This window comes from Micromesistius poutassou, assembly GCF_964030765.1.
Source record: "Micromesistius poutassou genome assembly, chromosome: 11".
Classification (NCBI taxonomy): Eukaryota; Metazoa; Chordata; class Actinopteri; order Gadiformes; family Gadidae; genus Micromesistius; species Micromesistius poutassou.
The window spans coordinates 3,911,728-3,977,300 of record NC_140281.1 but is presented as its reverse complement, the minus strand read 5'-3'; the positions used below and the strand labels follow the sequence as shown (position 1 = coordinate 3,977,300).

The window sequence follows — 65,573 nt, the reverse complement described above, 5'->3', positions numbered from 1 at the left end:
CAGCGCCAGTGGCTTGAATGGGGAGATCTATGGTGTATCTCCCGGTCTCCGGAATGTCATTATCTGACCACCCCCCCCTCCCCCCCCCCCCCCCCGAACCCCCTCTTTCTTTTTTACTTCACCCCCCCTTCACCTAAAAAAGGCCCCCACCTATGGCAAAGGGATCACTTTAATGATTTTTTTTCTACGAGAGAAAATCCCTCCGTTTGCAGTCCTGTGTGAAAAGATCAAGGATGTCCAGGCATTATCCTCACTGAGGAGAAGGAGGAGGAGGAGGGGGAGGATGAGGAGGGAGGGGGGGGGAAACCCAAAGAATGCTGTTCTTAGGAAGCTGTAATTGTGTATCAATGGCTGGAGTCTGTAGCGATGCCAGGGTCAAAGATAACCGCGGTCCTCTGCCATGTGGGACATCCCAACCGAAAGACCGGCTCGCCCCTAGCAACCCGGTCACAGACCTCCTTATCCACCGCTAACCCGGGGAGCTAACCCCGGTCACAGACCTCCTTATCCAGCGCTAACCCGGGGAGCTAACCCCTCCCCATCCACTGCTAACCGGGCTAGCTAACCCCTCCCCATCCACCACTAACCCCGCTAGTTAACCCCTCGGCGAGCTAACCCCTCCCTATCCAGCGCTAACCCGTGCTAGCTAACCCCTCCTGATCCACCACTAACCCGGCTAGCTAACCCCTCCCTGTCCACCACTAACCCAGGGAGTTAACCCCATTGATACGTCGATGGCTCAGAGCGTTGGAAGACCAAAGTGACCCGAGGGGAGGGGTTACGTTTGAGACGGCCTCACTTCAATAACAAACACATGATCCTTAAGATCCATCAGACGAGGATCAGTGCCGTCTGAGCCATGTAACTGTGGTTTACAGCGGCCCTCCGATTGCTTACCTTCAGTCAGTGAGCTGGTGTTAGGGGGGCGGGACAAGGACCCCCTGCTGGGCTCACCGAGGTTCAAAGAGCGAGCGGTTTCAAAGCAGAAGCAGGAGTACAGCGAGGGGATTCCTGGTCCCAACCTGGCATCAAAGGGGGCCGTGTGCCGGTGACGGCGTAGGAGAGAGATATGACAAAGTCCAGGCGGTGTAGTGCTGGGCGATTAGCCGCTCTAACAACACAGCAGCCGTTCCTCAAAGCCTGGAGCGGCCCTGATGACAGGAGAGGAGAGGGAGGTCATTAGAGGACAGCAGGACAGCCTCTCTCTGCCCTCTCTCACACACCTGAGGGATCTGTCTACCGTGTGTGTGTGTGTGTGTGTGTGTGTGTGTGTGTGTGTGTGTGTGTGTGTGTGATTGCCGTGTTCGCAGTAGCTAATTATTCGGCGGGAGTAGAGGGCAGGCTCTCCAGCGGCTGTGAGGGATAAGGCCTGACACCTGTTGGAAACCCCCCAGGTGAGCAGGCCCCCAGATTACACCGCAGAGCAGCAGAGATCCATCAGCCTTCTGCGGCTGACGGGACACCGCCTCTCCTTGTGTTTTAGTTTATCTATTCTTTACTTTGTGTTTTAGTTGATTTATTCTTTACTTTGCATTATCTTCTACCCTGGAAATCCAGCGTTCTCGCGAGAGCACAATTTGAATTTGCTCAGCGAGTCACTCTGGGAACAAGCAATATACTCACTCCCCGATTGCCCAAACCCAGAACATTAACCAATCACATCAGTGTATCTGATATAGGCGGGCCAAAAGCGTTGTTGTTTTACCCATCGTATACGGCAAGAGTCTTATCTATTGGTTAGCCCCGCTGGTCTGGATGCGTCACCCCTTGTATTCTTCTGATTGGTCGTAGTGTTATCCAATTGCGTGCAGTGAAAGTTTTTCAAATGTATGCTTGGTTCCGCCCCTCGAGTTGGGCCATTTTCATTACTCGTTGCCAGACCCTACAGCTTTCTAGATGTGGGTCTGGATTTCGAGGCTAGTTATCTTCTACATTTTCCTTAATTTTATTACATTTACAGTACATTTAGGGCATTTAGCAGACGCTTTTATCCAACACGACTAACAATAAGTCCATTTGTCAGAAGAAGGAGGAACAACAATATATCGCTGTCTGTACAGTAAGGATGTTCATAGAACATTGTTAGTGCCAAGCACTAACAATCGCTAGGTTAACCTGTTCCCCGTATACAACAGAGATAGCTAGGATAAGATTCTACACAATGATAAGTACTGTTTTTAAGTGCCAGGACATACAACATACAATAAGTGCGTAAAAGGGGTGTGGGGGGGAGGCTATGCAGAGTCTAGGTGGAGGAAATTTTATCTACATTTAATTATTTTATAGGGAGGATATTTATCCCATTTATAACTGACGATTGGTAAATTGGGGATGAGAAATCATTCAGCTTGTGTTCTCTGTTTCTCACTCTCCTCTGCTGTGGTTCTGCAGCCTCTCTCTGTCTCTCTCTCCATCTCCCTCAGGTAACTTATGGGGCAGATCATACAACGGCCTTCGATGTGCCACCTTGATTTATTTTATCATTATTTTATGATTATCATTATTAAATAAAATAGAAATAGAAATCTACTTTGAATTAAGGGGAACACAGAACAAACAACAACTGATTGATTGAAACAACATTCTGAAACTCTGCTCTTTTCATAAGCGAGCAATACTTTAAATATCAGTCACAGTTATTAATCAAAGTTAACAACCCCAAGAGCTCTCCCCCCCACCTCCGCACAGACCAGCACCTGTACGATACACACCCAGTATTCCCAGTCCGCCCAGGCGGGTTTCCCCCCCGACAAGCCGCTCCAGTGTTTACACCCTGCTGGGATTACACTGGTTCACTCCTCCATACCTTCAGCCTCCCTGGTGTCAGCCTAGGGAGGGAGGGGGTAGGGGGAGAAAGGGTGGTGGAAGGGGTGAGGGAAAGAAGCTAAATAAAAATAGAGAGAGAGAGAGAGACGGCGAGAGACAGAGAGAGAGCGAAAAGGTGAGAGGGATAGAGAGAGGCAGCAAGACAGTGAGAGAGAGAGAGAGAAGACGAGAGAGACAGAAAGTGAGAGAGAAGGCGCGCGAGAGAGAGAGAGACAGCAAGACAGAGAGACAGAGAGAGAGATAGAAAGAAAAGACGAGAGAGAAAGAAATAGAGAGAGAGAAAAAGAGAGAGAACAGGAAAGGAAGAGAAGAAGAGTGGTGGAACATTAGTCAGGGGTCTGTCATGTTTATCAGATCAGCCAGGAGCTGTTGGACTGCAAATCAAAAGCGTGCCAAAAGAAAAACAGAACGACAACAAAAACACTGAGAGGAACGGCGCATTCCAGCCTTCGCCAAAATAAAAGTCCCCATCCTCAGGCGCCGCACCGCAACTTTCCGTGGCCCACTTACTACTCCTCTCTCCCCCCACAAGGTCTTTGTCTCTCTCTCATCTCGCTCAAGCTACCGTGGATTTATAATTGAGATTCTGATGGCTGATGGTGTCTCTTCACAGCACCTCTGAGAGAGAGAGTGAGAGAGAGAGAGAGAGAGAGAAAGACAGAGAGAGAGAGAGACAGAGCGAGAGACAGAGAGAGACAGAGAGAGAGTGTGAGAAAAAGTGAGAGCGAGGGAGATAGAGAGAGCGAGAGAGAGAGAGAGAGTGAGGGAGCGAGAGCGAGGGATAGAGAGCAAGAGAGTGAGAGAGTGAGAGCGAGGGAGCAAGAGTGAGAGAGAGAGCGATGAGAGAGCGAGAGCGAGGGAGCCTCGTTCTGGTGTTCTTGTCCTCAGGGTGTTTCTGACAGGTTGAGCCTGCGCATCTCGATGTATAGAGGAGAGATTAGAGGAGTTCAGAGCAAACTCCCGGCCTGGCAGACAGCAGACCGCCACCCCGGGTCTCTGAGCCCGGTACAGAAGCCGCACACACCCAGCGTGGGGGGGGGGGGGGGGGGGAAGGGGGGGGGGGGAACCAGCTCCCGGCTCAGCGCCATGCTAAGCTAACGTTATTAATCTTTCCATAATGAAATAAGTTCACTTGTTCAGACATGCAGACAAACTATCAGCGTTCACCATCAGCCGCCGTCTGTCGGTGGACGACTCAGCGGTGGGGCCGGCGGAGACGCTGTGACCGAGAGAGACCACGTCGGCCTGTCTCTCTCCCTGAAGGGAAACTGAAGACACCTGAAGGCCTGTCTCTCCCCTCTCCATACACCTGAAGGCCTGTCTCTCCCCTCTCCATACACCTGAAGGCCTGTCTCTCTCTCTCTCTCTCTCTCTCTCTCACGCAAACTGTAGCTTCCTCCGACTAAAGTGGATATCCACACAGACACAGTCAGACAGACAGACACACAGTCAGACAGACAGACATACAGAAACACAGACAGACAGACAGACACAGGAAGGGAGAGAGCTTTCCCCTCTCGGTTAAAACAACATAATTAAACGAGACCCAAAGAAACTATTTCCTGCTGATTTTCCTGCGACGAGTCGCTCGCGGTCCGTCGCAGCCGACATTCAAAGGAATGTCCCAGATTATGAAAAACCTCCCTCATAATCAGGACTGTCCTCGAACCCTAAGCCAGGGCGGTCTGGACCTGCACGGCCTGTCCCCAGATGGAGGACAGCTTCATGGGCGCGTAGACCCGTAGATTTATGTCAAAACACACCGTAGCATGCTCTGTGTGACGCACTTTGTTTGTTTGTTTGTTGTTTGCTTGTTTGGTCTCAATGTCAGCTCACATTCACTCGGATTTAAAAAAGGACATTCCAGTGTGTGTCAGGTGACCTTCCATCTAGACCTCTCCTGGTCCCATGGGGGTGACACACACATACGCATGCACGCAACACACACACACACACGTCCACACAAGTACACACATGCACTCAGATGTACACACACAAACAGCCGCACACATCTATAGTCAGGCTTATATAAAGACACACACACGTGCGCGCACCCACACACACATACACACACACACACACACACACACACACACACACACACACACAGGGTCTCTGGTCATGAACTCGGTTCCCAGCGCTCGGGGCCGGGCGGTCGCAGGTGTCATAGGGTCAGCGAGCTGCGGGCCGTCTCCAGCCCTCGGGCCACAACACGACGAGGGGGAGAACCCATCCGTCACCGGCCTACAGGTGCCTCATGCAGAGCCCATGTACTACAGCCCTCGCGACACACAAACCGGTCGTGTACAGAGGAGTGCGTGACCAGATCCTCAACCCGGTGTCAAAGGCTGAGCTTATGAAGGCACCGGTACCGTTAATGGTAAATTGACTGCATTTATACATCTCTTATCTAACCAGTGGCCACTCAAAGCGCTTTACAATTATTGCCTCACATTCACCCGTTCATGCACACATTCACACACCGACGGCGGTGTCAGCCATGCAAGGCGACAGCCGGCTCGCCAGGAGCAGTCAGGGTGAGGCGCCTTGCTCAGTCGACACTAAGCTAGGAGGAGCCGGGATCAAACTAGCAACCATCTGGTTACCAGCTAACCTGCTCTACCTCCTCCTGAGCCACATACTGCCCTAAATGGATTGACTAGACTCATACGCACAAAATCGATCGACTACAAATCTACCGGTCCATTCCTTTGTGGGGGGGGGTGGGGTGGTGTAAGTGACTTCACAGGAGGCTCGGGTGGGGCTGCCACCGAAGATCCCTGTTCTAAAAATACCCGCCACATACCTGACTGGTAGGCTGCGTTGGTGTGTTGGTGTGTTGGTGTGCCCCCCAGTGAGGTGTGCAGTGGAATCCCTTTGTGTGCACTGCTGGCTGTCTGTGGTTTCCAGTGCCTTTTCATTCAGGGACTTACTACAACAAACCTCACCCCCCCCCCACCCCCCGGCCCCCAGCTGTCCCCCTGGGGGAGGGCTGGGAGAGGTTTTTGTATTCTGTATTCAGGTGATCTTCCATCTAGACCTTTCTTGGTCCAGTGGGGATGAAACACACACACGTTGTCGGGAGTGTGTGCGTTGTGTTGTTGGGAGTGTGTGTGCGTTGTGTTTTCAGGAGTGTGTGTGCATTCCGTTGTTAGGAGTGTGTGTGCATTTTGTTGTCGGGAGTGTGTGCGTTGTGTTGTTGGGAGTGTGTGTGCGTTGTGTTTTCAGGAGTGTGTGTGCATTTTGTTTTCAGGAGTGTGTGTGCATTGTGTTGTTGGGAGTGTGTGTGCATTGTGTTGTCGGGAGTGTGTGTGTATTGTGTTGTTGGGAGTGTGTGTGTGTATGTTGTGTTGTCGGGAGTGTGTGTGCATTGTGTTGTTGGGAGTGTGTGTGCATTGTGTTGTCGGGAGTGTGTGTGTTGTGTATTTAGGAGTGTGTGTGTGCGTTGTGTTGTTGGGAGTGTGTGTGAGTTGTGTATTTAGGAGTGTGTGTGTGCGTTGTGTTGTCGGAAGTGTGTGTGCGTTGTGCTGTTAGGTGTGTGTGCGTTGTGTTGTTGGGAGTGTGTATTCGTCGTGTCTTGCGTGGGTGTGTATTTGCATAATGCCGGTCTGCAGCCAAGGGCCCTCTCGCTCAGTGAGGTTGAGACTGTCGTTAGCACCTTGCCTCAAACCGTCGCTTTCATGTGTTCATTACAGAGCAGGCTCCGCCTTAACCAACACCACCGTCCTCTGGGTCCAAACACGCTCTGCCCGACCCCAACGCTCCGTGCGGTTACACAATTCATTACCTGGGAGATCCCTCCTCAATCAGGGTTTAAACCCCAGCGTCAGCAGGCACCTCGACATGCTGCCAGGCTCCATCCGAGCTCTCCATCGGTTCTTGGCTCTCAGGTGTTTCCTCCCGCATACGAGAGTTTGCGAGTCTCTCTCTGTCTGTGTTTAGGAGTGAAAGCAAGAGGCATGACGTCGTCCACCTCCTAGATACGTTTCCACACGTCTCTCACGGCTATTACACAAACATGTCCAAAGAAGGAGAACTTCCACGCAGGTCCACCTTGAGCGGGAATGAATGGGCAGTAGCATAGCCAGCTAGCTAGACGGTGTAATTATGCCACTGAGTCATCCCGCCCACCAGACACCAGAGGAGGGGGGGGGGGATGAGGTCACAGGGTTACGACGTGGGGCAGGTTTAAGACCGGGACCGGGGGCTGACATTAAAGGAAGCGCCGTCCTCCGAGTCGAACAGTGGAGGGATGTTTGGCCTTGTGTGTCAAGTTTGTGTGACGTCACAACAATGAGACGGTATCTTCAACCGCTTCGCCTGTGTTCGTCAAAGACACGATTACTCTTCTTCTTGTGTGTTGGACAGACGCTCCTCTGATCGTTGACATCGTGCCACTGTTCCACGCTCCACAACAAGCTGCAACAGCATCGGCTCCCAGCCTTCCGTCTTCATCAGGAGCCCAGTTCTGGGAAATGCAGGGCTCACCTGCACATCTCTGAGTGTCCCTGTGTGTGTGTGTGTGTGTGTGTGTGTGTGTGTGAGACACAGTTTGGTAGTGGGGGTGCGGGGGGGTCGTGTAGAAAGCAGAAGTGTACCTGAGCTGTGGACCTGTCTCAAGGGGGGGGTTTTCTGTTCCCTGTGATCACTGAATGGCTGGGCTTCTGTGCTGGGAAGCGACACCACCCCCCCCCCCCCCCCCCCCCCCACCCCAACACTCATCTCTCAGAGTCCCGGGCTGCTGTGATTGGGTTGCGCCCTGCAGGGGTCTTGAGGTCATCCCAAGTAGACTCTGATCTGATCAGAGCTGTCTATTCCCCGCCCCTGATCCTCTCAGGGCCTCCAGCACCACAGCCCACGCCCGTGCACTTCACGCACTTCTAGGCATGTTCACGGCTCGGAACAAAGATTGACAGTTCGACACTCTCTCTCTCTCTCTCTCTCTCTCTCTCTCACACACACTGTGACCACATTCCCAGAAGAACCAGTGTTGGATGTGTGGCTCACATCACACCTCAAGCTGTCACAGAGCTCTCACACCTCAGTGTATCTCTCTCTCTCAAAGGCATGTTTGCTTAATTTGTGCAATTGACCTGTGCTCAAGGGGGTAAATAAACAACAGTAGTGTGCAGTCGATTCTGAAGCGGCAAATTAGTCGGGGCTTGTCGCCGTCGAGGACGTGTTAGAACAGGGCACACCTTCCACTCTCCCTCATCTCTTTCCGAGGGAAAAAACGACAGCAGTTAAATTAATTACCTCAATGAAATGGTAATGGTTTCTGGCAGGTCGGCTGGCCTGCTGCTCTGTTGTGGTTATGGATCCCTGTGTAGGCACATCAGACTCAGCCCGTCGGCTGAAACACCTCACTGCAGCGTCTTCGTTGTCCATTAGCAGCACACCGCCGTCTTCCTCCAAAGGAGAGGAGGAGCATAGAGGGGAGGAGGAAGACCACCAATTATCAACACAACATTGCCGGGCACAAAACCCTTCAGATGTTCCATATTAAAATGTTCTTTACCTGCGGGGGTATCACCACACAAACGCACGCACACACAAGCACACACACATGCATGGATACATGGATACATGCGCACACACGCACGCACACACACACACACACACACACACAAGCACACAAGCACACACATGCACGGACACATGCGCACGCACACACACACACACACACACACACACACACACACACACACACAGCCCTGGTTTGCTGTCTCACGGGGTCATCAGTGAAGCGTGCGATGCCTTAGCATTCTACCAGAGGGAACATTTAAGAAGTCAGAACCAGTAGATCACATCCGTGTGTGTGGGAACAGGGGATCTGAAGTCCACTGCATGAAGTTCATAAGGCAACAGAGAGTCCAGGGAGCCACAGGGCTGAACTCACTGGTGTCTAGGAAGTGATTCATGACTGAATAGAACGAGAAAACAACATCAAGAGCGTGTGTCGTATGTAAATGTACGCACTTATTGTATGTTGTACAAAAATGCACTTAAAAATAGAACTTAGCAATGTGTAGCATCTTATCCTAGCTATCTCTGTTGTATACGGGGAATGGGTTAACCTAGCCATCCTTAGTGCTTGGCACTTGGTTCTAGGAACATCTTCGCACCGACAGCGATATATTGTTGTTTCTCTTTCTTCTGACAAATTTACTTATTGTAAGTCGCTTTGGATAAAAGCATCTGCTAAACGCCCTGAATGTAAATGGCTGTAACACAACACACTGCTGCCATTAACAGTGGAAGGATATGGAGAAGGGAAGTAACAGGGTTACCTATAGCCTCTCGCAGGGGCCTCAGTGACACATCGCCAAGGCCTTTGTGAGGCCCCGTTCAGAGGCCAGCGTACACTTTCTGTTCTTTGGAAGTCTAAAACCCGTCTCACACACAATTACACACACACACAGAGTTAATATAAGCGTTGAGCCAAATGTGAGCTGCTTGTGATAGAACTGAGACCATGCAAGAGCTCATTCAGACCCTCGTCTAAAGAGCTAATAATGCATCCAAACAGGAACCGAAACATTGTCAAATCAAAGAAGCTTCTGATGAATCGTTGCACAGTGACTACCATTTACACTTTACCTTAAGGGCGTTTAGCCAACGCTTTTATCCAAGGCGACAGCCATCTCGTTGGCAGCAGTTGCGATGTCTTGCTCAGGGACACCTCAACACTCAGCTAAGAGCCGGGGATCGACCTAGCAACCTTCTGGTTACAAGTCCGTCCGCTCTACCCCCCTAAGCCCAAACTAAACAAATTAAGCGGCTCAACTCCAACCGATGATGTCTGTGTGCAAGCATGATCTACCTCAGCGAAATGCCTCCACCACAGGTACTGGTCAGTGTTCCTAACCCAGTGTGTCCCCCCCCCCCCCCCCCCCCGCCCAGGTCCCTGGCCCTGGGGCAGCAGTACTCGTCACTGGGCTCCCAGCCGCTGCTGTGCGGCTCCATCCCCGGCCTGGTGCCCAAGCAGCTGCGCTTCTGCCGCAACTACATGGAGATCATGCCCAGCGTGGCGGAGGGCGTGAAGCTGGGCATCCAGGAGTGCCAGCACCAGTTCAGAGGCCGGCGCTGGAACTGCACCACCATCAAGGACAACCTGGCCATCTTCGGCCCTGTGCTGGACAAAGGTAGGCTCCTCCCCCCCGGGGCCGGGCCCGACCAAACCCGGGGTCAGTGTCAGGGTCTCATGCGCTTTATAGGCCGATACAGTACCAGTTAATGTGATAAGACTGACAGACAAGACAGACAAGACAAGACAGACAAACAGGCCGACAGACAGACAGACCGGCCGACAGACAGACAGACAGAGGAAGGGACAGACGGATGGACGGGCAGGCAGACAGATAGATAGATAGACAGACAGGGAGACAGTTAGGCAGTAGGTATTGTCATTGTTTGTTTAGTATTTTATGTAAAGATGTAATTAGATCAAAGATAGATAAACAAGCTTCACGAGAAAAAGTATAAACTATCGTTGGCAATTAAACCTTCTGTAGCTGGCCATGTTTAGCCTAGGGCCTCTAGTCGTAGCATTCATTCGCCGAGGGAACGTCGACTACAGCAATCCCGCTAATTCAGACCTTGACTGGCAGTGCTAGTGGAACGAGGCGCAGAACGCAAGCACCGACACATCGCTCCCCTCCGGCCCACCTCCACCTCGGCGCGCTTTGAGGTCCTCGGCCCTGGCTTCCCCACCGCTGTTTACTCTCGCGCACAAGAACTAACAAGCGCCGGGAAGAAAGAGAGAGAAAAAATAGCAGGCATAAAAGATCATGCCCTAATCAGGTGTCAAATGTTTCAGCTGGAGCAGAGTCTTTGAAAGCACTCCAGCACAGACCAATGAGGCCAATGCCGGGAATGAGGCAGAGGAAACGGAGCCAGCCAGCTTATTATCACACTAACCGAAACACTTCATTATACGCTAACAGTTGATGTGTTGGGAGTCGCAATCTGTTGCTGGTGATTGGAAATGAATTGGCCCTGTGTGTGTGTGTGTGTGTGTGTGTGTGTGTGTGAGTGTGTCTGCATCTGTGTGTGTGTCTGTGTGTGTGTGTGTGTATCTGCGTGTGTGTGTGTGTGTGTGTGTGTGTGTGTGTGAGTGTGTGTGTGTGTGTGTGTGTGTGTCTGCGTCTGTGTGTGTGTGTGTGTGTGTGAGTGTGTCTGCGTCTGTGTGTGTGTGTGTGTGTATCTGCGTGTGTGTGTGTGTGTGTGTGTGTGTGTGTGTGTCTGTGTCTGTGTGTGTGTGTGTGTGTATGTGTGTCAGAGGGGAGACAGGATTCTGCACTAAAGAGATGTGCCAGTGTGGGCTTCCAACCAGCTCTCCCAGTCAAATAAAAAGCGGGAGGGGAGACCCCAAATGAGATTACAGGCAATAGAAAGGAGAGGGGGGGGGGGGCTCCGCTCGCCCCCCTGCTGTGCATGAAGACCGGCGCGCCTCACACAGACCAAGCTCCCACGGGCCGCACATTCACACGCCCTTTTGACTCTGTGGTGAAAACAGGCTGAAAGGGGATCTCTCTGCCTCATGCCGGCTGCAGCGAGGAGAGAGGACGTGAGGAAGGAAGGACACGAGGGAGGGAAGAAGGGGAGGAGAAAGGAAGGGTGATGAAAGTTTGAGGGCAGGAGGCAGGAAGGGTGATGGAAGAAGGAGGGAGGAAACTAAAAACGAAAGGAGAGGGAGGACGACTGAAAGGAAGAGGGAAACGGGAGAGAGAAGGAAATGAGGGATGAATAAAAGAGGGGAATAAAGTAGAGAGGAAAGGAATAAGGAAATGAGACGAGAGCGAGTGAAGGAGTGAGGAGTTGCAGTTCCACTGACTCAAGACACAACTCCTGCTCAACAGCACGCTGGCACCACCAACCTGGTGCTGCAGCGCTGGTTTAACCCTGCTCTACGTCCTGCTCTACTCCCTACTCCCTGCTCTACTTCCTGTTCTACGTCCTGCTCTACTCCCTACTCCCTGCTCTACCTCCTGCTCTACGCCCTGCTCTACTCCCTGCTCTACTCCCTGCTCTACCCACTGCTCTACTTCCTGCTCTACGTCCTGCTCTACCCACTGCTCTACTCCCTACTCCCTGCTCTACGTCCTGCTCTACCCACTGCTCTACTCCCTACTCCCTGCTCTACTCTCTGCTCTACGTCCTGCTCTACTCCCTACTCCCTGCTCTACTCCCTGCTCTACGTCCTGCTCTACTCCCTACTCCCTGCTCTACTCCCTGCTCTACGTCCTGCTCTACTCCCTACTCCCTGCTCTACTCCCTGCTCTACCCACTGCTCTATGCCCGGGTCAGCAGCAGTGCTGGTTAAACCCTACGCCCGGGTCAGCAGCAGTGCTGGTTAAACCCTATGCCCGGGTCAGCAGCCTGGGCCGCTCTGGGGGTGGAGGAGGGGATCTGAGCTGAGTGTGTTGGTGGTGGGGTGGCCTGAAGGTTAGGTGGTGTGTCGGAGGTGGGGGATGGGTGGGGGGGCGGCGTGGGGGGGGGTCCAGGGAATGCCAGCTCCGGGCTGAGCAGGGCCGAGGGCCCGCGAGTCGCTGGGCCCTTTGTGCCGCTAACCCGGCGTGACACAAGGGAGACAAAGGTGGATTGATGAGCCCAGCAGGTAGCCGGAGCCGCGCCAGGGCCCGGGGCCCCGCGGTTCACAGGCACCCGTTGTGTCGGCCTGGCACGGCCCCGCGGGGCCGGGGGGCCGGGGGGCCGGGACGCCCGACCTAGGCCCGACCGTGTCCCCCCGTCACACGGGCATTCACAGGGGATTTGCACCCGAGACTGCGAGGGTGTGAGGTAGAGTCTGTGCTGCACGAGTCTGTGCTACACGAGTCTGTGCTCCACCAGTCTGTGTTGCACCAGTCTGTGTTGCACCAGTCTGTGCTGCACCAGCCTGTGTTGCACCAGTCTGTGTTGCACCAGTCTGTGCTCCACCAGTCTGTGTTGCACCAGTCTGTGTTGCACCAGTCTGTGCTGCACCAGTCTGTGCTCCACCAGTCTGTGCTACACCAGTCTGTGCTACACGAGACTGTGCTTTGGGAAGAAATTATGATTGTTATTTATTTAAAGAAAATATATAAACCCTAAGTGCCCACATTTCTTTATAAAAATCAAGTCGAAGACCTACATGCTATATGTTTGGGTGGAGTAAAATGGATTACACCCTGTGGCTGCTGTGGTTTAGATGCATCCTCGTTGATTCAAAGCCTCCATTCTCGTAGCTCAGTGTAGCAGCATCCTGTTAGAGGGGGTGTCTGTCTGTAGGCTGTCTGTCTGGAGAACTCTCTCCCCAACATGATCCTGGCTCGCTGACCATCACTAGAGCGACCAGCCACCCTCACAGCTCTACCTTGGATGTGGGAATGCGTGTGTGTGTGTGTGTGTGTGTGTGTGTGCCTGTGCCTGTGCCTGTGTGTGTGCATACACGTGCATGTGCATTTCTCCGTACACATATAGTGAAACAGGTGAGCGGCGGTAAGTGTGCGGCGATCGGGACACAATGGTGTCCGCTTACATAATAAGCTGTTGCCTTCAAAGAAGGTGTAACTCCATCCCTCTACGCGCACACACACACACACACACACACACACACACAGACACACACAGACACACACTTCACACACTACACACACACTCACACAAAACAGATCTGAGTCTATCGACTCAGTTTCACAAGAAGGCCTCGGGCTGTGTGTGTGTGTGTGTGTGTGAGTGAGTGTAAATGTGTGTGTGTGAGTGTAAATGTGTGTGTGTGTGTGTGTGTGTGTGTGTGTGTGTGTGTGTGTGTGTGTGTGTGTGAGAGAGTGTAAATGTGTGTGTGTTGAAGGGGGTGATGACAACATTCCTGAAACACTATCCACATGCAAAGCAGCACACCTCAGGAGGTCAGAAGGAACCTACTGGGAGGCAGAGGCTACTGGGAGACAGAGGCTACTGGGAAGCAGAGGCTACTGGGAGGCAGAGGCTACTGGGAGGCAGAGGCTACTGGGAAACAGAGCCTACTGGGAGGCAGAGACTACTGGGAGGCAGAGCCTACTGGGAGACAGAGGCTACTGGGGGGAAGAGGCTACTGGGGGGCAGAGGCTACTGGGCCCTCTCTCTCTCTCTCTGACACTGTGTGTGTGGGGGGGGGTGGGGGGTGCTCCTTGTTTCCTTGTTCAGACACCCCCTTCATGTCTGTAGTTCATTGTCAGTCCGCGTCCCCAGGGGTCCAGCAGGTGAGGTCGGGTAGGGTGCGGGTGTGGAGGAGTCGGGCGCTGAGCCGCCCCTCCTCCAGAGGAGCTGCTCCTCTTCGCCTCCGTGTTCCAGAGGCATTGCATCACGCGGAGGAATGTTCCTCCTGGGGATGATGGGGCATGACAGGCCCTGTGGTCGCCCCCGGGCCATCGCCCTCATGTGTGGGTGTCCAGGATGATGAGCTAAAAGACTGACATAATCTCCCCCCCCCCCCTCTCTCCCTCCCTCCCCCTCCCTCCCTCCCTCCCTCCCTGTCTGTCTATCCCATTTTCTTTATTCTCTCCCCTGTTCCCTTTCTCTTCCTTGTTACCTTGTCCCCTTACGCATACCCTCTTTCCCTCTGTCCCCTCCCTCCCTCCCCCTTCTTCCCCCCCTCCCTCCCTCCCTCCCGCCCTCCCTGTCTGTCTGTCCCCATCTTCTTTATTCTCTCCCCTGTTCCCTCTCTCTTCCTTGTTGCCTTCTCCCCTTACTCGTACCCTCTCTCCCTCCCTCTCCCTCCCTCCCTCCCCCTCCTAGCCACCAGAGAGTCGGCGTTCGTCCACGCCATCGCGTCGGCGGGCGTGGCCTTCGCGGTGACGCGGTCCTGCTCAGAGGGGACGTCCACCATGTGCGGCTGCGACTCGCATCACAAGGGCCCCCCGGGCGAGGGCTGGAAGTGGGGTGGCTGCAGCGAGGACGCAGAGTTCGGGGTGCTGGTGTCCCGCGAGTTCGCCGACGCCCGGGAGAACCGTCCGGACGCCCGGTCCGCCATGAACCGCCACAACAACGAGGCCGGACGCACGGTGGGCACACACACACACACACACACACACACATACACACACACACTCACACGGTAGCCACTCGCCACTCTCTACCACACACACACACACACACACAAGGTCATACACAGGTCAAGGAGACAGGTCAGAGCTTGAATAGGCATAGCAACACTTAATTTATCCATTACAATGAATCCCTTCCTTGTTGGCCTGGTGTCTTGTTGACTGTATCATCATAGCACAGCCCCCAGCCCACCTAGACCAGCAGCCAAACAGGAGGCCAGAGCACCAACACAAGGGAAAGCCCGTCTGCAGAGCCCCTGTTCTGTGGAACGCAGTGGAAGCACCACAGACAGGGACCGCACTGTTTGACTTGTACACACAATTCATTTTAAAGTAACACTTCACTTTGAATGGGTAATTACCGATCTTAGCATCACCTCCACCTGCCCCACCCCCACCCCCACCACGCCTTTCATGCCTTGCATCCCAATGAAAAAAGTCCCCTTGACAGACCGAATGAGGGGAGTGAGTGGAGGGGAAGTGAAGGGAATCCGTGCAGACTTAAACCATCACTGGTGGGGGACGGGAAGAGACGGGGGAGGGGGTGGTGCAGGTGGAGGTGGAGAAGACTCAGAGACCACACAGCCCAGGAGACAGCTCTTTGATCTGCTCAGACCCGAAAGCTCAAAGACCACAGGAGTGGCATGACCAACGAGAATGGAGAATGGAGAGCTTGCTCGCTCGCTCGCTCTCTCTCTCTCTCTCTCTCTCTCTCTCTCTCTCTCTCTCTCTCTCTCTCTCTCTCTCTCTCTCTCCCTCTCTCTCTCTCTCTCTCTCTATCCCACCCAGAGGTGGTGCCACCTGCCTGGGGGGAAGCTAAATATAGCCGCTCAAATTAAAGCAGGACAAAAAAAAGGAGGTGAAGACATGGCCGCGGGCGTCCTGGTGTGTAATGGAAGCCAACAACTTCAGAGGGAATCAGGAGCTGCACCTTGGCTTCTGTTCCTCCCAGCTGCCTGAGCACAGTGGTGTGTTGTTCTACTTCTTAAAGACCCGTCCTTTACGGGGAGTCCAGGTTCTCAGCATTGAGCCGTCACTGAATCCCTCTGAATTGACAACGGGGCAAAAATCAACCTGATTTCGCCTGATAGCAGAGAGAAGGGGTTACACAGATAGAGGAACAAGGACACTGCTGCAACTCACACTTATTCTGCTCAGCTCCTTTTGTTTGATGTCTGTTACGAGCTCATGCTGCAGCACATATTGGGGAGGCACTGTATAACTCTGAGCCTCACATCACTAACAAGTCTACCCCCCCCCCCCTCCTCTTCCTCTACCCTCCTCTTCCTCCCCTCTCCTCTTCCTCTACCCTCCCCTTCCTCCCCTCTCCTCCACCCTCCTCTTTCTCCCTATTCCCCCACCCTCCTCTTTCTCCCTATTCCCCCACCCTCCTCTTTCTCCACCCAACTCTTCCTCCACCCTCCTCCTCCTCTTCCTCCCTCCCTCCTCTTCCTCCCTATTCCTCCTCCTTCCTCTTCCTCCACCCTCCTCTTCCTCCACCCCAGACCATCCTGGACCACATGCACCTGCGCTGCAAGTGCCACGGCCTGTCGGGCAGCTGCGAGGTGAAGACCTGCTGGTGGGCGCAGCCCGACTTCCGCATGCTGGGCGACTACCTGAAGGACAAGTACGACAGCGCGTCCGAGATGGTGGTGGAGAAGCACCGGGAGTCCCGGGGCTGGGTGGAGACACTGCGCGCCAAGTACGCCTTCTTCAAGCACCCCACGGAGCGGGACCTGGTCTACTACGAGGGCTCGCCCAACTTCTGCGAGCCCAACCCGGAGACAGGCTCCTTCGGGACGCGGGAGCGCGTGTGCAACGTGTCGTCGCACGGCATCGAGGGCTGCGACCTGCTGTGCTGCGGGCGGGGCCACAACACACGGACTGAGAAGCGCAAGGAGAAGTGCCACTGCATCTTCCACTGGTGCTGCTACGTCAGCTGCCAGGAGTGTGTGCGTGTGTACGACGTGCACACGTGCAAGTGAGCGGCGGTGCATGGGTGCGTGCGTGCGTGGGTGCACGAGGCTCAGGAGCGGTCCTGACTTGTTTTACCAGAGACAGTGAGACGGACAGACGGACAGTGAGACAGGAGATACCGCTGGACTGCAATCCCCCCCCCCCCCCTCACCCCGACAATAACCATGCAACACCCCTGTGTCAAATATACCTGTCTTGGACACTGCATTATATACCAACACATGGCCACGCACACACAGACACACATGCACGAACACATGCACACATGCACACACGCATTCATGCACGCACACACACAAAGAGGCAGGGACTAAAGGCTAAAGGCACTTCAGTAATGGGAAATATAACCTCCACCTGTGTTGAGTCCGGGAATCTGTCTCCCCTTCACCCACCCAGAACCTATTCCACTGGAACCTGTCCCAGTCTGGAGCAGACAGGGGTCGGCTCTGATGGGAGGAGATGGAGATTTTATTGTTGTCGGTTGTTGTGTTGTTGTTGTTGTTGTTGCACCATTGTTCCATGGGTGGCCCCCCCTTTACAGCTTTGGGCTATTAACAGCTGCCCAACCACCCCCCCCCCCCCTCCATTTATTTATTTCTTCCTCTGTGCTGACGACCCACCAAACCTCTTCTACGTTCTACCCCAGAGATCGATGCAGTAAAACGGAGGACCCGCAGTGCTCTCTTGCAACGTGGAACATCTTTCAACTAACAACCTCGCTTCTCTGGCCGTTCTGGCCCAAAACCTTTCTTTCTCTTATGGAGAACTAAAGCACCCTGTCTACGGGTTCTCCGGTTCCTCTCTGGGACGGCTCATTGCAGCCCAAGGAAGAGACCACTTTTAACTACTGAACTGAACTTTACACAAAGGGCAGGTTGGCACCGGTGGTGCCAAGGTCCAGTCCTTGCAGACTACTGAGCTCAATGAAGCCCCCTCCCATCCTCACCCCCACCATAAACCCAACAACCCCCCCCCCCCTCACACACACACACACACACACACACACAAACACACACCACACTCTTCAGGCCTCTGAGTGAACTGAACGAACTGGCTCTGGGTGAGCTGGTATGCCTAGAAGATATATGTTAGAGCTTGATTTTATAGCCCATCATAGTTGAAATATTACCATCAGGACTGGGAGGACTGCAGGCCTGCAGGAGTGAACAGGTATGCAGAGCCCCCGATCACGCCACTTCCTGCACCACACATGTGTCTGTAGTGTGTGTGGGCCGTGTGTACGTGCTCACACCAAGTACACGTGTGTGTAGTGTGTGTGGGCTGCATGTACCTGCGCACGCCCGGTACACGTGTGTGTAGTGTGTCTGTGCCGTGTGTACCTCCTCACGCCCGGTACACGTGTGTGTAGTGTGCCTGTACCGTGTGTACCTGCTCACACCCGGTACACGTGTGTAGTGTGTGTGTAGCTGCTCACACCCGGTACACGTGTGTAGTGTGGGCTGTGTGTACTTGCTCACACCAGGTACACAGGTGTGTAGTGTGTGTGTACCTGCTCACTCCGTGCTGCGGAGACAAGAGCGCTGGGCTGGTTGGTTACCCTCCCCCAGCCGGCCGCTAGGCCGTCCTTCCGGTCTCTGCATCGTCCCAACAGTCAGTTCACATCCACCTGTCAGGGAGCAGTTGTGACAGCTATTTATTATTGAATGAATAATAATTATCATTTAACACAGCAATACCATAGGACAGAACCCACGCAAAGAAATGTGGATTCATGGTCAGGTTTGAAATGTTGTGTCATCAAATCCACGGATGGTGATGTTGACGATGAAGATGCAGAGTTCAAATTCCTTGATTCCATGTGTGGAAAACAACTGAGTATAAAAAAAACGCCTGAACGATTTTGTAAAAATGCGCCAACATAATTATTATTATTATTGGAATTGAACACTGACTTGCCTTGCAATATTCACAATGGAAAAAAAAATGAACGAAACAAGAATAACAATAATTTGAATTTGATCCAAATGGCTTATCAAATTCATATCAAAACAGGATTACCGTTTTACAAACCTGGCCTGTACTGCAAACTTCTAATTGGTAAAACGTCTTGGCACATAAAGGGAACAGCTTTCAGAGACCGCAGCTGGTCTCGATCCCTACTCTATTTGTGCAAGATGTGATCCGTGTGTCTGTGGTGTGTGTGCGTGTTTGAGTGCAAACGCACACGCACATGTGTGTGATCACATTTACCGCCAGTGACTAGGGCTGATTATGGTTCCACGTCGGCGCAACGCAAGGACCAGGCAGACGCTTCGACGCAGTCGCAAACCTGTTTTTGGTTCTGCGTCTGGCTTTTAGTTGGCGGACCAATCACAGCCCTTGCTGCTACGTCGCCTCGACGCAAGGCTACACTTGTCGGGAGGTACGCGTCAGGCCCTTGCAGTGGACGCAAGGAGGGTCTGCAAGGACGTAAAGGGTCTGTAAACCCCCTTGCGTTGCATCGACGTGGAACCATAATCAGCCCGAAACACCAGTGTGCGGTCGAGGATGCAGTGCGCAGCGTTGCCGAAGGAGACCGGGGAAGGACGTGTTGCAGGCGGGTTGGCTCCGCACAGCGCTGGAACCAGCCCTGAGAGCACTTTCCCCTCCACATGTCCTGACAGTTCACACTGCTCCTATTAATTATATTCACAACAAAAAACACTCACAAGCCACATGCACCACGCAGTGCACACATAGCATAGGATCTGCGTCACCCCTAACACATCTCTCTTAACATGGTCCTCATGGGCCAACATCTCCTCAAACCCTCTACCTCCCCTGACCTCCCCCCCCCCACCCCACCTCCCCCCCTGCTATATCCAAAGTTTTGTACAAAGTGAATAATTCCCTTTTTATTTTATAATCTGAAATGTTATGTTTTTATAAATATTATTTATTATACAATGTATATATCTGTATGACTGAACTAAGATTATATATTTGAAGAACAAAAAAGGTGCCTTGTCTTGTGGTCTTGATTCAGTGTGTGTTTTCTAGACAGGTAGGCCATCAGAGTTGGGCTGTATGCCCGTAGACACGTTGAGAATACTCAGAAGGCATAGGCTGGGCGAATAGGAATACACTCATCATTGATTACAACACAAAAGAGAGCTTGTGGAAAGAGCAAGATATGACGTTATTAACGCCCTGTCACCATTTGCTAGAACATCAGTAAACATAAATGATCATCTCTCACACATTTGAGCCTTCTAGCCTTGCACTATCAAGATAACCTTGAACAGAATTAAGTTTGTACTGGCTCATATCGGACTTTGATGACCCCCCCCCCCCCCCCCCCCTCCATTTTGAAAGCATAAGAGCATTTGATGTTAGCTATTTTGTTAGTAGTCAATGTATGTATGTGATTGCCTCCTAATTTATAATTAATTGATTCGTCGTTATGGGGATCCATTGCTGTGTGTAAACTGCCACAGCGATTCTCATGCAGGACGTTGCTCAACAAAGTTTTCATTAGCTAGGTTACGGTATAATATCAACGTCGATTTGGTTCGGATTTTACGGTAATACCGCCCTCTTGAGCCCTCTCAAAATGGCGGAGTATCGCTAAGAAAGAATTCCAATTCTAGATTCAAACTGCTGGTCAAGCGGAGCTAAAAACCTTTGCTGGGTACAGTTTAAGTAACGCCACAGTATAGGCCTAGTTAGCGCATTATGTGCCTCCGCTGAGCCGTATGAAAACGTTCTAACGACGTCGCTATGGAGTCTCACCGTCACCGACGCCTAACGTCTGTGGTCTGTTCAACCGCTTCCCATCGTTGACGGCATTGAAGTTCTCCCGCCAATGACTCACTCGTAGTGTTGCCAGATTGGGCAAGAATTCCCGAACAATCTGGCATCACTGGCTGCAGCGCACTGCAGCCAGTGTTGCTAGATTGGGCGGGTCCAATCTGTCCCAATCTGGCAACACTGCGAGGGCGTCCTCGTGAAACCTCGCGCGGCGTCGTTGTTGAGATACTGCGAGTCCGAGTCGAGACCAACCGTTAAATCCAAGAGTCCTCTGAACACGGCCGCCGTCTGGATGTCGGTTAAAACCGTCGACTCGACACAAGAAACGCATTTAAATGTTTGTTTCTCAGCGTATCAACACAGTGTCAGCGCTGTGGGGACAGTGGGTTCGTTTAAATAAACGACATTGGAAAGCGGTGAAAAATACCAGTGTAGTTTAGTCCGCAGCAATACAGTTATAACCAATGTTTTACGTTAGGTACTATTAAAATGGCGGTCCAAAGCGATTTAGTGCCTTCTACAATGAAGACACAACCAAGAAAACTGCAAGAACCATGCAAATACATACAATTAATCAAATAAGCAATACATATAGCAATATGTAAACTAGCAAGCTAGCATTATGTTGTTTAGCCAAAGCCCTTTGCTGGTTTAGTTCAAATCTCAGTCATAAATAATCATGATTGTAATATTAAGATACATATTTATTAGTATACTGTCAAAGTAATAGACACAGTTTTCAAAGCCAGTACATGTATTTCTGTTCAAGCCAATGTCAAATATTTAGTTCCATCTTAACTTATATACCAAATTACCAATCATCATACATAACTCAGTAAGTCATACATGTATTATCAAAATCATTTAAACTTTTACCAAGATCAATTGTATGGTTAACGTCAATAAAGAAAAACGTATAAATTTATCAATAGTACAAATTGATAGGATTAATTTCCACTCCGAATCAGTGTTGCTTAACAGAAAGTTTCAAGTAATTCAAAAGTGGAAAATGTTTCATCGCTGTGTCTTAATCGCAAGACGCTCCGAGTTATGTACAGTATGTTGTACGTCTTAACGGTGTTCCCAGAATCCTCTTGGCCCACCGTTGGTCTGAGGTATACAGCAGGCCCAACGAGGAGGTCAACTACCAACCACTAACTGCCTTGGAACGGTTAACCTATTTCCACTCTACTTGATACAGTGAGGGTTTATTAATTACATAACATCATTTCATTCCAGAATTAATTCAGGCGCAAAGTAGAGGCAGAGGATTCCAAAGCAATATGAAGTCATGAAAAATACAAACGTGGTTCAGCTGGGAGTATAAACCAGGATCACAGTAACGTGAACCAAAGGGGGACATGAATCAGGACTTTTCCTTCTACACATACCATTGCCCTACAGGCAGAAGAACCACAATCACCTCCCCTATCTTCAGGTATCGAAACCTTCACAGAAATACCCCAAACATAATCAGATTCTGTGCTGTTCCCTTCTGAGGCTTTTAAGAAGAAATTAAATCAATCTCCTTTATTTCTCTCAATATTTTATTTATTAAAATAACAGATGTCGAAACACAAATTGTAAAGATCAAAATAATAAATTGAATCGATTTGTGATTAAGATTAAAAAAAAAAAATCCTGGAATGGAACAGCTTAGTTTAAATGCACAAATTGAGAAATTCCATCACCATGGTTACCATTTCAATCATAGTCTTTTTTTTCATTAAAAGTAAAAACCCAGGGAGTGCAAGATGGAGCCTGTGTAGTCGCACATCAAATGGACGTCATTCATAAGAATATCAACAGAAATAAACAGTGGCGACCCACGGACCCCTGCCACGTCGGTCCTGGGGGGCTGCTGGGTGTGTGAGGGTGTAACAAGGGGGTCAGGATCAGGGAAGAGTCGGAGAAACGGAATCCATTTCCCTCATGATCCCTTTCCTGCTGCATTCGGAACGCTGATTCTGAGGCGTCCGATTCTTCGTGTCTGAGAGATAAAGAAAGAAAAAGAAAAAGTGAGCGAGACTCTAAAGGCCAATTTACGTGCCAATTTAGGTGCGTTTTTTAGTCGGCCGTCAGACGTCCGACTTCAGCTAGAGATAGAATTCAATTCAAAGTAGTGCACTGATTTACACCGGCAGTGTTCTACGCCCGTCTCACGGCCGACCAAAGCTTAACTTTACGCTTCACTTCTATTTTCAAGCGTTTCTGAAGCGTCTCGGTTATGATGTGTAGGCCTATTATCTGATGAATCTTGAAAATATAGCGAAATAAACAGCGGCAGTGTGAATTGATACGCCTACGTTACGCTCACGTCTCTCTCTCGCCTGCGGTGTAAATTCCCAGTGAGTGTTTCGCCTCGTAACCGATGCTAACGTCTGAAGCGTTTTTAGTTTGTCCCATCTTTTTGATTTTGCTGTAGTTTGTTTGTTACGTCACAAATATAAAAGTACCTTAAAGGTGACATGTTATACCACCAGGTGTGAGTGTGATTAGTCGTTACAAGCCATTTTGAAAATCGTGCCTCTTCTGACATCACAAGTGGGCGTGTCCACCTAGATGTGTGCTGGATAAATACCAGCCTAATACCAGTCTACCAGCCTACCCAGTGGAATAAAGCAAACTTTGCTGATCCGTCATACATCTAGGTGGACACGCCCACTTGTGATGTCAGAAGAGGCAGATTTTCAAAACGACTTGTAACGGCTAATTACACTCACACCTGGTGGTATAACATGTCACCTTACGTCTTTAGACTTCCTGTAGCCATCCTTATATGGTTACACAAGTCACTTAATACATAAATAGTCACATTAGCAAATAGATAGCCTAGCATCATTATTTGTGCACTGTGTGACTTACCGAGGGAATCTGCCTCTTTGTGATGGCGGCTGCACGTTTAGCCTAGAACATAATATCCGAACTTGCTCTGTCGGAGATAAACAACACGTTAATGAGTCTGAACCGTTAAAAAAAAAAAAGGGTTAAAAAGGGTTGCACGATAATGTATGCGTTTACGTTATTCCTTGGACGCTGAGCAGACTGAGGAACTTGGTAACTCTGAATCGAGGCACCATCTGCAGAAGAAGAGGCGTCGTTAGCGTGAATCTATCGGAACATAACTGCGATATCGGAACATAACTGTGAGTGAGTTAAAGAGACAACTCAACGAATGTTGGAGCAATTTTGAAAAGTGGCAATTAGCCTCCGGAGTGAATGCTTTGGTTTTGAAAGAACAGGATTGAAACAAGAGGGGAGTGGGGGGGGGGGTGAAATTCATGGCAGACTATGCAAAAACTTATGCCTGGAATCGCTGTGGGCCATTGGAGTTGGGACATGGGAGCAGTCAGAAGCATTGGAATGAGAAAAAAATAGAAGATAAAAGTGTGTGTGTGTGTGTGTGTGTGTGTGTGTGTGTGTGTGTGTGTGTGTGTGTGTGTGTGTGTGTGTGCGCGCACACACTCAACCCTGTGTGCAGCATGTCTCGGCAAACTCTGCCTCATACTTTCTGAGGCCTGTGTGTGGGCGTGGGCCTGTGAGTGGAGGGGATGCAGAGTGCAGAACATGGCTGCTGCTGCATTGCTGCATACCACAGCAATTACACAGCATCCCGCCTCAACAAACAGGCCTTACACGTCACCAACATACCACAGAGTCACACAGGGTCTAAAGACCCCACCACATGTCAGTGTGTTGTCCCGACTCCTGCGGCTCCGTGACCGGGCCTGTTTACAGTCCGCAGCCTGCTCCCCAGATCAAGACAGATCAATGCGCTGCAGAGAGATGGACGGACCGACCACATCCAAGGAGTAAACAACCCTGGTGTGGTTTCCCTGGTCGAGGTGAGCATCGAGGTCTGGACGGCTCGTGTAGAAGGAGACGTTTGAGGCGCGCTTGTGTAAACCTCAGAGTGACAGGCCGGGCGTGTGGAGGAGGACGGGGCGAACCGGAGCCCCGACCCAAACAATGTGCTGGAGAGGGATCCCACCGCGGTTGGGTTTGGAACGGCACCCGGCACGGCTCGGCGCAATTAGGGCTCCGGACGGGTCCGACCCGGCAGGGCTGTCAGATGTGGAGATAAGGACTGTGGTGGTCCGCTCTGCTGCCTCTGGCAGTCCGCTGCTGGCCTCCAACGCCGTCAGTTTGAACACTCCTCCTCCGATCCGATCTTTTGTCATTCTCGACGTCAGACATTTGCTTTTACTTGAATAAATACAAGAAGCCTTTCCAAGGATAAACTAAGAAAAGCAAAGAAGACGAATTAGTGCTCCGCTATGAAGCCAGATGAACGGTTTGGCGTGGATGTTTTTGACGTCTCTGTTAATTCATTGCATTGACACATTGGATGCAACCTCTTCCATGCCACGTTGACGGCTGCAGACAAGCCTTCACGTGGTCGAAACTCAAACCCTGAGTTCTGCAGAGAGCGGTCTGCCTTCTCCTTCAGAGGCCCCCTGCACATTGCACCCCACCTAGCTACCGCTCAGAACCAGGAGGGCTGCTTGGTGAGAAGGCCACTCCATGGGCTTCAGGGGGGGAACTGGTCTGGAGGACTATGAACGTGTTCCCGAACTGAAGATAAGGAGGATGGTGGTCCATGACCCTGGGCTAATTGATGGCAGTTTGTTGTGTCTGAGGCTGCAGCAAGCGCCACTGATGTGGCCCAGATGTGGAGAGGAAGAGCAGACTGACAGTTGGGACGCAGGATCTCAAGTCAATTATTTAGATGCTGAATAGTTCCCACAAGTATGTGTGTATGCACGTGTGTGTGTGTGTGTGTGTGTGTGTGTGTGTGTGTGTGTGTGTGTGTGTGTGTGTGTGTGTGTGTGTGTGTGTGTGTGTGTGTGTGTGTGTGTGTGTGTGTGTATGCACACATGTATGTGTGCATACCGCCTGGGCTGGGGGCACCGGTGGTTCTGCTGTGGGACAGAAGACGTCCCACAGCAGAACCATCAGAACCACGATGGCATGAATCACTTCTCACTTAAAATGCTGTGGACCCGCCCACTTGTAATGTCAGAAGAGGCAGATTTCAAAACGGCTTGTAACGGCTAATGACATTCACACCTGGTGGTATCATATGTCACCTTTAAGAGGAAGAACTGTGTTAGCCAATCAAAACCCTCCAAGGCCGGTCTGGAGCGAGGAGTACAGATGTACTGACTCGTCTGACTGTCTGACTCGTGTCTCTCACGGAGTGTGGACCTCACCTGCGCTGCCATCTCAATGAGCATCAGCAGCTTCTTGATACCGATGGACAAATGCTTGTCCTTCACAAACTTGGCTATGCTGGCTCGCTCATCCTCCTGGAAGCTGCCCAGCAGCTGTGGTTAGGAGGGAGAGAGAGGGAGAGAGAGGGGGAGAGGGGGAGAGACCGTTAAAAACATCGTAGAAAGGAGGCATGAGGTCAGCATCTGTAAATGGTTATTCCTTCATTTGGGAAACGTTGTAAGTGGTATTTATTGAAATAATATGATCCCAAATTCTATACAACAGAAGCCTTCCTAAATCATTTCAACTAATCACATTGAAGATGCGTCTTGGAGATATTGTTGTCATAAATCCTTTGGCTGAGTTGCTCCGGTCCTGAGTCAAACATTCTTTGTGATTTGCTAATGACTAAGACATTTCAGTATTGTGCGTTAGTTGCATTATTCTGTCAGCCACGTGAAATGTGTTGGAGAAAAACCCAGCATGCATTCCTGTCTACTATGAGTGTGTGTGTGTTAGTCTGTTTGTGTGTGTGTAGGCATGCAAGTATGTGTCTGTGTGTGTTGGTGTGCGTGCGAGTGTGTGCGTGTGTGTTTTTCTAGGTGATTCGTTCATGCATGTGTGTGCTTCTGGGTCTTTCGATATTTCATGTTTGTGTGTGATTCGGTGTTTTGTGCGTGCGTGCATGCTACCTCCAGGGCATCCACCAGCTGCCCTCCACTGGAGATGTTGGGGATGTGGATGGTGGTGCTGAAGGCGTCCAGCATCTCCATCTCCTGCAGGACGTCCTTGCGGCTCGTGGTCCCGATGATCAGCAGCTTACGGCCCTGCAGATGGAGACAGGGGTTAGCGGGCGTTAGCATGGAGAGAGCTACACCAGCGTGGCTTAGCTCATCATGGTGTTACCATGAAGAGCGCTACACCAGTGGTGGTTTCCATGGGACAGAGTAGTGTGGTGGCCAGGCTCAGAGGTGCTGGGTTTAAACCTCCCGATGGCCGAGGCAATGCAGCCAGTCTGCCCCTCAAGCATGTGCCTCTAGGTTCAGGGGACTCCTGGATCACTGAATAGAAACAGTTTAAGGGCTGGACAGAGACAGAGGAACCAAGCTGGACAGACAGTAGAACCAGGCTGTACAGACAGTAGAACCAGGCTGGACAGACAGTAGAACCAGGCTGGACAGAGACAGTAGAACCAGGCTCGACTGAGACAGAGGAACCAGGCTGGACAGAGACAGTAGAAGCAGGCTCGACCGAGACAGAGGAACCAGGCTGGACAGAGACAGTAGAACCAGGCTCGACCGAGACAGAGGAACCAGGCTGTACAGACAGTAGAACCAGGCTGGACAGAGACAGTAGAACTAGGCTGGACAGAGACAGTAGAACCAGGCTGGACAGACAGTAGAACCAGGCTGGACAGACGGAAGAGGAGATGAGAGAGGAGCAGAGAGACGGAGGAAGTGTCGAGCACAAAGAGCAGAAAGGCGTCCACGTCCCGGGGAAGGATGCTAGGGCGTACGTGAAGGAGAGGAGCAGCAGACGAGAGAGCGGGACATGAAGACGAAGGGGGAGAAGAGGAGGAGCACTGAGAGGAGGGGGGGGGGGGGGGGGGGGGGGGGGGGGGGGGGAGGAGAGATTATGGCCGGGGGGTGCCCCCCGTGGCGTCGGGGGCTGCGACGCTGCATGCAGATGAGGTACCACACAGGCGGCGGCGCTGCCAGCTCCGGGCTCTCTCACAGGGCCCTTTCTCCTGCCTGTCCCCCCGGCCTCCCTCGACCCAGGCACCCCGCTGGGCCCAGTGCTTAACAACCCCGAAAGGAGCAGCGCGGCCAGGCATTCACCCCCACCCCCCCGGCCCCCCTCCCCGGCGCACCACCCGCAGCCCCACAAGAGAGCCCCGGCCGCACCACTTCTCAAGCATACACAGCCAACGTATAGTCCGCCATACCGCCTTTCACCAGCCTCATTAACCACAGAACGGGGTTAAGAACAGGCTCATGGACGTACACAAACACACCCTCCACACACACACACACACACACACACACACACACACACACACACACACACACACACACACACACACACACACACACACACACACACACACACACACACACACACACACACAGTGTCTGGGGCCAAGGGGGACATGGAGAGTCTCTCTCTGTTTTCACACTGAATAGCAGTATGTATCCTACGGTGGTATTAATTGTAGGACTCTCTCTCTCTCTGATCTGCTGCCCTCTCTCTGCAAGTACGTGAAATACAAGTGCTGGAGACTAAAGTGAGTGGTGGTGTGGAGGACAGAGGCTCACAGGGGAAGGAGGGGAGAAAAGGAAGGGAGGAGGAGAGGAGAGGAGGAGGAGAGGAGAGGAGGAGAGGAGAGGAGCAGGGAGGAGGGGAGGAAGGCGAGTAGGATAGAAAGGAGTAGAGTTGAGGAAGGGAGGAGGAGAGGAGGAGAGGTCAGGAGGAGAGGGGAGGAGGAGCCGTACCTTAGGAGGAGGTTTCTTGAGGAGGACCAGGAGAGCCTGCAGGACCAGGTTGGAGAACCGGGGACCGATGGGGACGTAGTCTGGAGGGACGAGGAGACCCACATTGACCACTCACCAGAGGTGTATTGTAGAGCAGTGACTCTAGATAAGACTACGGTTACAAACTGTCCATCAACAGGACAGAGAGCTACAGAGGGCTCCCCTCAAAGTTAGAACAGCATCAAATAAAAACACTCACTAACTAACTAATTAACTAACAAATACACAACAACCAAGTCCAGAGTAAAAGCACAATGAGATCAAGTTTATTCACTGAGTTAAGGGTGCTCATAGAAATAGTAGAAAAATCTGTGTGGATAGAACCCCAACACGAGCACAAGGTGAAGTGTTGTTACCCAGCAGGCGTTCGATGTCGTCCACCACCACGCAGCTCAGCTGCGACTTGTAGGCATCTTCAAATATCTGTGGGTGCCAGAGAAGCACATGAGAACATCCTCGATACCGGGAGAGTAGCAGAGGATTTAACGGCCTGCCTGGTTTCCATTTATCAATTCCATCGGAACAGGAACCATAATTGTTTTTGTTTAAGAGTGCGGTCTGCGTGCAGGATGATGAACGGCGCGGGGCTGGAGGCGGTTAATGTTACGACTGTGGGCTGAACGTGACAACACGTCCAACAGGAAGTCCACCAGGGCTCTGACCTCCGCTGGTATGCAGTCAGAGACTCCAGGTCCTAACCCTGGTACACATGTTCCCACTGTTCCCACATGTACCCACACTCCCGCTGAGGGCCGGGTACCTTTTTGATGGCCTGGCACTTGGCTATCTCCGAGTGTCCGATCATCTTGTCCGGGGAGCAGATCTTGATGAAGGGGAACTGGGAGTCCTCCGAGATCTTGGCAGCCAGAGCCGTTTTCCCGCTGCTCGGAGGACCTAAGGGAGACGCCGCAAATCAACGTGGATGTTGTGCTCAGCTGCTGACCGCATTGCCTCTAAATCACTGGATCCCGACCGCCGCGGTGCTGGGGTCCTCTGAAGAGACTTTGTTTTGTTTATCCTCCCCACCACCAGACGTCCAGTGAAACACTCTCCTACGGTGACTAGAGTTGCTGTGTCTGTTTGTTATAACGCAATGATTGAGATATTTTAGATTCACGTGTTGCTCTTGGGGGTCTGACTGAAGGACTACCACCACAGCTTTCTGACGGTTGAACCACTGTCACGTAAAAATGCATCTGGGAGATGCATCATGTGCTTCTAAGTACCTGGAAAGCCCTTTGTTTTGGTATGGTCAGGTCAATAAAACGTGTATGCTTGTGTGTTTGAACCTTTGGCCGTAAGTGAAAGCATTATGAGATGTTAAAGAATGTTGGAATGACGTTGACATGGATGGGACGTGGTGTACGCGTATAACTATGTATGTGTGTGTTTAGCACTATGTATATTTGTGTGTGTGTAGCAGTATGTACATGTGTGGTGCATCAGGATGTATGTGTGTGTGTGCATCCGGCAGTACGTGTGCAGCGTGTATGCATGTGTGCGTGCTTCAGGCTGTATGTGTGTGTGCGTCAGGCTGTATGTGTGCGTGCGGGGTGTGGTCACCCACCCTCCAGCAGCACGGACACCAGGGGCGTGCGGTCGCTGTTCTTGGTCTGCTGCACCAGCAGCTCTCCGTCGCTCAGGGCCTCTGTCACCGAGTCGCCCCAGCGGATGATGCCGTTCATGATGTAGCTGGCGTAGTCCTCCTGGTTGCTGCCGAACGCCTGCAGGGAGGAAACCACGGGATGATGGGGAGATGAAGGAACGAGGAAGAACGTTCACACGACACCAGCGACTGTTGGAGCTTCAGTCCTCCTATTTCTGTTCAACAAGTATTTGCTTTATTATTAAATCATCGCAATATTGTACGATTCTGGCATTTTCCATTTGTGCCGTAAAACAGTGTTTTTAAAAAAAAATCAGATCTTAACGGTAGGGTTGGGAATAAGGAGAGACCAGCCAATCAGCTCGGTTCTAGTCGCATCCAACTGAAAAGATGGATGCTGCCTTCCACATGTGGTCACATGTGACTAACAACCTGGTGACTAACAGGCGGTTCACATGTGACTAACGAGCTGGTCACATGTGACTAACGAGCTGGTCACATGTGACTAACGAGCTGGTCACATTTGACTAACGAGCTGGTCACATTTGACTAACGAGCTGGTCACATGTGACTAACGAGCGATTCACATGTGACTAACTGGCGGTTCACATGTGACTAACGAGCAGGTTGCATGTTAGTCACATGTGACTAACGAGCTGGTCACATGTGACTAACGAGCAATTCACACGTGACTAACTGGCGGTTCACATGTGACTAACGAGCAGGTTGCATGTTAGTCACATGTGACTATGGAGCTGGTCACAGGTGACTAACTGGCGGTTCACATGTGACTAACGAGCGGGTCACATGTTAGTCATGTGAGTCACATGTACCTGAGGGCGGGTTGATCAGAGGGAGGGGTCACTAGTCATCAGGTCACTGCAGGGACTCACAGGTTTGATGTCGTTGTTCAGCGAGGCCAGGAAGTCGTTTCTGTGGACCTGCAGCTTCTCCGCCTTCTCCATGTCCACCTCCACCGTGGCACTGGCCTGCTCACACACACACACACACACACACACACACACACACACACACACACACACACACACACACACACACACACACACACACACACACACACACACACACACACACACACACACACACACACACACACGTGAATCATGCTGTTGTTTGCATTGCAAATCCAAACAGATGTTGCCGCGGACAATGCGCTCCTCAGAGTCTAAAAGGTCAGACAGGTGGAGGGGAGGGGTCATGACCGGAGAGAGAGAGCAGGAGGGAAAGAGAGAGAGAGACACAGCGAGCGAGAGAGAGAGAGGCAGTCACACAAGCGTAAAGGTCTCCTGTCTGTCATACATCATCACCTCACAATATTGCGCATTCTGACTGAGCGTCTGCACACGTGTGTGAGGGAGTTTCCCTGCCCTCTGGGGGGCTCGGGTTAGGGGGGTGTCAGAAATATAGGGCCTGTTAAGTCCTTTGAGACTGGAGCTGGGATTAGGGGCTGTACTAATACCATTTAGTTGACTTGAATTGAATTGTGTTTGTGGGCTGTGTGTGTATGTGTGCGTGTTGTGTGTCGAGTAGCCTTCCCCCCTGCCTGCCCTGGGTCTACCCTCCCCCAATATTCCATCTCTTCTCCCCCTCTCCCCCTTTTCTGCTGTCTGACCCCCCACCCCACCGGCCTACCCTAGTCCCCCCCTTCCACCCCACGTCGGACCTACCTTAGCCCCCATCCCCCCCGGCCCGTGGTCTACTCTAGCCCCCCCCCCTGGTGGCGTGCGGTCGGACCTTGATGTGGCGGTTCATGGCGCTGGACTGCGCGGCCCGCACCAGCCCCTCCAGCTCCGCCCCGCTGTAGTTCTTGGTCTCGGCCGCCAGCTCCTTCACGTCCACGTCCGTCGCCAGCAGCTTGAACTCACGCATCTTCGCCGTGTGGATGTTGAGGATCTGGACCCGGCCGCGCTCGTCAGGCAGGCCTAGGGGGGGAGAGAGGGGGGAGAGGGGGGTGGGGGGGGAGAGAGAGGGGTGGGGGGGGGGGGGAGGGAGAGGGGAGAGAGGGGGCGAGAGAGGGGAGGATAGAGAGGGGTGGGGGGGAGAGAGGGGAGAGAGGGGAGGATAGAGAGGGGTGGGGGGGGGAGAGGGGAGAGAGAGGGGTGGGGGGGAGAGAGGCGAGAGAGGGGGGGAGAGAGGGAAGGATAGAGAGGGGTGGGGGGGAGAGAGGGGAGAGAGAGGGGTGTGGGGGAAAGAGGGGGAGAGGGAGGAGAAGAGAGGGGGAGAGAGAGAGGAGAGAGGGGAGAGGGGAGAAGAGGGTGGGTGGAGTGAGGGTGGGAGAAAAGGGAGAGAGGGGAGAGAAGGGGAGAGATGGGGAGAGGTCAGACAGCAGAAAAGGGGGAGAGGGGGGAGAAGAGATGGAATATTGGGGGAGAGTGGGGGGGAGAAAAGGAGAGAGGGAGAGAATAACAACAGGGTCAAGACGTGCTTCTGTTTCAAGGCCTGAGACCCTCTGATGAGGACCCCTCAAAGGTGCATGGGCTAAACTATGCATTCAGTACCCCAGTGGAGGAATGGCATTGATTCAGCTTTTCATTAGCCTAAGATGAGCATTCGTGGCCTTAACTTAAATGTCAGATAAAGAATAAATAAAAATGTATCTGTAGAATATTCCCACCCAGACCTCCACTCTGCTGCGGTCAAGGGTGGGACTCTGGGGGGGGGAGGAGGAGGAGGGTAGGGAAGCCGTCTGCACTCACCGATCTCCATCTTCACCTCCAGTCTGCCGGGCCTCAGAAGAGCCTCGTCAATCAGGTCCGGCCTGTTGGTCATCCCTGATCACAGAGAGAGAGAGAGAGAGAGAGAGAGAGAGAGAGAGAGAGAGAGAGAGAGAGAGAGAGAGAGAGAGAGAGAGAGAGAGAGAGAGAGAGAGAGAGAGAGCAATAGAGGGACAGAGAGGGAGAAGGGGAGAGAGGAAGAGATGGAGAGAGGAAGAGATGGAAAGAGGGAGAGAGACACAGGGGGGGAGAGAAAGAGACAGATAGAGAGACAGAGAGAGAGAGTTCATGTTGTGTTCATCAGGGTGTGTAGGGTTAGGGTTATCACAGTGAGTAGAGGTGTGTGTTCATCCCAGAGAGTCGGGGGGTGTGTGTGTGTGTGTAGTGGTGTGTGTGTGGTAGGGGTGTGTGTGGTAATGGGGGTGTGTGTGCTAGCAGTGTGTGTGTGCTAGGGGTGTGTGTGTGCTAGGGGTGTGTGTGTGGTAGGGCTGTGTGTGTGGTAGGGCTGTGTGTGGTAGGGCTGTGTGTGCTAGGGCTGTGTGTGCTAGGGGTAGCTGTGTGTGCTAGGGGTAGGTGTGTGTGTCTCTCTCCTCTCACCGATGACCAGGATGTTGTTGAGCTGTTCCACGCCGTCGATCTTGGACAGCAGCTGGTTGACCACTGTGTCGTGGACGCCCGTGCTGCCCGCCATGCTGCCGCGCTGCTTGCAGATGGCGTCGATCTCGTCGAAGATGATGATGTGCAGGCCGCTGTTGGCGCCCAGCTGTGGCGGGAGACACGCAGCGTTGACAGAGGATCATTGGATGAATTATGGGAAATGCTGCGTCAACAGCTATAAATTAGCATAAGGGGGGGGGGGGGGGGGGGGAAGGAAAGCGTTCCAACACAGCTGAACACACTAGACAGAATTGTTCCCAAACTCGTCCGAGTCTCTCCAATCGTTTCATATGGCCAACGGTTGGGCCGGTGTGTTCCACGCTTTAGCCGACTGAGAGGTGAGTCTGAGCTGAGAGGTGAGTCTTAGCTGGCTTAGGTGTGAGTCAGAGCTGGCTGAGGGGTGAGTCTGAGCTGGCTGAGGGGTGAGTCTGAGCTATCTGAGAGGGGGGGGTGAGGCCTGGAGGAGTCAGGGTGGGGGGTGAGTCTGAGCTCTCAGAGAGAGGGGGTGAGGCCTGGAGGAGTCAAGGTGGGGGGTCATCCTCCAGCCGTCCGTCTTCATAACTAGCATTTAAAGCAGGTGTGGAGCTGGCTTTATTACGCAGTGTGTGTGCCAGCGTTTGTATGCCTGTGTGTGTGTCTCAGTATCGTTGTGTGTGTATTAGTGTGTGTGTCTCGGTATGTGTGTGTATAGTGGTTCTAAGGGGAGGTCAGAGATAACGGGGCCCCTCATTAGGTGGTGAAGAGTGAGACTCGACACTGGTGTCCCATCATGAGGGCCCAACGTCATATCTCTCTCTCACACACACACACACACACACACACACACACACACACACACACACACACACACACACACACACACACACACACACACACACACACACACACACACACACACACACACAGGGACCAAATACACGGTAGCTATGTGTGAGTAAAGGGCAGATCTCTCCACTCCTGCATAAATGAGCTTTTCTGTTTGGTTAGAGAACAGATGCTATCGCGAGGGAGAAGGCCGGTATTGAGCCATGCTGGGAACAGACTGTGAACAGTCAGGCCAGCACTCCCTTCCCCGTTATCTGATGTGTCCGTGATTCAATCGTTAGGGGGAAAGGTGCAGGGCGATAGAGAGATGCAGCACAGGAAGACAAACGCTTGGCCGTTCATGTTATGGACCTACTGATGAATCTGAAAGATAATCGTTAGATTAATGGACTATGAAAGTAATCATTAGTTGCAGCTCTACGAGTGTATCCATCGTGTGAACACAACACACACTGTCTGTCTGTGTGTGTGTGTCTCACACTCTCTCAGAGATTCAATCTAGGACGAAAAACTGCATTAAGTCATCATCGTGAATAATTCAGATGACATTTTAAATTTGTCCTTTGTGATTGCAAGTGCGATCCATAAATCTGAAAATTTATCTCATGGATTTAGGTGTGAGTGAGTATGTGGGCGAGTGTGTGAGTGAGTGTGTGTGCATGCGTGTGCGTGCATTCATGCGTGAGTGAGTCAGAGAGAGAAAGCAAGTGAGTGAGTCAGAGAGAGAAAGCAAGTGAGTGAGTCAGAGAGAGTGAGTGCATGTGTGAGTGAGTGAGTGAGTGAGTGACTGCATGAGTGAGAGAGAGGCAGAGAGAGCGAGAGTGAGTGAGTGAGTGATGGCAAGAGTGATTGATTGTGAGTGAGAGTGAGTGACTGCGTGAGTGAATGAGTGAGTGAGTCAGAGAAAGAAAGAGTGAGCGAGTGAGTGAGTGAGAGGGTGACAGAGAGCGAGATTGAGCGAATGAGTGAGTGAGTGCTCACCCTCTTCTGCTCCTCCTCTGCATCGGCGAACAGCTTCCTGATGTTGGCCTCCGACTCGCCCACGTACTTGTTGAGGACCTCGGGCCCGTTCACGATCTTGGGCTCGCGGGCGTTCAGCATGTTGCCGATCTGCCGCGCCATCAGGGTCTTACCGCATCCCGGGGGGCCAAAGAGCAGGATGCCCTTCACGTGCTTACAGCCTGGGGGACGGAGCACAGGGGTCAGCCTCCCTGGTTCCTTCAGCCTCACACCCAGGGCTCTGCGCTGGGGTTTGTCCTGATTTGCTTGGGAGCCTGAATTCACTGCGTCAATATTTCACAAGCAAAATTTAAAATGGAAAGAAACGAAACAATAAAAAACACAGCACGGGCTAAACTGGTACACAGGATCACCTCTTTATGAAACCTGAATAAAACAAACGTATTTATGAAATGTGAAATAATGTGACACTTTGCCCAGACTAATGGAGAGCCCCCCCCCCCCCCCCTCTACCTGGGCCCCCCTGCCCCTCCAGAGGACCATCTGGGGGGAAGGTCGCCACGGTGACGACAGGTGGGGGAGCGGCAAAAGGTGGGGTTGAAGGGTGGGGGATATAAGACTGGCCATGGTGTGGTGGTGATGGAGGGAGGGGGGTGGGGGGGGAGAGGTTACCTTAAAGGGGAGACGAGGTGAGGAGCAGCGACCCCCCCCTTCCCCTCAACATTTGGTGAGGGACGGAGAACACTCGTGGAGAATACCCTCTCTGTCCACACTCAAACTAACAGAGAAGAGTCACACACACGCATGGTACCACGTCACCTTTAGCTCCTCTATCTGTGCTCGCCATCTCATTACAGGGGCCAGCTGGCCGCAGCCAGGGTCCGGCTCCCGCACACCACGCCCCCCCCCCCCCCCCCCCCCCAAATGTCAGGGCACCCAGCGCCAGACACCCCACCCGGCCGCGGGGGGGGGGGGGCACACGTGAGTATGTACGTACGGGGATGAGAGTGACGGTCCTGAGAGTGACGGAGGGGGTGTGTGTGTCTTTCTTTCTGTCTTGCTGTGAATGGGGGGGGGGGGGATCAGTTTGATGGTGTATTATATTGTTATTGTTGTCGATGTGTACTGTATTAGCATTGATGCTTGTGCGTGTGCGTGCGTGTGTGTGCGTGTGTGTGTGAAGGGGAGGTCTGAGACATGTGTGTGTGTGTGTGTGTGTGTGTGCGCGCGTGCGTGCGTGCGTGTTCATCTCTGTCTTCCTGTGCGTACAGAGAAAGTATATCATTGTGTTGTGTGATGCCCGTGTCTGAAAGTCATGGACTGACGGCTGACAACCTGGAACACATCTCCAGGAGGACACTGGGCTGCCTGTTCTCCCATCATTCACCCTGCGGAGAGACTGGTTTCACTGGGGCAGACAACAAGGCCTCTCTTCCTGGGACCGTTTAAGTGTGTCTCTATCGTGGACATCATTGATTATGGGAGACGACATGAACTGGGACAGAAACCAGTGGCTTCTTGCTGCGAGCTTCACTATGTTCTGAGTCCTGAACGCTGAAGCAACGAGGACCCCTCACTTTGAGAGAGGTCCGGACCCCAACATGGAGTCTCATATCCCTGAGAACGGTTATCAGCACCTCTGATGTGGGCGATTTCACACAGCACTGGATTTAGGTTTTAGGTTTGACAAACGGAAACTCAGAGCTGCATTCCTTGACAAATGTTCCCATTTCTATTTGACTTTGTCTTGGTTTGTAGTTCACAGCAGAACGGTATGGTAAATGGACTGCATTTATAAAGCGCTATTATCCAAAGCGCTTTATAATACTGCCACACATTCACACACTGACGGCGGTTTCAGCCATGCAAGGCGATAGCCAGCACGTCAGGAGCAGTCAGGGTGAGGTGCCTTGCTCAGGGACACCTCGACACTCAACCCGCTCTACCTCCTGAGCTACTGCCGTTACGGGGCTGTTTGGTTGGCTGGTAATCCGACTGGTGCCATATTTCTTACTCGACCCATAGCAATGAAAACTCAAACCCTCACATATAGTTATACTAACTTCTACAGTCTGTATGTTCAAACTGTATAAACTGCTATATTTTGACAGTGTCGACAATTAACCATATGTTAATAATCATACAAAATGACCACACCAACTATTAACATCAGGTGGCTCACAAAAATATTCAATCAATCAATTAAGCAGGACTGACAAATGCCGGGAACCAGGAACAGAAAGGGGCGGGATTACGCCTTGTTTCCTGTTTGATTACACAGACTTCCCACCACAGTGTGAATCTGCCCCTTTGCACGGTGTTGATCAGAAACCTTTACAGACACTTTGTCCACAGTCCAGTCGGTATCCAGACAGGATGTTTCAATGAGGTTCTAACAGATCCCCGCCCCGGGCAACATGATTGGTTGAAAGCGATGTGTGACAGCCATCTCACCCATCTGCTCCACGATGTCGGGGGGAAAGACCCGCGAGGCGAAGGCCCTCCTGAAGATGTCGGAGAACTCCTTGTCCAGACCGCCGATGCCCATCCGCTCAAAGTTCCAGTCAGGGTTGATGATGGACTGGCGGGACTCCCGCGTCTTCGCCTTCCCTGGGGGAGGAGAGGGGGAGGAGGGAGGAGGAGGAGGAAGAGGAGAGAGGAGGAGGAGGAGAGAGGAGGTGGGAGGGAGGAGGAGTTGAATAGGAGGAGGAGGAGGGGAAGAGGAGGGAGGAGGAGAGAGGAGGAGGTAGGAGGAGGAGTTGAAGAGGAGGAGGGAGGAAGAGGAGGAGAGGAACAGGAGGGAGAAGGGGAAGAGGGCGGAGGAGAGGAAGAGGAGGGAGGGAGACAGAGGAGAGGAAGAAGAGGGAGGAGGAGGAGGAGAGGAGGGAGAAGGAGGAGGGAGAGGAAGAGGAGGGAGGAGGAGGGAGAGGAAGGAGGGAGAGGAAGAGGAGGGAGAGGAAGAGGAGGGAGACATTTTTATTGAAAGCACCTTGTAACTGCTTCTAATAGAGCCTTTAAAGGCTATGGTTCATTAATCGTATTGCATAATATCAAGTTACTATTTACTGTAATGTGTAATTACATCTACACCTTGATTGGTTTTGTCTTTCTTTTCTGTGTTCTGGGACCAAGTGGACTATCCCTACAATCAACCTTCAAATAAAGATGGAGAAAGAGAAAGACATGGGCATACTGCCCCCTTGTGGCTGAAACAAACATTGCCTAATGAAACTGGTCAGAATAATGTTTAATTTAACCAGGCTCCAATGCCTCCAAATCACCCTGATTCCACATGAATTAGATTACGTATCACCACTCAATATGAATCATCTGAGATACAAGGTCCACTAAGGTTGTGTCATTTAACAGTTTAGGAAGGCATCTTTACAGAAAAGTATGTAGATAAGCCTTGGGCCATGACCATGCAGGGTCAAATGAAAGCAAAACAAAAGCACAACATATGCATGCATCATGTGGTGACATGTGGCTGAGAGTCGCTGGTGTGTTGGTGAGATTCAGGCGTCCTCAGATGGTAGTGAACGTCTCCCCCTCTGCCTGGCGTGCCTCACTCACCTATGAGCGTTATGGACGAGCTGTCAGCCTTCTCAAAGATCACCTGACTGTTGACATTCAACAAACCGATTTCAATCTGCAAGAAGGGCAGGACAGCACCAAATCAGGACCAAATCAGGATGAATCGCCCTTTCAATTGGTCTCACCCCCTTGCACAAAAGAAATGCACAGAAAATATTCTTGTGGGATGCAAACGCTATAGCATGCATTCTGAGGTGTATTTTTATACAAAATGTACACCATGATAAATGGTGTACAAGCGCTTCAGTCATTAACTCCTGAGATACTTCTTTAGATTTGATAACATTTAAAAGAAAAACAAGCAACATTACAGCGATGAACAGAAAAACACCAACTCTCTACTACCAAATGCTACACCAGTTACTGGCTAATAAATAGCCAGAGCATACAGCAGGCTTCCCTAGCCTCTGTCTCCCCCTGGTGGTCAGGTGAGACAGCAGGCGGCCCTAGCCTCTGTCTCCCCATGGTGGTCAGGTGAGACAGCGGCGGATGTACAGAAGCAGGTACCTTCTGCTTCTTGCCAGAGCTGCCCTCCCCCTTCAGGATGCTGGTGTCCATGGCCTCCATGTTCTTCACCACCAAGGCGAACAGCTTGTCATTGAAACTGAACGCCAACTTCCACCAATCAGAGGGAGCGACATCCACGTTTAGGGTGACTCCATGGTGTATAGCACTTTAAAAGCTCCTCTCTCTCTCTATATATATATATATATATATATATATATATATATATACACACACACACATATATATATATACACACACACTATGTAATTACTTCAATGGTATAATACCTTCATGTGAGCACGTACCGTTTACTATTACTATTGAGCCATTGAGTCATTGAGCAGAGACTTTAGTGACTACCGACGGTAGTAATCGACGGTGGTATAGCAACTGACTTACTTACTGACCGATTAACTGACGTGACCGGGGATCATGATCACCTGCTGGCCGGCGCTGAAGGCCTGGTTGCTGTAGCACTGGAGGAACTCTGCGGCCATCTTGTCCGAGTCGTAGGGGCTGCTGTCCACGTTCTTCTTCTGCAGGAAGTCCACCTCCAGCAGGACCGTGCCCACATACTGTCGGCTCTTATCAAACTTGTAGCTGGTCACTGTTCCAGAAAACCGACAAACACAACCTTTCATTGACGATTCTTTCATGAACTATGATGTTATAATCCTACCAAAAACAAAAAAGCTAATTTTGTGTAAACCGTTCTATTGCCGAGTCCCAAAGATAAGAGCTTCCACAAAGTCTGGAGCTCATCTTTGAGAAACAGTGAAGCCCAGACTTCTCTCATGTTCATCCTGTGTGTGCATGTTACGTCAATACAGGGGCAGATATTGTATGTGTGCAGCTGCGCCGTTATCCGCTCTCTGTTCCCCTACAGGCTGGTTGTTCCCGCCGCAGACTGATTGTGGGCGTGGCATCGGAGATAAAAGCACGCCGGTCCCGATGTCTGTGGATGATCCCGCACACATCTTGCTTCCGTGTCGCAACACCAGGCTGTTTCACGCTGTGCCAAGCTGGCACCGAGCGTCTTATGTGTGGAGTTTATTGTACTGCAAGCTGCTGTTAAGCACCAATTTCCCATGTGGGAACATTCTTGCTTATACTACAATTTATGCGTTGGTGGTTGGTGATGGTTGTCTTCACAGAGTAGTTGCAGAGTAGTTAAAGGACCCGGCAGACTCACATTCCTTTTATTTCTGGTCGGGATAGAGATTGTTTGGTCCCCCAGAGTTAGGTTTAGTTTTCTTTCTGTTTTGTTAGATTTCCTTTCGTTGATTTAATAACCATCCCGCCATGTGTCTAAATGTTGCGATGTTTAAATAAATTCAATGCTTTCCAACGCAGCCCTTGGTCTTCAGCCTACGTGTTATTTGGTCCGGGATATGGCCGTTCGTAACAAATATAATAAAACAAATGCTTATGATGGGAGAAATGGAGGTAAAGTAGGATCAACAGTGAACCGCTGGGATCTCAGGGGGCTCTTAGTTTGCTTCTACAACCCTCATCGCATTAGGATCCCCTTAGCGGCTAGGAGGAAGACTTTGGAGAAAATGTGATTGACATCATCGACTGTGGCTCCTAGTGCACTCAGTTCAATTGAAATATAATTCATAAGAATATAAAAGAACAGAGGCCTTGATACCAGGCTACCTATATCATCTCTCCATAGACACGATGTCTACGACACAGAAAACCAACCCTAGATCAATATTGTGAAGGCATGTTGAAATGATGGGGTGTACAGCGTGTCCATGTCTTACCCTCCACGTCTTGTCCGATAGACAGCCCTGCCCATTTTCTCTACAAGAATAAAGAAAAGGCAAAACGTGACGCATTCCATTGTAACAGTCATTATTCTCTCTGTTTGGAGCTACGGCTATGCTATTATACAAACAAACAAAAAGCACAGTAGGGGACAGTGTAAAATGAATCTGGTTGCCCAGCAACAAGGAGCCGCTTTAATAGGGGGGGTAGCAAGGCACAGACACGGAAGAGCCTCCTGCTCCAATCAACCCAACATCTCCACTCACATCCAAAAAACAAAAGCTAAGACAAGGCTGTAACCTTCCTCTGGAACATGGTCTTATTTCACAGCACATCTCGGTAGCCATTCACGTCTTTAACGCACACTTTACGGCTGCAGCTCGCTTTGATTCAGTGAATGTGGACGCAACATGGGCCTTGTTCATGAAGCCGCCATCTTGGTTCTCAATGCTAGCTGGGAGGGGGGAACTCGTCATTCACCAACGCGCTTAGAACCTTAGAACCTGGCGCTTAGAACCTTAGAAATGGCCGCTAGGAGCATGAGGCTCATTTGAAGGCCACCTTGTCGGAAGCATGATTGATTGATTGATTGATTGAAAACTGAAAAGAAGTGTTCAAAAGTATAAAAACACAATAAAGCCCAATGGCGTGTTTCCATTGTGGTCCTTCCTTAGACACTTCAGTATGTGTTCCTGGTGAAATAAGACCACGAGAAGAGGTTACTGGGGTTACCTGATGGCCGTGGCAGCTGCCAAGATTAGAGACGCAAGGAGAGCAGGCAGAGAGTAAGAAGAAGAGACACAAGAGGACAGAGCGGTGAGCTGTGAGAGGATCTGAAGTCCAGAGGAGCACGACACTGAGACGCCATGCGTTTAGTCAAGACCTGTGGTGCTGGACTACTTTCATATACATTATAGATTATTAAATAGCATTGCTATGATACATTTACTGTATTATTATTATTATTATTTATTATTATTATTTATTATACACTGGTTATTATGGCTCATGTTATGAGGTAGTGATTAAAAGTATCATAACATAACAAACAATAAGAGCATTTTACCATTCAAACAAAAACAAACAAATTTTCTGCAATAATTGTGAGCAGTACAGTCCTGTAATGACCATGTAATGACTGTAATGAGTTTGTATCAAATCCATTCCCACTTAACCATTCTTGTTTTCTTCATAAAGCACATTTTGTCAGATGTGTTACACTCTTATGCGACCCTGTTCCCACTGAAACCCGGTTACCACGGCAGCAGCAGGCCACTCTACCCCCACTGTAACTCTGTTGCCACGGCAGCGGCAGGCCTACCTGGGGGAGGCTGAAGGCGATGGTTCCCATGGCGACGCTGGGATGGGTCTTCAGGGTGAAGACGTACTTGTGGGTCACGTTGCGGACCGTGACGTGCCTGCAGGGAGATCACAGAGTGAGTCCGGATACCTCATCCTGGGTTCCGCTGAGCACTATAGGACTGCTTTGGGATGCAGATACTCCAGCAGTACATTGGAGAATTTGTGACACTTTTTTATCAAGTAAAATCAACTCGGACATAGCGCCGCAAGATGCTTTCATTCCATGAACTTGTTGTTGTTCTTTATGAATGCCCTCATGGACCACAACCTTACCCCTAAGGTTGTGGTCCATGAGGGCATTCATAAAGAACAAGTATGAACACATATTCACACAGCGCTGAAAAAAGCCTCCAAAATAAGTCATCTTTAGTCATTCATTCAGCAGACGTTTGGATGAAGCAAAGCACCCTGTGCATGAGGTGCTTTGGAGAGCGGGTATGTGTTGGATGTGTGTTCAGGAGCCCTGGGAGACATAGTAGCTGGGGAGGGATCCAGGCGGGTGACAGGATGTTGGCCTCTTTTTAATATATATAACGATACGACACAAACAAACCGAAACATGTATGACATCAGTGTGACACCCTGCTTGAAGTGAACGCACAGAGTGGTATGTGTCTCTCTCTCACACACACACACACACACACACACACACACACACACACACACACACACACACACACACACACACACACACACACACAACACACACACACACACACACACACACACACACACACACACACACACACACACTCACTCACTCACTCCAACCCACTGTTCGAACTGTTGTTCCTTATCGCTGATGACGGCGCAGTTGCTCAGGGACAGCTCGTCTGTGGGGCACTTCGCCGCTTGCATGTTCTGAAGACAAAATAAACAGAGCAGGCCCAGGCCCTGGGTCAGGTCAGGTCATGAGGTACTGGAGGAACACAACAGGCCCTGGGTCAGATCAGGTCATGAGGTACTGGAGGAACACAACAGGCCCTGGGTCAGAACAGGTCATGAGGTACTGGAGGACTCTTAGTAACACGACAGGCCCTGGTTCAGGTCATGAGGTACTGGAGGACTCTTAGTAACACGACAGGCCCTGGTTCGGGTCATGAGGTACTGGAGGACTCTTAGTAACACAACAGGCCCTGGTTCAGGTCATGAGGTACTGGAGGACTCTTAGTAACACAACAGAGGTACAAGAAATCCATTACATTCCAGTCCTGTTCAGATCGTTTGTGTTACAGGAGTGTACAAAGGATTTGAGAAACATTTGTATTTCTCCAGGAAAAGCGTATATCAACAACCCAGATACTCGTCACAAAAGGCCCAAACAAAGGCAACACACACACGCACACACTGACTTTATTGGGCTTTGATCAGCAGACAGGGAGAATACAGGTTATCATCTATGGGGCAGTGTTCTCATGATGTTGTCTCTGACCTTGTTACACTGCAGTCATCTCTAGAGGTTCACCCCTCCATCAGTCTAGATGTCTTCACTTCAGGACTTGCGGAGGTCCTCCTGAGAGTGGTGGATGGGGTCCCTAAAAGACGTTTATCCAACTCCACCGACTGAGTCCCACTACTGCTTATTGACAACCTGTCCCGTAGCTTCCGGCTAAATTAATTGTCCTTCACTTCACTTCTGTTGCTGTTTATATGGCTGATAACCTGTCTCCTGAACCACTGTACACTGCAAGTTCTTCTCTTCAAGGCTACTGCAGAGCAGTAGAAAAAAAATCTAAATCTATTACTATTCCAGCTTGCAGTCTGAAGAGTTCCCTGGTGAAAATGAAGTGCACTGAAGTGTATTAAAAATATATTTCCGAAGTACATAATTCATTCCAAGTACATTTTTCAGAAATATACTTCATGTTAGGTATATTTTAGGTAGACTTTTGGAAAAGTATACTTCTTGAGATGTATTTAAGTTCAAGGTAAGTGTACTTGAAATAAATATACCAACGTTAATGTACTTAAAGTGTTGTTTCAGTATACAACTTGAAAGTATACTTAACTGATATTTTTAGGGACCGAGCCGAAACGGGCAAGTTCCCTATTGTTATTGGGTCGATTATTATTACTTAAGTTTTATTTTTTTATTAAGTTTATTTACAATATATTTTAGATAAATTCTGCCAGGATGTCATTAATCTCAACTGTAATATACTGAAAATAAGTACACTACTGCTGTAATATTTGAAGTATGATTTCAGTATACTTCTTAAAAGTATACTTCACTGATCTTTTTTAAAGTTTATTTAGAATATACAGTATTTCCGATTAAGTGTATTTCGGTCAGGATGTCATCAAGCTCAACATTAGTCAACTGAAAATAAGTATACTACTGCTGTAATATTTGAAGGATGATTTCAGTAAACTTCTTAGATGTAGTATACTTAACTGATCTCGGTCAGGATGTCATCAAGCGCAACTGTAATATAAAAATGATAAGTATGCTACTGCTGTAAGTAATACTTGAAGCAGTGTTTCCCATTAATTACTTACTGTGGCGGCCCGCCATGGTCTAATTTGTCCCGCCACAGTCTCAGAATGAACCGAAAAAAATTCTTACACTTCTCATAATAACATAATTAAGATCTGTAGAGGCATTTAATTACCAAAGGGCATTAGAGCTGTTTTCTCAAAGCCCAGGAAAATCAAATGTCCGAATTCGGGGTGCAAAGTTTGTAAATAGGGATGATGGGATTAATTATTTATTATTTTATTTTCTAAAAAATAAACTAGCTCAACACACACAGTTAACCACGTTTGCTTAATTTCTTTGATGGCTCAGATGTATGCTCTAGTTGATTTTGTGTTTTCACCATTCGTATCTATACAACCAATGTGTTTATGATTAAATTGTTTACAAGAGCACACAGGTTTTCATAGATCTAGCCTCTTAATTTTGCTTTCAAAGTGCACCAGATTGATGCATTTAACTTTAAACTTATTTATTTTTTCATTTTTTCAGTTTTATTATAGAGAGAGATAGAGAGTAAAGTGTGGAAGACAGAGGAGAGGACATGCAGGAAATGACCCAGGCCGGATTCGATCCTTGGTCTCTGCAATTAGGACTGTGCCTATACGGTATGCCCAGTGCGCCACCGGGGCGCCCCCATTTAACTTTAAAATGTAAAAGAAAATCTTCTGGGGGAACATGCCCCCGGACCCCCCTAGAGGGTCCGAGATCCACCCACCATAGTCTCTCAAAATCCTGTGGAAAACACTGCTTGAAGTATGCTTTCAGCATGTCATCTTAAAAGGACACTTAACTGATCTTTTTCCAAAGTTAATTTAGAATATATTTCAGATAAAGTGTATTTCGGCCAGGATGTCATCAAGCGCAACCGTAATATACTAATGATAAGTATGCTACTGCTGTAATACTGTCACAAGATTTGGAGGGAGGTTCGTTCCACCTGGCTCCGGTCTGCTGACTGACACCGCTCCCAACTACCTCCCAGGGCAGAGGGTTCGGCTCTCCTCCAAGGATCTACCCCTCAAGACTGTATCCAGGAAACTCACCCCCCCTGTTATGTGGGCCCTCCCACATTCCATGTTTCTCGGTGGAAGCCTGTTTCCACCAGCCCTCTGTCCCCCCCGGTTGCAGCTCCCCCAACACCCGCATCATCAATGACCACCCGGCCTACACTGTCCGGGGGCCGCTGGACGTGCGCCGACGGGGCCAGAGTTACCAGTACTTGGTGGACTGGGAGGGTTATGGCCCTGAGGAGTGCAGCTGCCAGCCCCGCAGTAACATCTTTGATGCATCCTTGGTCCGACATTTCCCATTGAGGGGAGGGTACTGCTACGGCCGTGGCCGTACCCAGCAGATGCTCAGCAAGGTCAAGGCAAGGTGTTTCCTCATTTTCCCCAGCTCTACACCTGTCGGACTTGCACACCTGTCATCAATCTCCAGTCATCATCTCTGCTCTACTTAAACCCCGGTTATCAGCCACTCATCGCCAGAATGTTGTTTCAACTACAGTGGTAGATACCAGTCTCTCGGCAGTGAATGTTTGGATAACAAGATTTTTCTGTGTTTATTTCCGTGTTCTCCTTGCCCCAGGATCACCAATGCGTACCTGCCTGCCATCCACCCTGTGTGCCGCTCACCTGCCTGCCTAGTTGCCTGGAATCCATCCTTGCCTGTCCATCTCCTGTTGTTCCCTACTGCTCTCATCCTCACTACAATAAACCTCTGGTGTAATTCACATCCGTTGTCTGCGCTTGGGTTCCTCTCGTTCGATCATAACACCTGAAAGACATTTCTGATGTAGAAGCAACATATTCAAAGTGAAATGTAAAGAGGCCAAATTCAATGCACTTAGGATATAGTATTTATATATTTCATACACTTAAATAATGCTTAAACAACACTTAACACACTTGTTTAAAGTTTATGTTCAAGGTGCAGTAGATACGGATACGGCAAATCGAGTGAACTAATAACACACTTGAAATGTAGCCATTTTATATTTGCAATATACTCTGAGAACATTACAAGTACTTCTTCAATGCATTTTAAATATTATCTAAATTAAATCTAAAAACCTTCAATGGCTTAAAATAGTATGCTTGAAATATGTAGTTAGTATGATTTCCATAAACCTAAATAACACTCAAACAACACTATAATAGTACTGTTGAAATGTGAAGTTAGTGTGCTTTGTGTTGATTTCCATAATATTTAAAGTATTTCTAACATATTAGCACTTTAAGAGAACTTAAATGTTAGAAATGCACTGAAGTGTACTTAGTATGTGCGAAGTACACTTAAAGTGGTTTCATTTTAGCACAAGTATACCGAAAGTATAGAGATAGTACTACTTTATTTCAACTTAAATGCACTAAATATACTTAAAATTGCGTGAAAATGTCACACTTAAAATATACTGGCACTTAGTGTGCTGTAAGTACATTAAGTATACTGAGATTAAGTATTCAATTTTCACCAGGATTGATACTCTTCTCCTTGAATGGTTCATCTGATCAGTCAAGGCTTTTCCAACATGAATTTGAAAATCAGCATTCATAAAGTTTGTCTTGGTGTTAATAACAACAACTCAAAGCTGTCTACACGATAGTTAGCCTCTCTCTCTCTCTCTCTCTCTCTCTCTCTCTCTCTCTCTCTCTCTCTCTCTCTCTCTCTCTCTCTCTCTCTCTCTCTCTCTCTCTCTCTCTCTCTCTCTCTCTCTCTCTCTCTCTCTCTCCTCTCTCTCTCTCTCTCTCCCTCTCTCTCTCTCTCTCTCTCTCTCTCTCTCTCATATATAATATGAAATAGTGCTGCTTATTTTATTATTGACCCATCTCACCACTCGGGCATTGGGTTTTAACCCCCTGCTACAGTGGAGGATATGTAGGCTGCTGTTTCAGAGCATTGACTCAACTCTGAAAAACCTGTACAACTAACTTAACAGAGTGTTTCACTGCTCATCTGCCCCGTAGCACTGCCCATACAGCTGTTAGCACTGGTTAAAGTGAGTTAAAGTGAGTTAAGGTGAGGTAAATTTAGGGAAAGTGAGCAGTCATGAGACTCTCCGGTCTTCCGGGCTGATTTGAATGACGTCTCATTCACAGACCAATGCTGTAGCCTTAAGGGTAAGAGCTCCCGGCCCTTAACTTAACCTCACACTACTTGTTCATAGGTTAATGTGTGCTTTGGATGTGATTTGAACTCACCCGGCCCGCCATGTCTGAACTCTTGGTGTTTAAATCCAAGTGTAGAAAAACGCGACGTTGACAGAACAACGCGTACTGACTCTCTGGGCGGGGCCTCGGCTGAGTGCTGACGTCATCACGCACACGACGTGACCGCCAACCGCCTCTCTGGGCGGGGCCCCGAGTGGTGACGATTTTACGCACATGACGTTCCAACGACAGGTGAAAATATTTTTTAAAGGTGCCATGACATGCCACCAGGTGTGGTGTGATTAGCCGTTACAAGCCGTTTTGGAAATCTGTCCCATATGACATCATAAGGGGCCGAAATTGGGCGTGTCCACCTAGATGCGTGCTGGCTGGATAGATCGGTCTACCAGCCTACCCAGTGGACTGTAGCGTTGCTCGTTCTATCCGTCACACATCAAGGTGGACACGCACACCTGTGATGTCTGAAGGGGCTGATATGCAAAACGGCTTGTAACCACGGCTTGTAACCTTGTAACCACGTCACACCACACCTGGTGGCATGTCATACAGTGGTTCGGGAGACAATTAAATCGCTATCAGTCACAGGTAAACATCCGTATGTATCGCACAATCATAATTTACTAAACATTTAGACAGTGACATTTTTCAAAGACAATTCAGAGACAACTTCAAAAGAAACGGACTTTATTAATTCATCTGAACATCAGATGGTTCTCTCGTTTCACTCTGATGCGTTCAGCGTCTCAGAGTAGGTAGTACACAGATGAAAAACAAATGTGAGACTAAAGGCGATACCTTGAACCAATAGGGAATCATAATACTAACTTTTTACTTTAGTCAAGGCAAATTGTTTGAGGCTTTCTTTTGTTTTTTTTAGGAGTGGCATGATTTATATTGATTCTTCCAATTCGAAACGTCCCAGTTAGGATGTGTGCTTGTCTTTGGGGCTCTGGATCTGCGTGTCAGGAAAAGTAAATTGACGGCACGTATCGGAGCATTGTGAACAAATGGCCTCAAACAAACGAACTTTAGTTACAATGTTTTGTACAATGACCAAACTTGAGTATGTACAATGACCAAGGCTTAAAACCTAGGATATACAGGCATGGACCGAACCCCAAATGGTATGACCTCTTTCTGCTGGCGCCAAGCTTCAGGTTGGTTTGGTTTAAACACTGGTGTGTAAACTAAACACCGATACATTGCAGTCTATTTCAAGCAAAATAAAACAAAATTCAAAGCTGTCATTAACTGTTATTTAATGCCCTTTAATGTCATGTGGCCTTAAACCATTAGGCAACAGCAGAAAGACAATCATAATTTAATTTCAAACAGTGGTCAAATCTCAAACCCTATAACACGAGGATTATTTGCCTCCACTATGTTTTATTCCCCCCCCCCCCCCCATTGATATTAAATACAGGCACATTGTCAACCCAGTGCAGGGTCATTCAATTTACTACTGACCCTTAAACTATTAGCAGCCTCTCAAATATGTAGGCCTACCCTGTCAGTCATACCAATTAATGCATAACGCTTATCTTGTTTTTGCAAGAGGCAAGACAAAATCCTTAAAATACAAAATATTTATTTCAAAAATGACTTCATAAATGAGGGGGGGGGGGGGGGGTGAAATAATGAAAACCATACAAATGACGTGTTACTAGCATATCCCACTTGCGCCAGCAACTAAGAATGAAGACATGTTCTCTGGGTTAGTCAGACGATGCCATGAAACCTCCACTTCTGCGTTTCTTACTTATTACACATGAAAAACCATTGGCAAACAGAAGGGCGAAATCAGTGGCCACCGTGGAAGGGGTTGATCCACTGGGCGGATTTATACGAGCAGAAGAAAAAGAAAGGGCAACATCAGGGAGAAGGTGAATATGTTGAGCTTCTGCAGAGCGGGAGCAGGTGATTGGCGTTGATATGGCGGGCCCAGTACACTAGCGGGCGCTGTTTGACCAACCCTTTAAATCGGTGGATGCCAAGTGTCTGAATCTCTTAAAAACAATGTGCCTCTTCAGAATATAAACCAGGAGGACAGAAAACCGTGTGCCTGCACATTACATTACAAACAGGTTGTTGAGGTCACACCCTTGAGGTTGCAGTGGAGTTAAAGTAGGGCTTTGTAAGCCCAATCTTCTGTATACGATATATATATAGAACATATGTATTCTGAAACTTGTAATCGTTTATTGGTGGTTGAACTGTATTCCCTGATGGCCTGCTGTGAGCAGTGCATGTTGTACAGAATCCTGCATGGATATCAAAACCAAAAACAAAGAGACAAGGAGGTGATGATGAAGTTTGTCCGTAGTGGGAGGGCTGGCGGGGAGAGGTCTTTCGAGAGGGAACTGGGAATCCGGTTTGATGCAGTTTGTGGGACGGTTGTCGCTCTCCCTAGTCCCTTTCTTAAAATATTACACACGCGGGTCACACGCACACACACACTTCCTCCATTGCACTGCTGTGGTCACCGCTTGTTCTGAGGACAGGAGAGAGAAGCAGGGGGTGAAGATGTGAGCGTCTCGTTGGTCACAGCAAAGCATACCGTATCCTTCTACAGCGGTGGACTTTGGCATTAGTGCTGTGGCAGGAGCTTTATTCATAAAGGGTCTCTTGAAGTGTCTACTACCATTCAAAAGTTTGGGGTCACCCAGACAATTATGTTTTTCATGAAAACTCACCCTTTTATGCAATAGGATCATCAATTAGCCTTTTAACAGGATGAGCTAAACAATGTACCATTAGAACACAGGAGTGATGGTTGCTGGAAATGGGCCTCTGTACACCTATGTAGATATTTCATTTTTTTTTTTGATCAGCCGTTTCCAGCTAGAATAGTCATTTACCACATTACAATGTCTAGACTGTATTTCTGATTGATGTAATGTTATCAGTGCTTTTCTTTAAAAAATAAGGACCTTTCTAAGTGACCCCAAAGTTTTGAACGGTAGTGTATATGGTCAGACTATTTCAATGACAGTTAATTTGCCATTCATAAGCTTACTGTTAAGCCAAACTAGAATGTATTCCCAGTTGGTTCGCCAACATCACCACTTGTACACTCGACAGCTGATTACACACAAAGAATACCTAGATTCATGTAAATTACATGTAATGTAAATTAAAATGTAATTTGACTGATCTCTAAACCTATTATACATATACATTCATTTGTTTAACTTGGTGCATTAAAACCAACGACTACAATGCCCATTAAACCTACGATAGCAGAAAGTGATGTGATCATGTGACGACGACCCTCGCTGATCCGTTTCTTCCAGAAGCAACGATGCATCACTTCTGTTTTCTATTTTATTTGATCATAATGAAAAAGCGAAAGTGGATCAGCATTGACGTTGGTAGCCTCCACACAGCAGCACTGGTGTGAGGATGACACCATTCTCACCTATGTCAGCTTCTTGGCCTTGTTGTAGAGCGCGTCCACCACCTTGCTCATGTTCTGGATGGTCTCCAGCGCGGCTCCGTACGTCTTGTCCACTGGGGGCTCGTCGAAGATGATCAGGACCCCTTCGCCCTGGTCCAGGATCCCTGGAGGAGTCGGCACAAGGGGGAAGAACACGTTAGGGTTCTGGCTGAGGGGTGAAGGCTGGACCGGTGGGTCGAGAGAGACGCTCGGATTACAACGTACCGTGGAACTTTTTATCCAGGATCATCTGTGACAGTTTTCTCTCCACATCCCCCTGGCGAGAATAACATCATGAAATCAGACACCAGACGTGTACACAAGTGAAAGTAAAAGAAAAGTGGATCAAATGAAAACGAGACAATGATTAAGATATCTATACCTTTGAGAGTTTGATGATTTCTGATATGTGATCTATCTGAAAACAAAAGAACAATTCACACATTAGCAGCGAGTCAGACGGCTGGGACATAATGCTAATGAACATTACTACCATTAAACCACCGCCTGGGCGTGCAAAGGATCACAGGAGGCCATGTGCTCAACAACTTGTAGAGGTCAGCGTTACCCTGCATGGCGAAGAACTCCCCACTAACCGGGTCACCCCCCCCCACTAACCAGGCCACCCCCCTAACCAGGCCACCCCACCCCACTAACCAGGTGTAAACAGGCCACCATGCTAACCAGGCCAGCTCACTAACCAGGCCACCAGTCTAGAGTGTGTTGGAAGGTTGCTGGCTATACCTGTACTCTGGAGAAGGGCTCGATGACCCTGATGAGGTTCTGTTCCAGCAGGTTGTCGTAGAGGGTCACCAGGTGGGAGCTGATGATGGGGTCGTCCTTCAGCTCTGATCTGTACTCAGTTAGCGCCTGGGGGAACAAAACGCAGATGCTGAAACCGTCCCACAAGGGCCATGAGGAAAGATGTTCATATAGAACAGGGAACTGTCAAATCACTCCTGTGCCTTTAAGTCACTTGGCAAACTCTCTCACCCAGAGCCACTGCCTTTTGGCTGGGAGTGAAACACCCGAACCACGAGACTATCCTACCCCCATTAAGTTAGAATGTGGAACTAAAACCCATGGATCGACATTAGTTGACTATTAGAAACCAATACAAGAAGAGCCAGGGGTAAACGTTTAAAGCAATCCTTGTTGCACTCCTTATCTGGCTGAGAAAAGATGAGGTGGCAGTGGAAGTGATGTGCTAAGTAGATCAGGAGACTCCAGAGAGCAATGAGGGCGGTTTTGGTCCGACAACAGAAAGGCTCTTACCTTCTCAAAGTCCGCTAATGATCTGTTCTTGCTGGCCTGTGCGACACATTTCATTGCGTCTGTCTGAGAGAAGGAAGGCGAGAAGGGGGGAAACAGTTATACCGCCAGTCATAATTGGAGGGGGAAGCCATTAAGAGCCGCGTTGATGCCTTTAAACAACACGTAAATATTAGTTTCTAAATTGTGTGCTTAATGATATAAAAGTGGTTGAAAGAGTGTAAAAAGATGCTTGAACAGAGCATAGACGAGTCCTCACCTGTCGCCCGGCGTGCCGTAAGCCCAGCTTGCCACTGATCAGCAGGGGTACCTCCTCTGGTCTGAAGAGACAGAAACCAGAACATCCTCATCACAACGCCATACTCACACAGAACCACAAATAACTGGCTTACGGTTCCTACTGATTATATAAGGCCAGTGAGAACAGGTTGGATGGTAACCAGATGGTTGCGAGTGTCGAGGTGTCCCTGAGACACCTACCAAGGTGTCTCAGGACACCTCAAGCAAGACACCTCAAGCTAACTGCTCCTGACGAGCTGGCTGTCGCCTTGCATGGGTGAATGTGAGGCAATATTGTAAACTGCATTGAGTGGCCACTGGTTAGAAAAGGACTGTAAAAATGCAGTCTATCGATGAGAACATGGTTGCCATTGGTGTTTGGCCCACTGTGCAGTTGTGGTGCGTACCGTGAATGTTAAAACCCTCTATAGGTCCCCTTTAACTCATTAGTGAGGTCTCTTACGAGTTGAGGACGATCTTGCAGAGCAGCATGTATTTGAGTGCTGTGACCGCCCTGGGGCTGTCGATGGAGTCATAGCCCTCAAAGGCCTCAAAGTAGTAGGAGTAGGCCGTCTTCCAGTCCTTCTCCTCCGCTGCGTGGATGATCCCTGCAACACAACAAGTTGAGAGTCAAGTCATCCATCTGACGAAGGTCCGGTACCAAACAGTTAATAAACACGGTGCTGCACTGCAAGTTGCTGAGCGGTGAACAGGATGGATGGCATGCCGGGCTCTCTCACCGGACTGCATGTCCAGAGCTGCCTGGAGCTTGGGGGGACAGTAGATGCCGTTGGCGGTGGTCCTGGCTGAGGTGAGGGCCGCGCGGGCCTTGGGCAGGTTACTGAGAGCGTGGTAGGTCTTGCTCTCCAGCAACTGGACCTCCACCAGCAGAGCTTTGTCATCCATCTTCTTCAGCTCTTGGAGCAGCTGGGTGCCTGGTTGGAAATGAAGAGGAACACACACAGTGAGGACACGTCAAGCGCTGCTGCCAAGTGGGTGAAAACTAAACCGGCATTATCTGAAGACTGTATTAACATTGGGCACTTAACATCCTTAAGGGCATGTGTACAACCTAAGGCTGTGTTGTGGTTTCCCATTTGCACAAATGGAAAAACGAAAACAGTATCCCATCTTATAAACATCATGTGCGTTTTTTGTCCCCCGTTGAGGCCCCTTCTGTAGCCGTGGCAACACAAACCCTACAGCCTGGGTTCCCTTACCGAGAGACAGGGCCTCCTGGTATTTCTTGGTGTCAAAATAGAGTGAGATCAGTCGAGCCTGTTGAAGAGAAATACAAACAAGTTCAAGTTATTATTTAGTAAACCAAGATACACAATGCATTATACTGGTAGGTCTAAAATGTAGGGCCCTCTTAAAGACTAGGTACCTAGACCTACCAGTGATCAACTAACCCTTTCTAATTCATTATTCTGTTCAAGCGCATTGCGGTGACTACAACTGAATGCCTGGCCTATCCTTACAGTTAACCGGCCAGCACCCCAGTATGCATGCATGTCAATTATGGCACCCATTGCACTCATGATCATCCCTGGAAGGCGGGATACCCCACTCTACGTTCCTTCTCAAGATTTCTCCCTTGCTAATCAAGGGAGTTTTTTCTTGCTCTCTGGGTGGGCTAGAGTCAGGGGGGTGTCATAAACACACAGCCTGTTAAGCCCTATCTGTTTGAGTTACATCAATCCTTTTTCTTCCGTATGAATAACCCTTATGTTCTGTAGCATCAGACACCCCATCACCACGTCTCCTCACCTCGAGCGCCTGTCTGAGGAAGGTCCTCTTCTCCGTCTTGGCCCACTCAATGCACTCCAGACACAGTTCCACCTCCTGGCCGGTGGCAGCCTCCATGTCCAGGAACAGGTCCAGAAGGGAGCGCACCAGGCGGGCCGCCTTGGCCTTGCTGATGGAGATCAGGAACGGCCGCACGAACTTCAGCAGACCTCCGAGCTCTGAAGGACACGGCGAGAAACATCAATGTCAGCGTGTTGACGTAAAGAATTACAAATTATCACCCGGCCACCATTAAAGATCACAAGGGAAATCTAGAAAAAATATAAATGACTGATGTTCAAGACTCACTTGTTCACCTAGACTCAGCATAGCCTCCCCTCTTACGCAGTTATTGTCTGTTGTGCACGTCTTGGCACTTAATGTACACACTTATGTATGTTGTAAAATAGTACTAAGCATTGTGAAGCATCTTATCCTAGCCATCGTTGTTGTATACAAGGAATGGGTTAACCTAGTGATTGTTAGAGCTTGGCACTTGGTCAGATCCTTACTGGATCCTTGTTGTTTCCCTTTCTTCTGACAAATGGACTTATTGTAAGTCGCTTAAGATGAAATCCTCTAGAAACTGCCCTAAATGTAATACATCAGAAGAATTTAGAAAATAAGTTATACATAAAAAATAAAGAAAGAAGATACATTTTATGAAATAAATGAGCTGATGTATGACTCTGGCTCCAGATGACTCTGAACTCCAGGAGGCCAGAAGATGAAGGTGCTCACCAGCAGCCTGTCCCGTCTTGGCCAGCAGAGTACCCAGCTCCAGGATGCTCTGTTCCTTAACCCTGACTGCTTCTTCATCACTCTCCTGGACATCTCTCCTCACTGTTGGAAGGACGAAAACCAGTCAGTGGAGCTCCTCGATCCACGCAGCGCGTATTTCTGTGTTGACATGCGATCCGTCAGTGAACGTTATACATTGGTTTCCATAGACCAGGCAGGAACACCAATCCCTGACCCTTCAACCGGGGTCCAGGATATGCTGTGAGCTACAATGCTAGTGTGACAAGGCAGGAGCAGCCGGGACAGGGATGCTAGCTTCATTAGCCTCTACTGTTTCCACCAGAAACACACAAACGCTCCCACCAACACAGCCGTGAACGTGTGATGGTGAACACTTGACAGAGATAAACACGCACATGTCCCCCACGAGAAACAACCCCACTGTGGTTTGACCATGAAAAACAAAGGGTTTAATGACACGCCACCAAAACGGTCACAACAATAATGACCAGGCTAGCCCGAGAAGCTAGCCTGCTATCAATGGACTTTCAATTAATCCAACGCACACAAACCCCACCACCCCTCACTGCCACCCTGATCATAGTTCTGAGTTCAATAAACAGTTTGAGTACATTCACGACAGGGCCACCCTGGGACCCCTTCAGCTAGCTCCGTAGCTAACGTTTTGACGCTAATGCTAGCTAATGCTAACGCACCCGTCCTGCAGTGAGTCAGCAGCACGGACCGGCTCCAGCGGCTAGCAGCTAGACTAGCCTCGTATCGTATCGTCTGTGACTTTTAAAAACGTGTAAACACGAATAACATGTGCCACGCATAGCCGTCGGTCCGTCGTTACCTATCGAGTGGAGTATGTCGATGGAGGCGCTGGAGTCCGTGGTGATGAGGGACTGAGCCCTCTGAAACTCGACTACCGCTGCGGCCGCCATCTTGCTATTCAGATCCCGCCCCTGGTGGCGGAGATACGTCTGGCCTTCGTCTTCTTCTTCTTCTTCTTTTGTATGTTTTTTGGCGGTTGGCTAACAACTTAGATGATAGATAGATGCATTACCGCCATCTTCTGGTATGGAGTGTGGAATAAATAACAACCTCCCTACTAAAAATAAATAAATACAAATAAAATATAATAATAATAATAATAATAGTATTCATAATAATTAAAATAATTTAGAACCTATATTTTGATACGTCTGGCCTCGCGTGGGGAGCGGCGTGCGTCACGTGGTCTTGTCACGTGACGCGTGCTTCGCCGCGTCGCTGCCGCTGCGCCGCCGCGCCGCTCCGACGCGAGGTCGTTGCATTGTGCATGCATTGTGGGAAGGGACATTTATTCATGTGCATTAATAAATGCACTGAAACAATATTCTTATGAAATTACGACCTCTTTTCCTGCAGATGTAATCTGTGTGGTGTGTTATTATTCATTGTAAATTAATATTCGTGTTACTTTGTCGAAGCCGATCACAGTCACGTGATTAAGATAAACTAATCGGTATTTTTTATTATTCTTTTCTTATTTTTTTACTGTAAGACTTATGATTAGATTTTAAAACAGAAGCGAACCACGTTACAAAAATGTTGGTTACTTTACAAAAGCAATTGCATATTGAGAAATAACCGATGGGAAATGAAACACATTATAAATAATAATAAAAATAGGCAAATTATAGGCCTATAGGCTTGACATATATGCAGTAGGACACATTACTCTATTAACTGAAATAAAAATAAATTGAAAATATATAAATATAAAATGAAAATATAATAGGCTAGAATAGGCCCATTCTGTTGTATAGGCTAAAATACATACAGTGGGATGCGGAAACATGCGTAGAATGAGTTCACGGGGTTCATTGCGCTCCTGTAGAAGGTTGTGATTGGTAAGGGCTGCAGAAACAGAACCCATTCTGGGCGCACAGCGGCGCTCCAGCACCGCCCAGTACGCCCAGTCCGCACGAGACAGCCGCTGCACGCTGCAGATCCCGCAGCATCCGCGTCGCGCGCCAAGGACCAGTAGCGCATCTCCATCACAGCGTCCGCATCTCGCGCGAGGAGGACCAGTAGCGCATCCCCATCCAAGCGTCCATTCCACAGTTGCCCATCGATGCCTGCACACCGAAGCATCGGGCGTGTTTGACGTTAACGCTGTTATCTTCCTCTCGCGTTCCCGGGTTGGATTGTTCTGCGTTTTCACTCGATCCGTGGAGATATTATCCGTCTGGATCCGGTTTCACACGGAGGGCTTTGACCAAACACCAGCCGCGCATCACCGCAGTGCGATTGTTTTTCCCAACTGAGCGTAATACAAACATCTGGTAAGTCATCTTCTCCCGACGCCTCCCGCCTCCCAGATTAAACCAGCCTCCGCCTTATTTAGGAACGTCCTCAATAATATGATATTTCTAAATGTTACAGGCCGAAGGGGACATTTGAGGCTAAATACTAATATTGTATTGTATTAAAATAGATTCGTTAAGGGAGCCTCTGTAGAGGACGCGATAATAACAGGACATGATTTAACTGTACTGGGCACCGCCTCATCGCAGGCTGGTGTTCAGAACCATGGAGAGCACGGGCGTACACAAGCACGCATGCTGGAGGAAATGCGCTTTATTCAGGCCACCACCCCGAGGGACAGCGAGGAGGTGAACGGGTGCCCGTCCTGGTGATCTCTGGTTCTGCGTGATGGAATGAGGGATTTGTCCGTCCTTTCCTGTAGCCTAATGCGCACCGTGCATAACTCTAGTGATTTAAGGGTATTTTAAAAGCGGTGTTTATGATGATTACTAGACCGCTCGCGTTTTGATCTATAGATATTAGGATCATCGATAGATTAACGGCAGGTTGGAATGTAGGCCCATCTCGATGTGAGCAGAAGCTCAGCCCTCCTGCAGATTAGGATGTTTACGTTCTCGGCTTCCATTTGAGGCTGCGCTCATGTGTGTTTGACGGGCGGCCCTCACATTGCCCTCACATCTAGAGCATCGCTTTAAGCTTCGATTCATCTCTAAAACAACGAGGACCCTGTAACTGACACATGCATTGTAGCTTCTCTCACTAAATCGTACAGTCCCAGATCATCAGTTATAGCCTATTATTTATTATGGGAATGGGTTTAGCAGTAGCCTATTTCTTTTTGGCCCATAGCAATTGTAGATGCTGGCCCGTTTGAGTGAATGCATAGAAAGTAGTGACATTGAATGGTTTCAGAATGCAGCAATCTTCGGTATTAACATATTTGTGAGAGCATGGCCTAGCGCCTGTGTTCGCTCTCGCACATTCAGGGAGACGTGAGCGGTAGGGCAGGGGGGGGGGCAGGAAGGGTCTGGCTGTGAACCCCTGTGCCCAAAGTCAGCCCATAGCTGCTCGTAACGACATGCATCTCAAAAGATCAACATGTTTAGATGCAGCACACGAAAACAGTTAAATGACTAAAACAGTAAATCCATAGTAAACAACATCCGGGAGCTGCAGTGCCAGCAGAGCGCAGAGTGCCACACACGTCAACAGATCACGCCCTCGTCTCTGAAACGACCGATCTGTTGCGTTTCCCCCACAGGCGCTGCTGGCCACACGGAGACACGGAGCAGCGAGCGCTGAAGACCCCGGCAGCCAATCGTAGAGAGCCTGCCCCGTCCCGCCCTGAGCTGCAGATGCCTGAGACCTCCGGCCGCCTGTAGCCCGGGTCCCCCAGCCCCCCAGAACCATTGAGGCGCCGACCCCCCCGGGACTCCCCCCGCCAGACACCCACCCCTCCCGGAGCGGCTGAACACCCCCCCCCCCCCCCCACCCCTCGGACGGACACCCCAGCCCCCCATCCCCCCCCCACCGGTCGTCACCATGGGAACCGTGCTGTCCTTGTCACCCAGCTACCGCAAGGCCGCCCTCTTTGAGGATGGGCCGGCCACGGTGGGCCACTACACGGCCGTGCAGAACAGCAAGAACGCCAAGGACAAGAACCTCAAGCGCCACTCGCTCATCAACGTGCTGCCATGGAAGCGCATCGTGGCGGTGTCCGCCAAGAAGAAGAGCTCCAAGAAGGTGCAGCCCAACGGCTACCAGAACAACGTCACGCACCTCAACAACGAGAACCTGAAGAAGTCCCAGTCCTGCGCCAACCTGTCCACCTTCGCCCAGGACGGGAGCCCGCCGCTGCCGCCGCCGCCCGCCAAGGGCTCCGCCAACCCCCCGGTGTCCTCCGTCAAGAAGGCCCCGCTGGGCAACTCCACCAACGCGTCGGCGGCGGCCGCCCCCGGGACCCCCAAGAGGGTGATCGTGCAGGCGTCCACCAGCGAGCTGCTGCGCTGCCTGGGCGAGTTCCTGTGCCGGCGGTGCTACCGGCTGAAGCACCTGTCCCCCACCGACCCGGTTCTGTGGCTGCGCAGCGTGGACCGCTCCCTGCTGCTGCAGGGCTGGCAGGACCAGGGCTTCATCACGCCCGCCAACGTGGTCTTCGTGTACATGCTGTGCCGCGACGTGGTGCCCTCCGACGTGGCGTCGGAGCACGAGCTGCAGGCCGTGCTGCTCACCTGCCTCTACCTGAGCTACTCCTACATGGGCAACGAGATCTCCTACCCGCTCAAGCCCTTCCTGGTGGAGACCTCAAAGGAGACCTTCTGGGACCGCTGCCTCTCCATCATCAACCTGATGAGCGGCAAGATGCTGCAGATCAACTCCGACCCGCACTACTTCACCCAGGTGTTCGCCGATCTGAAGAACGAGAGCCAGAAGGAGGAAGAGCGCAGCCGCCTGCTGATTGGCCTGGATCGGTGAGGGGGAGTCGTCTGGGTGGCGGGGTGGCGGGGCAAGGCTGAATTCTGGTCTGGCATTTCTGACCGTCACACCCTTTGTGTTTTCTTGGTCCCGATTGTGGCACAGGATGTTGTAGTTGTATTTCACATCGATGTGTGGTTTGTTTTTTAAGGCTTCTGGTTTGGTTGAGGAGGCTTAGAGGGTGGGGGGGGGGGGGGGGGGGGGGCTGAAGTCTGGAGATGAGGTTAGTAATTATGAATAAATCTCAGAATGTTTCACTTGGTTGCAACCGAACCTGTTTCATCGCTGTCTGAATTCGAAGGCATCAGGACTTCATGGATCAAAACGCCACCAAACCATCTCTTGTTTTTCCACCAATAAGATGTTAATATGATCAATCATATTTCTAGACCAACCACGAGTAGAGACACCTGAGAGCAGAAGCTTTTCTTTCTTCAAAATGCCAGACTCGGGTACATCCTTTGCTACCACAAATCTATAAATATATATAAATATATATATCTATATTAAATATTGAAAAACCCTAAAAACAAGACAAAGACAAAAAAAACAGATTAGGACGAAGCGGAATAATGAATCTACAGCGATGAATGTGGAGCGACGGGGGCTGACTTCCTGTCTGAGGAGGGGATGTGCGCTGGCTGTACCACCGCGGGGGAGAGGAGAGCGTTCTCGCGTGACCACTTTCCTTCACGCATCACTGCTGAGCGGGCTCCGTGGCCGACATCCACCCTGGCTCTTTGGAACGCCAGCACCCACCCACCCACCCCCCACCCTCTCGTCTACTGACCGAGACCGGACCTCTCTGCAGGACGCACCGTGACCAGCCAGGGGTGCCGGCAGCGGGGGGGGGGGGGGGGGGCGGCCGGACACCATGTTGTTCCGAGTGTGTCTGTGTCAGTCTGCGGTGGTGCAGTGGGGCAGACAGCTGGATGTAAGAGCCTGCACTGTACTATAGGACCTTTTACCAGTATAGGACGACCGGGGGTGGACCGACCTCGTTTTCATCACAAAAAAATGAAAAGTAAGCCAACAACTTAATGGATGTTCTCTTTCCTCTCCATCTCCCCAAAACTATGGATGCTTATTTATTGATATTCTGGAAGGAAAATTGTCCTCTCTTTTTTATTTTATTACTTAATAACTTAATCTAATGCACGTGTGCCATGCAATTTTACAGTTTTAGAAGGGCAGGAGCAATGCCTTTATTTATTTATTTGGACTTGATTTTTAAGTGCATCTGCGTTAGAGAATGCTGTGAACAAGGTGGGGCTAGTTGATTTAGCTATGCTTGCTAAAATAGGCTATTTGTTTACAGAGAAATTCTTTTGTACTTTGTCTAAAAGTTGTGTTAAAAAAAAAGAGAAAACACTTTGGAATGAAGGTTCATCTTTGTGTTTATGATTTCTTCAGCTTAGTAAATGTTACTACAGTGCCATATCTTTGATCAAACCTTGTAGGTCAAACGGAAGCCAATAGCTTGGTTTCAGATGTTCAATACGAATCACGATATGTATACCGATGCTTCATTTCTTGCCATTACGTATTCTTCTAATGACATTAATGTGTACATAAAGGGAAAAGACATTTTGAATGGGCCGGACAAGAGAAGGATTTTCTAGAGGCAATGCTGGTGAACTTGTCTTTGGTGGGAATGAAGATTGATGGTGTTTGATACACATGAATGTCCGTAGGGATTTGAGCAATGAATATCGCGTTAAAAACCCTCCGATTATTAGAGACCATCGTTAGATCTGACGTCACCAAAGTGTCATCGTAAGGATTGACCTTGAAAACAAACAAACACATACAAACGCAGAATCTATACTAAAGAGTGATCCTTGAAGACATCACACACACACACACACACACACACACACACACACACACACACACACACACACACACACACACACACACACTTGTGCATGCGAAAAGCCAAACTGAGGTCACACGCATATCAGTATGAAATATATCGACGACGTCACCAAGTTCTGTCCAAACGACGTGTGGCCGCAACATCAACGACGTACATCCAGGAGGTGGAGGAGATATGACCCCCTCCAGTTCCACCTGCTGTCACACCACCACAGGGTCTACATTATTGGGAAACACCACGTTTACCTTAAGAGCGCACACAGAGCTGTTCATCTGATTTGATTATACGCTCCATCGTGGGTGACAATCATGAAGGCAACATGTCGCGCTTTCCCTTAAAGCTTCTAGGCCTACTAATATATCGGCGGTTCAGCCGCGCCGTACGAGCCGTCGTCAGAGCCGCGTCTCCCGATAAGGTCGGTCAACAAATTGAAGTGGTCAAGTAGGTGTAAAACAACAGAGCCATGCACACCGATCGGCCTCTCCACGTCTCGCGTCTTCAACAGCTGTGTTTGCCCAAAAGGCTCCCAGTCGCCAGCCGCGCGCTACACCTACATGTCATCCGACCGCCGTTAAAACGTCTCATATGGGTTTGTGTAAAGTTGCTCATGGAGCAGGGAGGCGTGTCCAGTGTGTGTGTGTGTGTGTGTGTGTGTGTGTGGCCATCTCTTCTACAGAGAAGGCCACAAGGCTCTTCAGCACCATGGCCAGGGTCTGTGTCTGTACCGGAGCTCTGGGACGGAGCTCTGAAGAGTGTGAGTGCTTGTGACTCTTTGTGAACACCCAGGTCGACCTCTGCTATGACATTGAAGATACAACAAAACAGCAGTGCGTCAAAAGGATAAAAGGTCTGATTTTATCCGTCCGATTATTTTTTTTTTTACTTGCATCACTGAGTCGTTGTTTGAGAAAATACTTTTGAAAAACCAACAAAAATATCTGAAAAAAAACACATTAAAAGGGATAGTTTAACATTTCTGTCAATTTTTCCTTTCTGTATATTGTTGAGTACTCTGTAGAACAACAAAAATAGTTTTGAGGCATTCAAGGATTGCGAGTGTGAGTGAATGTGTGTGCACATGTTGGAGTGACTGTGAGAGGTTTATTTGTACAGATGACCGGAAGAATTTTGTTTTCTTAGGGGCAAAAAAAAAAAGCTGAAAATGGAATACATGCCATTGTGGTCGCAGGAAGTGATGCGTGTTGATGCTGTTCAATAAAATATTCTTTTTGAAAAAGACAAAAAAGTTGTTCCTGTATTTGAAACATTATCGGTTGATTTCTGCTTACTTTGATTTATTTTTGTACTGTGATGGAAAAAAAATAAAATGCACTGGTCGTACAAGAATCGTCTAGTCGTTGTGGGTCCTTATTTCGTCCTACCCACCAGTTAAACCACCAGTTAAACCACCAGTTAGACCATCAGTTCAACCTCCAGTTCAACCACCAGTTAAACCTCCAGTTAAACCATCAGTTCAACCACCAGTTCAGCCTCCAGTTAGACCACCAGTTCAACTCAGTTAAACCACCAGTTAAACCATCACCGGGATGTGGTTCAGGCTTTAACCAGTAAACCACTCACAGCTGACCCCCATCGGTTCATGGGTGAGAGAGCATTGGGAGACGATGATGTCATTTGACCCTTCATGGTTTGACTGGACGGAACAGAGCCTCACATCAGCTGGGAGTGAGCACACTGCGGCAGGCTCTACCTGACGGGGAGGAATGCCACCGATCGATTCGGTTGACCTGGAACAGAGGAGAGGAGGGATGAGAGAGCCATTATAACCCGGGACTCAACAGGGGCCGGTCTAGACTGAGATGAGACGGAGTCTCCTTGTATGTATATAATACGATATATATATTATAGAGCAAGATGGAGAGCAAGGAACAAAATAATATTCCATTCATTTTAACGTTTGCCTTAAGGTGGACTCAAGTCACTCAAGGCCCACTTCAATCATTCGTCATTTGCTTTCTTGCACCTTTTACCATCTTGAGCACTGAGCTCCTCCACCACCTCCACCTCGAACTCCTCCCCCCTCCCACTTCACCAGCCATCCATCAGTCAGACGGGAGCCATGGCTGACGCTGCAGCAGCAGAGAGCCATGCTGCGTTGACCTCAGCAGCCTTCAGTCAGCAACACCTTGGCCAGCTCGACAGCTGTGATTGGTGGGCGGATTAACGCTAAGCCCCGCCCAGTTACGACAACGTCAGCTCAGGGAGAACAGCTGGTCTGACATCCTCTGGTGGGAAAGTACTGTTTATGTACTGCTGTTTAGTGGTGGAAATGTACTGTGTATATACTGCTGTTTAGTGGTGGAAAGTACTTTTTACGTACTGCTGTTTAGTGGTGGAAAGTACTGTTTATATACTGCTGTATAGTGGTAGTAATAAAGAGAGTCTATATCTATATGTCCATATATACATATAGAGTAGGCCTACATATTTCTATGTTCTCTCATATATATAGTACATATTTATATGTAATCTCATATATATAGTACACAGATATATATATATATATATATAGTACATATAGAGATACATATTTAAATGTACTCTTATATATAGTAATATAGTAGAGACATTACTGATGAACAGGTTTCAGGCATCTTGCTTAAGCAAGTCTCGGACAGGATGTGTGAGCGTGGGAATTGAACCGGAAACCTTTGGGCTGGTAGGCTGAGGGTCTAGCCACTACCTTGTCCTGCCCGACCTCTGGACATCGGAACACACACATGAGCGCATTATGCTTTGACGTACATTTATTAATAAACGATTAATGAAATAGAATCTGGAATGCATAATTACATCTTGCACATGGAACACAATAGGACATGGAAGGTGTGCATACAACGCGCGTATCGCTGAACCTTTGGTTCGTTCATTACGTTTGGTTAATGTGTACAGAAGTATTCAAAATACAAAATTAGGCACATATTTGATTAGTGAATGTAAAATGTGTAAATGTTGGTATTTGCATATTTCAGAAATGGAAAGTAAAAACAGGAACGTGGCTCGTGAACAAGACCCAGCACGTTTTTGACATTCATATGAAACATAGAACGCATACATCAACCACATACTAAGACTCAGTACTTTGACACAGCCATGGGAAAGTATTAGAGGGTTACATCAAATGACCAACTCGGACCACATGGATTACAGAACAAAGCAATCAATTATGTTATCATTACAATAAGGCACTTGCAGAGAAACAAAATTATACCTGTATATATGATCTTTTTCATAAAAAAAAACATGAATCCTCATATATCTACGAAATCCCTAAAGACATTCCCTTTAGAGAGACCCACGAGCTAGCCGCCTGATTCAACACTCAAGATCACGTC

The 65,573-nt window shown here is 49.5% G+C and overlaps 5 protein-coding genes across 6 annotated transcripts in view; 2 read left to right on the top strand and 3 right to left on the bottom strand.

The window, feature by feature from the left end:
- Positions 1 to 347: 347 nt before the first annotated feature.
- On the top strand, positions 348 to 16,876 carry LOC311355100 (proto-oncogene Wnt-3-like; the record flags this gene model as incomplete). The annotated part of the gene is made up of 5 exons (XM_084474834.1): positions 348 to 402; positions 904 to 1,048; positions 9,730 to 9,971; positions 14,584 to 14,849; positions 16,397 to 16,876. 5 exons carry the CDS (start codon positions 348 to 350, stop codon positions 16,874 to 16,876), a joined length of 1,188 nt encoding a protein of 395 aa, XP_084330960.1.
- A 4,505-nt stretch (positions 16,877 to 21,381) lies between these two features.
- Positions 21,382 to 48,143, bottom strand: LOC311355108 (vesicle-fusing ATPase-like). Of its 2 annotated transcripts, none has more exons than XM_084474840.1 (22): positions 48,062 to 48,143; positions 43,158 to 43,243; positions 42,342 to 42,438; positions 41,017 to 41,056; positions 39,688 to 39,854; positions 39,248 to 39,355; positions 38,720 to 38,795; positions 37,601 to 37,756; positions 35,168 to 35,367; positions 33,302 to 33,467; positions 32,687 to 32,761; positions 31,725 to 31,912; positions 30,863 to 30,958; positions 29,931 to 30,087; positions 29,124 to 29,257; positions 28,720 to 28,786; positions 28,325 to 28,404; positions 26,525 to 26,659; positions 25,832 to 25,945; positions 23,640 to 23,698; positions 23,484 to 23,550; positions 21,382 to 22,608 (listed from the first exon to the last, which is right to left on the bottom strand). In XM_084474840.1, the coding sequence occupies exons 1-21, from the start codon at positions 48,071 to 48,073 to the stop codon at positions 23,526 to 23,528; spliced, it is 2,238 nt and encodes a 745-aa protein (XP_084330966.1). In that variant the 5' UTR covers positions 48,074 to 48,143; the 3' UTR covers positions 21,382 to 22,608; positions 23,484 to 23,525. The 2 variants fall into 2 exon arrangements, with proteins under 2 accessions (XP_084330966.1, XP_084330967.1); XM_084474841.1 differs by lacking the exon at positions 48,062 to 48,143 and adding an exon at positions 43,815 to 43,869.
- A 1,459-nt stretch (positions 48,144 to 49,602) lies between these two features.
- psmd11b (proteasome 26S subunit, non-ATPase 11b) lies at positions 49,603 to 56,513 on the bottom strand. The gene is made up of 13 exons (XM_084474842.1): positions 56,404 to 56,513; positions 55,548 to 55,649; positions 54,789 to 54,985; positions 54,239 to 54,296; positions 53,759 to 53,953; positions 53,482 to 53,626; positions 52,999 to 53,059; positions 52,743 to 52,805; positions 52,212 to 52,337; positions 51,850 to 51,885; positions 51,693 to 51,744; positions 51,450 to 51,592; positions 49,603 to 50,522 (listed from the first exon to the last, which is right to left on the bottom strand). The coding sequence occupies exons 1-12, from the start codon at positions 56,492 to 56,494 to the stop codon at positions 51,450 to 51,452; spliced, it is 1,269 nt and encodes a 422-aa protein (XP_084330968.1). The 5' UTR covers positions 56,495 to 56,513; the 3' UTR covers positions 49,603 to 50,522.
- Positions 56,514 to 59,405: 2,892 nt separating this feature from the next.
- Positions 59,406 to 60,338, top strand: cdk5r1b (cyclin dependent kinase 5, regulatory subunit 1b (p35); the record flags this gene model as incomplete). The annotated part of the gene is made up of 1 exon (XM_084474844.1): positions 59,406 to 60,338. One exon carries the CDS (start codon positions 59,406 to 59,408, stop codon positions 60,336 to 60,338), a length of 933 nt encoding a protein of 310 aa, XP_084330970.1.
- A 3,522-nt stretch (positions 60,339 to 63,860) lies between these two features.
- myo1d (myosin 1D) overlaps positions 63,861 to 65,573 on the bottom strand; it is a gene marked incomplete at its 3' end in the record, with an annotated part of 46,504 nt that continues 44,791 nt past the window's right edge. The window contains exon 17 of the mRNA XM_084474833.1: positions 63,861 to 63,871. Coding sequence (XP_084330959.1) covers positions 63,861 to 63,871 — 11 coding nt within the window. The remainder of the gene's footprint in view (positions 63,872 to 65,573) is intronic.

What these genes read in the sequence shown, in the direction of transcription:
- psmd11b (XM_084474842.1), bottom strand. Translation starts at nt 56,494, where the DNA reads ATGGCGGCCGCAGCGGTAGTCGAGTTTCAGAGGGCTCAGTCCCTCATC. An exon ending in TACGGCACGCCGGGCGACAG is followed by an intron (nt 52,806 to 52,998) that starts GTGAGGACTCGT and finishes TCCTTCTCTCAG; the next exon opens with ACAGACGCAATGAAATGTGT. An exon ending in CATTAGCGGACTTTGAGAAG is followed by an intron (nt 52,338 to 52,742) that starts GTAAGAGCCTTT and finishes TTGTTCCCCCAG; the next exon opens with GCGCTAACTGAGTACAGATC.
- LOC311355108 (XM_084474840.1), bottom strand. An exon ending in CCATGAACCGCCACATCAAG is followed by an intron (nt 30,959 to 31,724) that starts GTCCGACCGCAC and finishes GTGTGTGAGCAG; the next exon opens with GCCAGTGCCACGGTGGAGGT. An exon ending in TCATTGAGATGGCAGCGCAG is followed by an intron (nt 23,699 to 25,831) that starts GTGAGGTCCACA and finishes CTTCTTCTGCAG; the next exon opens with ATGGTGCCTCGATTCAGAGT.